The sequence below is a fragment of the Crocodylus siamensis genome, chromosome 2 (assembly GCF_052110815.1).
Source record: "Crocodylus siamensis isolate JL-2025a chromosome 2, ASM5211081v1, whole genome shotgun sequence".
Lineage (NCBI taxonomy): Eukaryota > Metazoa > Chordata > Crocodylia > Crocodylidae > Crocodylus > Crocodylus siamensis.
This window is the reverse complement of record NC_143396.1, coordinates 168,068,763-168,140,851: the sequence shown is the minus strand read 5'-3', so window position 1 is coordinate 168,140,851 and position 72,089 is coordinate 168,068,763. Positions and strand designations below refer to the sequence as shown.

General features: G+C 46.4%; 4 protein-coding genes across 4 annotated transcripts in view; 2 read left to right on the top strand and 2 right to left on the bottom strand.

The window, feature by feature from the left end:
* Nucleotides 1-27,014: 27,014 nt before the first annotated feature.
* On the top strand, nt 27,015-27,944 carry LOC149871181 (olfactory receptor 4S2-like). The gene has a single exon (XM_090034864.1). It carries the CDS (start codon nt 27,015-27,017, stop codon nt 27,942-27,944), a length of 930 nt encoding a protein of 309 aa, XP_089890990.1.
* A 10,595-nt stretch (nt 27,945-38,539) lies between these two features.
* Nucleotides 38,540-39,478, bottom strand: LOC149871180 (olfactory receptor 5I1-like). Its single transcript, XM_090034589.1, has one exon. It carries the CDS (start codon nt 39,476-39,478, stop codon nt 38,540-38,542), a length of 939 nt encoding a protein of 312 aa, XP_089890715.1.
* Nucleotides 39,479-53,465: 13,987 nt separating this feature from the next.
* LOC149871179 (olfactory receptor 5V1-like) lies at nt 53,466-54,413 on the top strand. The gene has a single exon (XM_090034588.1). It carries the CDS (start codon nt 53,469-53,471, stop codon nt 54,411-54,413), a length of 945 nt encoding a protein of 314 aa, XP_089890714.1. The 5' UTR covers nt 53,466-53,468.
* Nucleotides 54,414-71,325: 16,912 nt separating this feature from the next.
* Nucleotides 71,326-72,089, bottom strand: part of LOC149871178 (olfactory receptor 4S2-like) — a 951-nt gene continuing 187 nt past the window's right edge. The window contains exon 1 of the mRNA XM_090034586.1: nt 71,326-72,089. This exon is cut by the window's right edge and continues 187 nt beyond it. Coding sequence (XP_089890712.1) covers nt 71,326-72,089 — 764 coding nt within the window.

The window sequence follows — 72,089 nt, the reverse complement described above, 5'->3', positions numbered from 1 at the left end:
GATGGAGGATGGGACTCACCTCCAAGGAGGAATATTCTGCACAGGTCTGGTCCTGCAGGGAGCAAACCAGGCAAGCCAAGGCTGCAACTGAACTCCAACTCGCTTTGAGCATCAAGGACAATAAAAAGCCCTTTTTCAGATATGTAGGGAGCTGGAGGAAAAGCAAGGGCAACACTGGACCCCTGCTGAACCAGATGGGACAACTGACAACTGACGCCCAGGAAAAAGCCAACCTATTAAATGGGTGCTTTGCATCGATCTTTCATCAGTCCCATGGGATGCCCATGCCTGCTACAGGACAGGGAGGTCCGGGTGAGGGAGATCCCCTGCCCTCCATCAATGCTGACCTCATAAAGAAACACCTTGAGAGGTTGGATACCTTCAAGTCAGCCGGCCCTGACAATCTACACCCTAGGGTACTCAAGGAGCTGGTGAGCATCATAGCCCAGTCTCTGGCACAGATCTTTGAAAACTCCTGGTGCTCTGGTGTAGTGTCCGAAGACTGGAAGAAGGTCAATGTGGTGCCTATCTTCAAGAAAGGGAAGAAAGTGGATCTGGCAAACTATAGGCCCATCAGCCTACTTCTATCCTGGGGAAGATCTTAGAAAAGTTTATTAAATAGGCCATTCTTAATGGACTGGCCGATGCCAACATCCTGAGGGATAGCCAGCATGGGTTTGTTGCAGATTGGTCCAGATTGGTCTTGCTTGACCAATCTCATTTCCTTTTATGAGCAGGCGACCTATCACTTGGACAAGGGAGAAGAGATTGATGTCATATATCTTGACGTCAAAAAAGCCTTCTATCTGGTATCCCATGATCACCTCTTGGCGAAACTGGCCAATTGTGGCCTTGGGTCCACCATGATCTGCTGGCTGGGAAATTGGCTTCGTGGTCGGACCCAGAGGGTAGTAATTGATGGAAGTCAATTGTCATGGTGTCCTGTGACCAGTGGGGTCCCCAAGGCTCTGTCCTTGGACCCGTATTGTTCAACATCTTCATAAATGATGTGGACATTGGAGTCAGAAGCGGACTGGCCAAGTTCGCCGATTACACCAAACTTTGGGGCAAAGCATCCACACCAGGAGACAGGAGGGTGATTTAGGCTGACCTGGACAGGTTCAGCAAATGGGCAGATGAGAACCTGACAGTGTTTAACACTGAAAAATTTAAGGTTCTCCACCTTGGGAGGAAAAACCTGCAGCATCCTTATAGGCTTAGCAGTGCTATGCTGGCTAGCGCTACAGAAGAAAGAGACTTGGGGGTCATCAATGACCACAAGATGAACATGAGCCTCCAATGCGATGCTGCAGCTACTAAAGCGACCAAAACGCTGCCCTGCATCCATAGATGCTTCTCAAGCAAGTCCCAAAACATTATTCTCCCCTTGTACTCAGCCTTGGTGAGGCCACAGCTGAAGTACTGCATCCAGTTTTGGGCTCCACAATTAAAAAAAGATGTGGAGAAGCTTGAGGGAGTCCAGAGAAGAGCCACACACATGATCAGAGGTCAGGAAAACAGACCTTACGATGACAGGCTGAGAGCCATGGGACTCTTTAGCCTGGAACAGCGCAGGCTCAGGGGTGATCTGATGGCCACCTATAAGTTTATTGGGGTGACCACCAGTATCTAGGGGAACGTTTGTTCACCAGAGCGCCCCAAGGGATGACAAGGTCAAACTACTGCAAGACTGTTTCAGGCTGGACATAAGGAAGAATTTCTTTACTGTCCAAGCCCCCAAGGTCTAGAACAGCCCGCCAGTGGTGGTTCAAGCATCTACATTGAACACCTTCAAGAGTAAATTAGATGCTTATCTTGCTGGGATCCTATGACCCCAGCTGACTTCCTGCCCTTCGGGTGGGGGGCTGGATTCAATGATCTTCCAAGGTCCCTTCCAGCCCTAATGTCTACGAAATCTATGAAATCTTTCATGCTGTATAGCAGCAAACAAAATGTAGTCAGAAAGATTCAGAAGACAGCAAACTGATTCTATTCCATACAGGTCCATATACCATACTAATCACTGCACTATCTAAGATCTAGTTATTCTAGCTCTGATACAGCCCAGCAGGTGGGACCTGGTGTGGCAGGGGAGAGTGGGGCCACACAGAGTGGAGGCAGGGGTGGGCTCAGGCTGCCCGCTGCGGGCTTGGGCTCCCCGCCTTTCTGCCCTCCCGTGGGGCCTCCGCGGCTTGGCGGGCGGGGACCTGGCGCAGCGGTGGCGGAGCGGGGCCATGCGGGGAGGCTCCTTGCCGCTGCGGGCCCCACACTACCCTGGCAATGCATCCCCGACTTGGCCTGGACCAGCAAGAGGAAAAACCCCACACCATCACCACCACTGCTGTGGGGCAGTCACGGGGTGTATTGCCAGGGTACCACAGGGCTTGCGGCGGCGGGGAGCTTCCCCGCATGGCCCTGCTCTGACCCTGCTGTGCCGGGTCCCTGCCTACCGGGCTGCTGGGGCCCCACGGGAGGGCAGCGGGGTGGGGAGCCTGGGCCCGCGGCGGGCGGCCTGTGCCCACCCCAGCCTCCACCCCACGCACAAATCTGGGGGACACAGGCCCCCTCTGGCCCCCAGGGGGTGTGAGCAGCAGTGGAGAGCTGGTCCCACCCCCTGCCCAAGCCCACGGTGGGCAGCCAACACCTGCCCCCACCACAGACTCTGCTTCAGCCGTGCTGCCTGCAGCGGGGGAAGCTGCCCCAGTGGCAGCTGGGGATTGGGTACTATTGCAGGGTGCAGGGTGCCGTAGACAAAGGTCCCTGGCCCCATAGGCCTCGCAGCTGGGGGCCCTCTCTGGCAGGGCTGGGGGGGTAGGGGGCTTTGGGGAGTGAGGGGCACCAGCAGGGCCCAGGGGGCAGTGTGTGGGGAGTGAGGGGTTCTCTCTATAGGTATCAATTGAAACAATGTTTTATTGATATATTCATATATGCGTATTGATATATATAGTATATCAATAAAACATTGCGTTCAGTCATGAATTTGGGGGGAGGTTATCAGAGAATTTATGAATTTTTATCAGAGAATTTGTGATTTTTTTTATCAGGGAAAACCAGGATCCCTGTTGATCAAACTCTGCTCTCAGTTGATTTCTTTGGAGTTAAGTTGGATTTACATTTATGTAAATGACACCAGAATTTGCTTTACTGAAGACTCCTTTCTACACTTCCATTGTTATGGGTAGAACACACTTAAACATTAAGTGCAGTCACTCATTGTGGTGCCCTGTGACCAGTGGGGTCCCTCAAGGCTCTGTCCTGGGACCCATACTGTTCAACATATTCATTAACGATGTGGACATTGGAGTCAGGAGTGGACTGGCCAAGTTTGCCGATGACACCAAACTTTGGGGCAAAGCGTCCACGCCAGAAGATAGGCGGGTGATCCAGGCTGGCCTGGACAAGCTCAGCAAAGACGAGAACCTCATGGTGTTTAACACTGAAAAATGCAAGGTTCTCCACCTTGGGAGGAAAAACCTGCAGCACCCTTATAGGCTCGGCAGTGCTACGTTGGTTAGCACTACAGAAGAAAAAGACTTGGGGGTCATCATTGACCACAACATGAACATGAGCCTCCAATGCGATGCTGCGGCTAGTAAAGCGACCAAAATGCTGGCGTGCATCCATAGATGCTTCTCGAGCAAATCCCGGGATGTCATTCTCCCCTTGTACTCGGCCTTGGTGAGGCCGCAGCTGGAGTACTGCGTCCAGTTTTGGGCTCCACAATTCAAAAAGGATGTGGAGAAGCTTGAGAGAGTCCAGAGGAGAGCCACGCGCATAATCAGAGGTCAGGAAAACAGATCTTATGATGACAGGCTGAGAGCCATGGGACTCTTTAGCCTGGAAAAGCGCAGGCTCAGGGGTGATCTGATGGCCACCTACAAGTTTATCGGGGTGACCACCAGGATCTGGGGGAACATCTGTTCACCAGAGCGCCCCATGGGATGACGAGGTTGAACGGTCACAAACTCCTGCAAGACCGTTTCAGGCTGGACATAAGGAAGAATTTCTTTACTGTCCGAGTCCCCAAGGTCTGGAACAGTCTGCCAGCGGAGGTGGTTCAAGCGCCTACACTGAACACCTTCAAGAGTAAATTGGATGCTTATCTTGCTGGGCTCCTATGACCCCAGCTGACTTCCTGCCCTTTGGGCAGGGGGCTGGACTCGATGATCTCCCGAGGTCCCTTCCAGCCCTGATGTCTATGAAATCTATGAAATCTATGAAACCTAACTAGGCTGGAACAGTTTGTAACAGGACAAACATTTGATCTGGACTGAGGCAATGCAGGAACATGCCTGCAATTGCTCAGGCTAGGCTCCAGGGGGTGCTAGAATGCACCCTTAGCTGCAGGGAAGCTGTGCTGGGGGGGCATGGCCCACCCAGGCTGAACTGGCTGGGTTTATTTCCCTCCTCCCTGTGCCACCAGCAAGAGCTACAGCCAGGTCTGCTTGGTGCTTCCCATTTGCTGCTGCAGCACCTGGCACCATGGCCTCTGAGGCAAAGGGGGGCAGGGAAGAGAGTTGGTTTCCCCCCATAACCCTACTGGCACCAGGTCTGCCTGCTGTCGTGACATCACTTGCTCCCTGCCCAGAGTAGGACCCTGGCTGTCCCCTCATTGAAGGCCAGAAGGAAGAGGAAAAACCACTAGTCCTGCTTCCCCCTCTCTAGGAGCCCTGCCTGGCCATGTCCCTGCAGCACCACCACACTCCACGGCAGCTCTGCTGGCCTCACAGCACAACCCCTACCGGGAAGGAGCTCACACTCTGGAAAGCCATGATGGGCTGCTGCCTGTCACCTCACTCACCACTCACCGTTCCAGCTGCTGGGAGGCGGGGATGAGGCCTGGCCCCCGCCACTCATTCTGCGCTGGGGCAAGTCCCCTCCCAGCAAGAGGGGGCTTATTCTACCACTGGTCCCAAGCACTTACAGTCCTGGAGAGGTTAACTTGCAGCCACTGGGATCCCAGTTGGTGACTGATCCCAACCTCCATTATTCTCCCCACCCACCTCAAGCTTCACCTATGGCCAGGCTGGGAACATCCTGGTGTGGTGCCAGAAGCTGAATAAGCCCCCTTCTCCTGTGAGGGGGCTTGCCCCAAGCACAGAGTGGCCAATTGCACCATAGTAGGGTCTGCCCAGCCTGGCCACTGGTGCTCTCTGCTCAGAGCCAGCTTCCTCCCAGCAGGCAAGGGACTTCTTCAGTTGCTGGCCCCAAGTAGAAAGTGGCTTCAGCCAGGCCAGGCAGACCTTACTGTGGTGCCAAGGGCCAGTGGTTGAATAAGTCCCCTCCTGCTCAGAGGGGGCTTGCCCTGAATAGAGAGATGCCACTCACACCACAGTAGGGTCTTCCCAGCCTGGCCTGGCTGCCACCACCTCTCTGTGCTGGGATAAACCCCATCCTGGAAGAAAGAGGCTTGTTCAGCTGCTGGCCCCAAGCACAGGTGGAGTGGCAGCTGCAACTGGGTGGCAGACCCCGTTGCAGGACAAGTGGCCTCTCTGTGCTTGGGGCAAGCCCCCCTCCCAGGAGAAGGGGGCTTATTCAGTCGCTGGCACCATGGCAGGGTCTGTTTGGCCCCTCCCCAGGTGAAGCTTGGGGAGGGATAAAGGGGGAAACACCCACCAGCTGGGATCCCAGGGGATGCAAGTTAACCCCTCCAGGACTGCAAATCCTCAAGGCCAGAGGCAGAATAAGTGCCCTCTTGCTGGGAAGGGGCTTTCCCAGCACAGAACAAGTGGCTGGGGCTGGGTGCTGGTCTGCCTGGCAGCTGGAGTGGCAACTGATGAATGAGGTGACAGGCAGCAACCCATCATTGCTTCCCAGGATGTGAGCCCCTTCCGGGGCTGCGCTGTGGGGTTGGCAGAGCTGCTGTGGAGTAGGGCAGCACTGTGGGGACACAGCCAGGAGGCGGCCCTGAGGGTTGGGGGAGCAGGCATAGGGGTTATTCCCCTTCCCTCCAGCCTCTGGTGTGGGGACAGGTGGGGAGTAAGTGCTGCAGTGACAGCAGGCAGACCCCGCTGCCGGTGGGGGTAGAGGGGAAACTAACTCTCCTCCCTGCCCCCTCTGCAGGGGCCATAGTTCCCAGTGCTGCAGAAGGAGCGGGGAGCAACTGACAGACCCTGTTCAGATCCTTTCTGGTGGCACAGGGAGGGGGGAATTAAACCCCTCTCTGGCCAGACTCCCACCCCTGCCTGGCCCTGCTCAGGCTGGGGAGCAGAGGATTGGGGCCAGCCAGGCTGGGCTAGAACAGAGAGCCCCTTGCAGCCCAGAGAGCATGTGGGGGTGCTGGGGGTCTCCGGTTTATCTTAAACCAACAAGGGCAGACATTGCATAAACCAGTTTGAGCCAAGTCAGTTAAGTCTGATACTACATTCAACCAGGTTTATCTCAAACTGGTTTCAGCCATTTTGAAACTTGGTTTATGTGCACTGCATGTTTGTTCTTTTACAGGTTTCAACCAGTTTCTGATCGCTTAAACCTGTTTATGTGTAATGTCTGTCCCTAGCCTTAGTGACTCCTCATTAATTATGCTTGTTAACAATATGGATGAACTGCCTAAAGTGCTGCCTCCTCCTTACCCTGTTCTGTTACATGTTTCTATTATGCAACTGAAGCCCCCCTCTGACTAAGTAAAATGCTTGCTTTCTCAGGAGACCATTCTTCCCCACCCACTCTGGTGGTGTATATTCATAGATTCATACATTGTAAGGCTGGAAGGGACCTGGGAAGATCATCGGGTCCAGCTCCCAGCACCAAGCAGGAAAGATAACTGTGGGTTAGATGACCCCAGCACATTGACTGTCTAGTCTCCTCTTGAAGATTTCCATTGTACTATCTCTGGAGGGAGCTTATTATACAGTCTGGACACCCTGATTGTGAACAAGTTTTTCCTAATGTTGAGCCTGACTTTGTTTTCTATAAGTCTGTAGCCATTACTCCTGGTTTTCCCCTAGGGTGCCCTGGTGAACAGTTGCTCACCAAGGTCTTGATGTCCCCTGGTGTAACAGTAACAGATACCAGGTCCCCTCTCAGCCTTATTTTTTTCAGGCTGAAGAGTCACAGATCCATCAGCCTTTCCTCATATGGTTTGCCATGTAAGACTCTAATCATACGGGTGGCTCTTCTCTGGACCCACTCAAGCTTGTCCATGTTCTTCTTAAAGCGTGGTGCCCAGAACTGGACACAGTACTCCAGCTGTGGTCTCACCAGTGCTGAGTAGAGCGGAAAGGCTGACCTTACATCATGCTCATGGGATTCCTTCTCCAGCTGCTCCCACTCTCTCTCTTGCTCTTCTTTGCTCCTGTTGTAACTCTAGCATCAACATTTTTGACCGCTGCTTTATTTGCCACTGTCTTGGTAGCTATCTCTGCTTTTGCTTCTGCCTTCATCTTTGATGTCTCCTTTTCTCTCCACTTTTCCCACTTTATTCACTCTCTCTCTATGTCCAGACCTTCTTTTCTGCTCTTCATTTCCCTTTCCACCTTCTGGTTATCAGCCACCACTGCCATTGTTTTCAGCTTCCCATTTCCTTCTTTCACTCCTACCATTCCAATGCTTTGTCAATCTCTTTCTCTCCCCTTCAGGCATTGATCAGGTTCTCTACTGATCACTTGGTCTTAGCCAAAAGGCTGAGATGCTGATAGGAATCTACTACAAAAATAAGTCAGCATAAGCCATCTGAATAAGATATATGTTAGTGCCCATTGCACTCAGCCCCCCTCAGTGCTGAATCTTTTCAAGTCATGATAAGCCACTACATTGAATACATTTCAACTTCTTCTTCACTCCCAAAGTTGAGATACATCTTCCTTTCACACTTCCAATCTCTTGTTCCTTTACCAGACCTAAATATCTGGCAAGCATCACTGAATGGGGTTCCAAATATTTTACCCAGAATCCTTGTGTTGCCCCTCTCTCAGCCTGTCACATATGGTTAGTGTGGTCCTGCTCTCCGTGAGATGGAGCCAGACCAGATTCCCTTGTGCCTCATCTTCTTGTATATGTTTGGAGGATCCCAGCACTCATGACAAGAAAATACAGCTCCACTCATGAGTGAGGGGCTATTTGGCACATTTATCCTTTGGAGGGGGGGGTATCTGCAGTAACATATATAATCAGCAGCACTGATCTATTAGGGATACAGTGTTGGCTCTGATGAGGCCCAGCCCAATGAATTAGTTGGTAGATCATGAGCCCATTGGAGTTGAACTAATGTCATGTGACACTGGTCAGACTGCAGTTGGAGTACTGCATCCAGTTCTGGGAGCCGCACTTCAAGAGGGATGTGAATAACATCGAGAGGGTCCAGAGTAGGGCCACTCACATGATCGGGGGCAGCGGGGCAGGCCCTATGAGGAGAGGCTATGAGACCTGAACCAGTTCAGCCTCCACAAGAGAAGGCTGAAAGGGGATCTGGTGGCTGTCTGTAAACTGGCCAAGGGAGACCAGCAGGCAATGGGAGAGTCCCTATTCACCCAAGCACTCTTGGGAGTAACAAGGAATAATGGCCGTAAGTTGACCGAGAGTAGATTCAGGCTAGATATCAGGGGGCACCACTTCACAGTCAGGGTGGCTAGGCTCACTCCTACCTTAGGGGTCTTCAAAAGGAGGCTAGATAGATACCTTGCCAGGTTTGTTTGACCCCAGCATGCTTTCCTGTCCATGGCAGGGGGGCAGACTTGATCTGCTCAGGTCCCTTCTGACCCTACCAACTATGAAACTATAGTTTATACTATATACAAGCAGGAACAGAAGTGCTGCTTAAAAGTGTGTTTAAAGAGTACCTGTGCTAAAATTTGCAGAAGTTTCAAGTGTGGTAAACTGCATCAATTCTGGATAAACTAAATCTATGGATACCTGTAGTTATATCTCTATATGTAGAGTTAATAAAGATATGTTTATTTCTAGGTCAGGGTTTTCAAAATTACTTCTCACTTCCATGTGTTCAAGGAGAGCAGGGTCTGACCGTAAAGAAGTGGGGAAGAGGCTTCAGGGGAAGAAATTGGGGTGAATTGGCAGAGGCCAAAGGGGCTACTTGATTTCCTAGAGTAATTTTCCCTGCTGTAGCAGTGGTAGGGGGACAACCTTAAAAGAAATCCACAATAATTATAGTGTATACGTGGAAAATGATGAAAAAGTGACAAATGTATACATTTCTGACATACTGAATCTAATTATCAGTCATCTTATATTAGAGTAAATATGGCAAAACCCTTGCTAGAGACCCACACCTAGAGGAAATATAAACCAATTTCCAGCAAAGCTTTTTTTTTTCCTTCGGGTGAAAGGCTTGGTCCTATGCATCTTCTTTCCCTGCCTCCCTCTTGAAGCTGGCCAACATTACCTTGTTTCTTGGATAAAAGGGATAAACCAGATGTGGGAAATTACTGTCACATTAAGAACAGAAAGTTCTGGCGTATAGGTGAAATCAGAACTTTCTGTTTCAGGACAGCCAGTATCTCACTGAACCACAGTAGTGTGGGGTTTTTTCCTCCTCCTGCCCCCAAATATCTTCTTCCCTTTGGTGTGCAGTGAAACAGTTTGAAGAGAATGCCTGAGGAATGATCCAGCCAGTGTCTGTCCCTTGTCCTGCTCATTAGATTATCCTACTAGAAAGTGAAAATTGTGGATTGAAACCTTTCCTGGGTTAGGGGGTCTAAAACCCATACCTGCTCCCTGAGGAGTTGCTTTAACTATTAACTATTGGAAATTGGGCTTATTTAGTCTAGAGAAGAGGCAACTGAGAGAGGACTTAATAGCATCCTTCAAATACCTGAAGCAGAATTCAAAAGAGGATGGAGCTAGACTGTTCTCAGTGGTGGCAGATGGCAGAACAAGGGGCAATGGTCTCAAGTTGTAGCAAGGGAAGTTTAGATTAGATATTAGGAATAATTTTCTGACTAGGAGGGTAATAAAACACTGGAACAGGTTACCCAGACAGGTGGTGGAAGCTCCATGCTTGGAGGTTTTCAAAATCTGGCTGGACAAAGCTTTGACTGAGATGATCTAGTTCAGGATGGTCCTGCTTTGAGGAGGGGGGTGGACTAGATGACCTGCCAAGGTCCCTTCCAAACCTTAATTTGTATGATTCTATGATATGTTTAAGTGGTCATGTCATTAAGTATGTGGGGGGTTGAAATAAAAACAAGGGCAACATTGGACCCCTGCTAAACCAGCTGGGACAGCTGACTACTGACACCCAGGGGAAAAAAAATGCTTAATGATTACTTTGCATTGGTTTTTCACCAGCCAAAATGGACCACCTTGTCTAACATGATGTGGGATGACCAGGATGAAGATAAATATATGCCCACCATTGGCATAGATCTTGTGAGGGAGCATCTTAAGAGGCTGGACTTCCATGAGTCAGCTGGTCCAAATAGGTAACACCCAAGTGTGCTAAAGGAACTGGCAGGCATCATAGTGCAGCCACTGGTGAGGATATTTGAGAACTTGTGGCACTCAGGTAAAGTATCTGAAGATTGGAGAGGGCCAATGTAGTACCCATCTTCAAGAAAGGGAGAAAAGAAAAGCTGGGAAACAACAGGCCAGTAAATTTGACCTCAATCCCTGGGAAGATTTTGGAAAAAAATATCAAATAAATCATTCTTGACAGGCTAACAGAAGAGAACATAGTGAGGGATAGTCAGCACAGGTTTGTTGTGGGTAGGTCTTGCTTGACCAATCTCATTTCCTTCTATGACCAGGTGACCTATCACCTGGACAAGAAGAAAGAGGTTGACATCATACATTTGGACTTTTAAAAAACCTCTGGCCTGGTGTCCCATGATATCCTCATGGAAAAATTGGGCAACTGAAGCCTTGACTACTCCAGAATCCAATGGCTAGGGAACTGGCTCCAAGGACAGATCCAGAGAGTGGTAGTTGATGGAATTGAATTGACATGGAACTCAGTAACTAGTGGCATCCCCCAACGCTCTGTTCTTAGACCTGTACTCTTTAGTGTCTTCAGAAATTATCTGGATACTGGTGTCAAAAGCAGACAGGCTAAGTTTGCTGATGACACCAAACTTCAGGGAAGAGTGTCCACATTTGAGGATAGGCTGGTGATCCAGGCCAACCTTGATAGGCTTGCAAGGTGGGTGGATGGAAACAGGATGGCATTCAATATGGAGAAATGCAAGATGCTCCACCTCAGGAATAAAATCTTGCATTACTCTTATAGGGTCGGCACTGCTACACTCGCTAGCACCATGACCAAAAGAGACTTGGAGGTCATGATTGACCACAAGATGAATATGAGCCACCAATGCAATACCATAGCTGGCAAAGCAAACAAAACTCTGGTTTGCATCTACTGATGTGTCTCAAGCAAGACCCAGGGTGTCATCTTTCCACTGTATTCAGCCTTGGTGAGGCCACAGCTGGAGTACTGTATCCAGTTCTGGGCTCCACAATTTAGGAAGGATGCGGAGAATCTTGAAAGAGTCCAGAGGAGAGTACATGATCAAAGGGCAAGAGAACAGGCCTTATGAAGAGAGGCTGCAAGCTATGAGATTCTGGAGAAGCATAGGCTCATGGGTGACATGGTGGCAGCCTATTAGTACATAAAGGATGTGTATCAGGATGTGGGGGAACACCTGTTCACCAGAGCACCTGAGAGGATGGCAAGGTCCAATGGTCACAAGCTCCTGCAAGATCATTTTAGGCTGGACATAAGGAAAAACTTCTTACTGTCTGAGCCCCCAAGGCCTGGAGCAGACTCTTCCCAGAGGTGCTACAAGTACCTACTCTGGACACTTTCAAGAAACATTTGGACACTTATCTTGCTGGGATTCTTTTACCCTAGCTGATTTCCTGTCCTTTTGGCAAGGAGCTGGACCCGATGATCTTACAAGGTCCCTTCTAGGCTTAATGTCCATGAAATCTATTAGCAAAGGCAGGAAACATCTGTGCCTATCCTCAGTAAGGAAGGGATACAGAAATATATATATATATATATATATATATATATATGTGTATATATATATTTTTTTTTTCCAGCCGATTCTCCCTGGTACTCACCCCAGGGGAGATGACGAACAGCAGCTGCTGGCTCAAGCCGGCTCAGGCATGCCTGAGATGGCCAGCTCAGGCACTCCAGTTTCAGAGCTTTGTGAGCCTGCAAATTAGCAGTGAGAGATGGCAGGGCTGAGGAGAAGAGCAGGCCACTGAAAAGGCAGCCAGAAAGAGCAGCTTGGGTGGTGTAGGAAAATTCAAGCCTGGCAGCTGAGAGATGCTGAGGAATGCCCCTGGAAGCAAGCAGCATGCCAAGGCACTGGTACACCCAGCAGGCTCTCCAGGAGAAGGACCAGGGCAGGGCAGAGGAGGCACAAGTGTATTCAGCAGGCTGTCAGAGAGAAGGACTGGGAAGTGCTGCAGAGTGTGGTGCAGAGGAGGCATCAGCAAGCCCAACAGGTACTCCAGGAGGAGAAGTAGGAGGCACTGCAGAGCATGGCACAGGCGAGATGCTGGCACCCACAGGAAACTTTCTGGAGGGAGGACCAGGAAGCACTGTGGAACATGGTAAGGGAGAGGCAGGCTACACCGGGGCTGGGAGGAATGGGCCAAGTGCCAAGGTACCACTACACTGGTGGGGGAATCCCAGGGAGAGCTGAGACCACAGAACCACGCCAGGTGGTGAGGCCAGCGGTAGGACAGGTGGCAGCGTGAGGTCATGGGACCATGACAGCCCAAGGTCCGAATGAGACAAAGAACCAAGCGGGACCATCAAAGCAGTTGATGTACACTGGCAGGAATGAGCCAGACAGCCCAGCCTCAGGTCAGATGGGACCGAGGTGGGAAAGGACAGGGACCCAGAGGAGGGCCCCACAAGTGGACAGTCAAGGCTGCAGCTGGGAGCTGCTGAGCCCACAAGGTGGCTTTTAAAAGGGGGGAACCAAAAGGCCCCAGTCTGGGCCTTAAAGACAAGGCCCAGGGGCCCAACAGCAGACATTGATTGTATTCTGTTGATATTACCTATATTTCATTGTTACTTCAAAATTGAGACCAGTTTTGTTGTGTAGGCCACAGTCCCCAGGTGAAGGACGGCTTATGAGGAACTGATGGCCAGGAGGTTGCTGACCCTCAGAGGGGAGGGGTCTACACAATGGGATGTTAAAGGTAACCACTCAAGATTGCATGAAATGTCACTCATCGAGACGATGGATTGCAGCCTGGGTAGAACATCCAAAGAACTAAATCAGGACAAACCTACCATGATGGCTGACATAGCTGGGCAAGTGGTGCATGCCATCCTGGACACCAGATGTGACTAAACATTAGTAAGGGCTGGGATGATTGCCCCAAAGGAAGGGGTAAAGGTCACTCCAATCAAGATGGCCTGCTTGCATGGGCAGGTATCTGTCTACCCCAGGAAGAAAGTACAGGTGGAAGTACAAGGGGTAACCAGGGAAAACCCAGTAGGGATAGTGACAGACCTGCCATACCACTTGGTTCTGGGATGGAATTGGCCTGAAATTTACAAAATCCTAGAAAGGACCTGGACCCAAGTATATTTGTATGAGGGACTAATTGGGGAAGACGCACTGGATGAGTCACCAAATGAGGAAGGGGCCATCTGGGCACTTGCATGTGGAACCCAACTCAGAGAGGCCCAATGGAGAAAACCCATATTCCAGGCTATCTGGGAGACAAAGGTCATTAGGTGTGAGCAACAAGTGGTATGCCTGAAGCTCTGTGATCAGCTGCCTCACTGAGAGGTGAGAAGGGGCTGCTGTACTGTATCACTAAAGGATGTGGGGGCTGGGGTAGAAGAGGTGGCACAGATGTACTAAATTTGTTGAGGCCGGCCCACACTAACCTGTTGGGGGTGCGGGGGCACTTAGGCCAGGAGAAAACCATAGCCTGACTGACTAAGACCATGGCCTGGCTGACCTATCAGCCAGAGGTCAGCAGGGCAGGCTTAAGAAGCCCCACAAGGTGTCCCTGCAGACCATGCCAGTCATCACAGAACCCTTTGCATGACTCACATTAGACATTGTGGGCCTCTTACCCAAGACCGCTGGGGGCATCGTTTTATATTGGTGCTGATTGATTATGCGACCCAGTCCCCTGAGACTATCCTTTTGAGATGAATAACGGGCCTGAGAGTAATGGGAGGGCTCCTGAAGTGGGTTTCCTGTGTCGGAGTTTCCTAGGAAATTGTCACAGACCAGGGTCCAAATTTTATGTTGCATGTTATGAAGGGGTTATTTTGGGTACTCTGCATAAAACACCAGCGTACATCAATATATCATCCCCAAACTAATGGGTTAGTGAAGTGGTTTAACAGTACTCTTAAAGCCATGCTTTGGAGGTGTACACCGGAAGATGCTTGAAGATGGGATTTTTTGATTCCCCCATTGTTTGCAGTGAGGGAAGCACTTTAGCCTTCATTGGGTTTTGCCCCGTATGAGCTAGTTTATGGACATATGCCATAGAGCTTGTTGGATGTGGTGCAAGAGGGATGGGACAGGATGGAGGTTGAGGGGGATACTCCATCACAGTATGCACAAGCCCTGAAAGAAAGGTTGTAGAAAGTGTACAGGGTGGCTGGAGATAGTCTGAGAAAAGCACTAAAAAGACAGAAGCACCAGTACAACAAGAGTCTCAGGGAACATGAGCTCCAGGTGGGGCAGAGGGTATTTGTTTTACTGCCCAGCTCCACCAGCAAATTCTTGACCTGCTGGCAAGGGCTCTTCCAGATCATACACTGGGTTGGTCCAGTGAACTATGACATACTATGTCCAGGACATAGGTGAGAGAAACAGATATACCATGCCAACCTGTTAAAATTGTGGTGAGAGTCAAAGGGAGAATGCTGGAGGAGCCAATGAGGGTCTGGAAGCAAGGGGAGGGATCCCCAGAGGGCAAGACTTTATTGCTGAATGGTGGAGGCAGGTGGCATGGCTAGTCCAGACTTTGCTTATGTGTTCAATGATATCCCAGGTAAAGCCAAAGGCACAGTACATAAAATTGTCACACCTGAAGGGTCTATAGCAAGAGAGATGGTGATGGATCATTGGTATCCAATAGTGAAGGAAGAGATAAAGAAAATGGCAGAGCAGGGGATCATCAGGGAGTCCAGAAGCCTCTGGCATAGCCCCACTGGATCCCTTGGCATAGCCCCTGGAAATCCTGGCGTAGCCCTAGTGATGGTCCCAAAGGCAGATGGAACCTTGTGGCTATGTATCAACATCTGCGGGTTTAACGCTATCATACAATTTGACATACTCCCTATGCGACAGGTAGGGGAATTGCTTCAAAGGATAAGTCAGGCACGGTTTATCTCAAATTTCAGCTTAGCCAAGGGGTATTGGCGAATATCATTGGGCCTGGAGGACAGAGCCAAAAGGGTGTTTGGGACCTGTTGGGATCTGTACAAATTCTGTCGGATGCCCTTTGGTCTAAGTGGAGCAGCAGTGACCTTTCAGAGATTGATAGATTGGTTATTGGACCCACACCATGACTATGCCGCTGCTTACATTGACCACATCATGGTATACACCAAAACATGGGACCAGCATGTGTGAGCAGTCCAGGCAGTGCTATAAGAGGTGAAGCAGGTGGGCTTAATGGCCCACCCTAATAAATGTGCACTGGGGCAGTCAGAAACCAAGTATCTGGGGTTTCTGGTAAGACAAGGCCGGATTAAACCATTGGCTGATAAGGTAGTAGTCATAAAGAACTGTGAGATTCTGCAGACTGAAAAACAAATGAAGGCATTCCTGGGCTTAGTGAGTTACTGCAGGTGATTTATTCCATACTTCTCAGGACTCATGGTTCCCCTCACAGACGCGATCAAGGGCAAGGGAAGCGGAGCCATCAAGTTAGGAAAGAAACAGGAAAAATCATTTGAGGATGTCAAGCGAGTGGTGTGTCAAGAGGTGGTGTTGCATACTCCAGATTTTTCAATACCATTTGTCCTGCAGGTCAATGCCTTAGGTCAAGTGATAGGAACAGTCTCAGAAAATCAAGGGGTCTGAAAAACTTGTGACCTATATGAGCAAGAAACTCAATGAGCAAGAGAAAACACACCGCAATCGATTTAGAATGCTTGGCTCTAAAATAGGGAGTAAAATACATTTGCTACTATTTGCTTGGCTGGGAGTTCATGGTGATAATAAACTATGACCCTTTGAAGTGTATCAAGTCAACCAGAATGGACAATGCACAGATCACATGCTGGGCCTTGGTGTTACAGCCATTTCAGTATTCAACAGAATATAAACTAGGGAAGAACAACTTAGTGGCTGATTTTTTTTTTTTTGTCTCATTGCCATTCAAGGGAGACCCCAGAGATGTTCCAAGACCACCAGGACAAGGCATCACTACCAACACCATTTATACCAGGTAATAAGAGAAGGCTGCCTAGTGGCTTGGGGGGTGGGGCATGGATATGTGAAAGAGGGAGAGAGAACCCACCCTAATTCTACCTGGTACTCACCCCAGGGGAGATGATGAACAGCAGCTGTGAGCAGATGCTGAGACTGAGATGGCTGGCTCAGGCAAACCAGTTCCAGAGCTGCCTAAACCTGCAAATCAGCAGTGACAGAGGGCGGGGCCAAGGAGAAGAGCGGGCCACTGAAAAGATGGCCAGAGAAAATAGCTGGGGCAGCATGGGAAGGTTTAAGCCCGGTAGCTGGGAGATGCTTGGGAATGCTGTCAGAGGCGAGCAGCTTGCCAAGACACTGGCACATCCAGCAGGCTCTCAGAGAGAAGGACCAGGAAGCACCATGGGCTGGGGCACAGAATTGGTATCAGCCAGCCCCACAGGTACTCCAGGAGGAGAACCAAGAGGCACAACATAGTGTGGCGCAGGAGAGACACTAGCACTCCCTGGAGACTCTCTGGGAGGAGGACCAGAAAGTACCATGGAACATAGTAAAGGATAGGTAGATGGCACCGGGGCCAGGAGGAATGGACAAGCACCAAGGAACCAACATGCTGGCTGGGAAACCCTAAGGAGGGGCAAGGCCAAGGAACTGGGCTAGGGGGCAAAGCTGGTGGTGGAAAAGGCAGCAGCATGGGTTTGTGGGACTGTGACAGCCCAAGGCCCCAATGAGGCAGAGAGCCAATAGGGACCACTGAAGCGGGTGCCAGGTACACCAGCAGGAATGAGCCAAATGGTCCAGCCTCAGGTTGGATGGGGCTGAGGTGGGAAGGGGCAGGAACCCAGAGAAATACCCCACAAGGGCCAAGGTTGCAGCTGGGAACTGCCAAACTTGTGAGGTGGCTCTTAAAAGGAGGAAGTCAAAAGGTCCCAGTCTAGGTCTGGAATACAAGGCCCAGGGGCCCATCAGTAGACATTGATTATTTTCTGTTGATATTACCCATACATTCACTGATACTTCAAGATTGGAACCACTTTTCTTGTGAAAGCCACAGTCCCCAGGTGAAGGATGTCTTATGAGGAGCTGACAGCCAGGAGGTTGCTGACCCTCAGAGGGGAGGGGACTACACATATGAGACCATGTCATCTGTAACTGAGACCTCTGAAGATAGACATTAATCTTGGTCATGGATATGGTAAGGGTGGGGTGAGCCCACTGTCACCACTCACTCTGTAAGGGCAGATGGGCTGCTTGGTGCTTGCCACAGACAGCCTGCCTTCCCCGCCACCTTCCCAGATTGGGACAAGCCTGGATCCTGACAGCATCTGCTGCTGCTGCTTCGGGCATATTCCCTGCCTTCTTCTCCTGCTGGCCAGGCAGTCTTGTCCCATGCCACCAGGCCCATGGTAGCCGGGCCTGGGGCTGAGGGGCTCCTGACCACCTGGGACACTGAACTGCTGTTGCCCCTGCCCTTCTGGGACAGGGTATCTCCAAAGAGGCACCCTGGGGCAGGTCCCCCCCTGCAAAGCATGACCTGCACCCCAATCATGCCCCTGATGAGAGTATCCTGGGCACACCTCAATGAAATGTTTGTTCGCACTGATGGGTGCCCAACCCTCTACACCCTAATGATGATGATCACTATGGCACACCTGAGAGCCTGGTGTGGGACCCTGAGAGATCTGATGGTGAGGCAGGCAATATTCACTACTGCCTGGAGGGGTGCCAGTGCATGAGCTGCACCTCCCTGCCCCTGACAGCTGAGGACATATCACCACAGATATCAAAAACATTTTTCACATTTGAGAGATCCATAGTTCCCTAGCTGAGTGGGCACTGGCTGCTAAATAAAGTTTTTCTGTGGCTCCAAACTCCCTGTATGCTAGCGGGGGTGGAACTCCAGGGGCCAGGAGGGAGTTCAGCCAGGCCAGGTAGGGTGGGAATGTAGGTACAAGGAGGGGAGAAGAGGGGTGGACCCTCTTCCCAGGGGTACAGGGGCATGAAACCTGACTGGCGAGCCAGTGTCCTCCTCTGGCTGAGGAGCAGCTGGAGCTCACAAGGGTGGGTGATGCAATCCCTGGGCTGGCCTCCTGTGCCACACTAATTAGAAACACTAAAGCTCATTGAACATGTTTTAGTTCAAAGAACCCCACTGCCACTTTTTTTAGTGTGGGGACACTGATATATGTGACACAGAAGGCTGCCAGAGTGCATCAATTTCCATGCTCCAGCAGACTCAATTAATTAAGTCCGCTCTGATGTTCCGGATTTCCAGCATGTTGAAGCAGTCTCCCTGTACTTATGAAAAAACCTATATAATCTGCAATGGACCCAGGGCTATGAATCCAGGAATACAATTCCCCTGGATGCATAAATTTCTAAAATAACCTAGAGAGGACCAGAATAGAGTCATTCTATATAACTATAAAACACAAAATGCCACCCCTATTATCTGTGTCACTACTGTTTGGTTATATTCTTAATTGTCATTATCAATGAACTAACTAACTTCTGAAGCTGGTTCTCTAACAAATAGTTAATGCCATCCTACATCTGTGATGCCCACTGTTTTGTTCTACGTGACAGAAATTCTCCCTGTTCTTTTCCAGCAGGATGGTCCCAGAGGGTTATGATAGCAGAGTGCTTGTCAGCCCCTCAGGACTTTTTCTGTGGGGTCACCCTTCCTGCTTAATATGTATATGAGGCCACTGGATGGAGCTGTGCAGAGATTTGTAGTGAGGTGCCATTAGTATACTGAGGACACCCTGCCTCTACCTCTTTATTGTTTGATTCAGGCCTTACAGTCTTAGTCCTTTCCTGATTCCTGGCTGTAGTTGTAGAGTAGGCATAGATGAACACAGTGAGACTGAAACCAAAGAAGGCAGAGATAAATGTTGTAGGGAGACCCCTTGACTTGGTGGGACTATCACTGATGGAATTTGGGGCACCTTTCCCCAATTCTATCTGGTCATATTCGACTTGGGGGGAAGTGGGCAGCGGAGTCCCCCAGGGCTCGGCCCTGGGGCCTGCGCTGTTCAATCTCTTCATCAGCGATTTGGACGACGGGGTGAAATGCCACCTGTTTAAATTCACTGATGATACCAAAATTTGGGGTGAGGTGAGCACGCTAGTAGGGAGGGAAAGACTGCAACAAGACCTGGATAGGTTACAGGAGTGGGCTGACATAAACAGGATGCGTTTCAATACTGACAAGTGCAGGGTGCTGCACTTGGGCCGCAGAAACCAGCAGCACACTTATAAGATGGGAAACTCCCTTCTTGAGAGCACGGAGGCAGAAAGGGATCTTGGAGTCATTATTGACTCCAAGATGAACATGGGTCGACAATGTGAGGTCACGGTTGGCAGGGCTAACCAGGCCTTGTCGTGCATCCACAGGTGCATCTCAAGTAGAGCCAGGGAGGTGATCCTCCTCCTCTATGCGACGCTGGTCAGGCCACAGCTGGAGTACTGCGTCCAGTTCTGTGTGCCCCATTTCAGGAGGGATGTGAACAACATTGAAAGGGTCCAGAGGAGGGCCACCTGCATGATCCAGGGACTACAGGGCAGACCCTACATTGAAAGACTGCGGGACCTAAACCTGTTCACCCTTCACAAGAGAAGGCTGAGGGGAGAACCTGGTGATTGTCTATAAACTCACTAAGGGGGACCAGAAGGGTTTGGGGGAGACGCTGTTTCCCCAAGCACCCCCTGGCATAACAAGGAAAAATGGACACAAGTTATTAGAGAGTAGATTTAGATTAGACATCTGCAAGAACTACTTCACAGTCAGGGCAGCTAGGAGCTGGAACCAACTTCCAAGGGAAGCGGTGCTGGCTCCTACCCTGGGGGTCTTTAAGAAGAGGCTTGATGACTACCTGGCTGGACTCATTTGAGTCCAGCCTTTTCTCCCGCCCAGACGGGGGGTCAGACATGAAGATCTACCAGGTCCCTTCCGACCCTACTTCTATGAGACTATGATTCTATGAAAAGGCTGTACCACTTTCTTTCAGAGTTACATCTCGCCACCATCATACATATACTCTATGTAGAGCTACCCTTGAAGATTGTCCAGGTGCTAAAGCTGGCACAGAATATGGCAATCTGCCTTCTGATGTAACTCCAGTGCTCCAGAGTCCACTGACTTCCTATATCTTTATGGTCACAAATCAAGGTGCTGGTTTTGAACTGAGGCCTTAAATGGTCTTGGCCCAACATACATAAAGGACTGCATTTTCTGTTTCACTCAGTCATGATTTCTATGGCCAGCTGAGAGCAACCTCCTGCAAGTACCATCAATATGTCAAGTTATTTGGGTGGGAATGGACGGAAGGTCATTCTCAGCAGTTACTTCTCAGCTCTGGAACTCCCTTTTGTGGGCCAACAGAGATGGAGCCTGGACATCTTTGGGAAGTGCTATAAGACCTTCCTATTTTGATCAGCATTTAACAAACAATGTTAAGCAGAGATCTTGTTTAGGGAGTGTCTGTTTTATGTTGATATTCTAGACCCCATTTCAGTGTTTTATCCTTTTCCTATCATATAAGTGATTTTGTTCTATTATTGTAAGCTGTCCTGAGGTTTGTTAGGAAGGATGGCATATAAATCAAATACATTGAATATTGAGTCTCCAGAGTTGAATGTATGATGTGCTGTATCTTGCTTTAAATAATCAGTCTTAAGTTCTTGACTTCTGCCTTGAAAGAGCTGGGAACATATTCAGTATTGGGCAGGAAAAGATCCAGAGGGATGCAGTGGTCCTGCAGCACCCAACTTTTGGATTGGACCACACCATGGCAGCCTCCAGGGACTTTTAAAAGTTCCTAAAGCAAGTGAAAATACTCTCTTCCTTTCCCTTCGTGATCACAGAAATGCTACATCTATGTCACTTCCCCCATCCCTACCCTTACTCTCTCTCTTCTAACTGTGTTTCCCAGCTGTCCTGAGAGCAGAGAAGCACCAGAGCCATTCCTGCCTGCTACGCAGGGGCTGTACTTAGCTGGGATTGAGTACAAGAAAAGCACCCACACTGTGACCTGGCAGGGTAGTGAGACCTCTCTTCAGTTGCCTTTGTGGCTTTTCCCTCTGAAACTGAGCCCAGCCCTGCTCAGCCTGGCTGACTCTGCGACTTCCTTGCCCCAAATGTGGAGAATGCAGTAGGGGAAGCAGGGGAGTAGGTCAAGGGAAGGGAAGGAGGAAGGGAGGGGACTGCCTCTGGGCAGGAAGGGCAAAGGAGGAGGTATTTTAATCTCTTTTAGAATTTAAAAACTCCCCATGGGCTTCTGCAACATGTTCTTCCCACACGGGTGGAGTAGTGGATGTTGAGACTGGGGAGTGCAACCTCCCTTGCAGTGGGGGTTGCTACTTCTGTACCCCACTTTGGGAAATCCTAGATCTGCCTCTGCCAGTGAGTAACAAGTTCAAAGTATGGTGTTCCTGTTCCTACAGTACCAAGTGGGGTGTTGTAGCTCTAACAATGCTGTTAGAAATGTTTTCTCCCAAAAGATTTTGTTATCCTTCCAACACCAATCAACAACTGTAGGTTGAGGCGCAATAGAATCTGCACCTTGAAATGCTGTGTCCAATCCAAGAGACTTTCCTCAACCCTTCCATCGCTAGGACAAGTTCTGCTGGGGACAAGTTCTGCTCTCACTCACCTTCTGCCAGAGGCCCTGTCATTATATGAGCATTGAGACAGATGGAGATGTCTAGTCCATATTATGTAGTTAAACACCATAGGCCAATAATCAATGCCTTGGTGATACACCACCTGGAATAATGGAAGAATTCCTTTTGACTTCACTGGATATTGAATAATATTATATTTGTATTGCATAGCTATCAATTTACAGATAGCAGTTCTGATAAGGCTGTGTCCTTTGCCAGACTTCTCAAATTCCCCCTTGCCTGATCATTGGTTAGTTGATTTTGGAATCTGACACTGAATTTCCCATAGCCTCTTGTTAGATGGGATGGAGCCAGTAGAATGAACCAGATATGAGTGGGGCATTTTTAGACTGAAAGCCCTCAACCCTTCATTGCCATCAGTTTGTGTAAGTGTGAGTAGTTCAGGGAATCTACATCTAACTAAAAGTGTGAGGGTGAAAAAACCATACAGGATTAACTCTGAACTTTAGATTTACTTTACATGCATGTCCAAAATAATAATTTAGCTTGTCTGATAACCTTTGTCAGCTATTTCCAGTGAAGATGCCTTGAAATGCCTCTGGGAACTCATTACCAAGGACAATGATGCACTATCACTGTATAATTGACTTGAACTATTTCTACTGTAGCTACATAGCCAGAGGGGGACAGAACTTTTTCCAAATGGATGGAAGCAGAATCTTAAGTAAGATTTTATTCATAAAGCAGAAATGGCCCCTGAATAAGGCAGAAATGCCCTCTGATTTGAGACAGATGTAAATCTGGTAAGATCTCTGCTCACTTGACCAGAGCACTCCATTAGTTTATTTATGTAGTCCTTGCACATCTTAATAGAACAAGTGATATTTGAACACAGGGCTTGTTTCTGGATGAAATTTATTGACAAGCAAAGGTGCATTGATGGGAGCTGTTCATCTCATTGTGCACTGTGTTCCTTAAACTGCAGGCACTGTTGAAGTGATGAACACCTTCAACATCAGAGCGACTTGGAAGCTAGGCATGTAAAACCTCTCAATGTGCAGGTAACTATTAGGATTGCTCTATACAATTTGTGCGTATGTTTTAGCTTGGTGCATTTAGTGTATTATACTTGGCTTGTCCTCCCTTTATATACCAACAGTATATAAACAGTGAAAAAATATGTTTTAGTGATTCTAATCCAGTCTCATTCCAGCCATCAAGCCATAATTCCACAATTAATTCAGCTAAAAGATGATAGATTACTCTAAAACCTGGTTTACAGAGCTTTTTTTTAAATTTTAATCATCTTATTTATGAGTGAAGTGATACTAATTTTAGTACCAACATTTATAAACCTTATTAAAAGGCTAGATGTTGGTTTGTGTGCCGATCAACTGAATTTAATTAACATTTATTAATATTGTATTCTTATCATAGATCATGTTGCACGATAAAATAAAAGATAGGTATTTTAAAAACAACACACAATAACAGAATAAATAAACATTTGGAAATGCAAAAATATAAGCTTAAAAAAATATAAAAAATATAAACCAAAGATAAACTGTAGTTTATAGTCCTTGGTACAGCACGTATATTTTAAAAAATGACATAGAAACAATTAGGGATGTATTACTTTATTTCTGTCATAAAGCACTTTTCTTTCACATTTTTTTCTTGCTTTTGAGGGCAAATCAGACAATAGAGTTACAAAGCAGTTTTCACTAAATGAGCATGTTATCTGTCTCTTGGTCAAGACACAGGGAATTGACCTTAGACTGACAGGGCTGAAAGAAGACTCTTCTTATTATAACTTGCATTAAAACTTTAAAATTGTGGGAGGGAGGCTAGACAATTCTTGTCTTCTGTGGTTCTGGTAAAGGTTGGGGAGTGGGCTGAGTAAGTAAGACTTGCAACATACTGAGCATGTCTACATGTGCCCCTATGGTGCTGTTGTTACTGCACCATCATTTAGTGCTTCCTTATACTAAAACAAACAACGGTGGTGCAGGGTTATTTTTAGCTGCTATGTCGCCGTAGCAATGCACTATAGTGAGGGAGTGCGTTGCTACTGTAACATAGCTGTGGGGTCGTGGTTTGTGCCTGCCAATGCTATGTTGCTTTAGAGTGTTGTTACACTGATATAGTGTCACATGTAGATGTGCCCACTCAGTGCTCAGTTGCACAAGTGGTGTAGCTTTCAAGCCATCAGAGTCTGAACTGGGGATAACTGTTTATTTTTCTATTCTGTAATGACAGTACAGGTTATAAAGAAAGAAAACAAACAAACAAAACCCCAAACCATACAGTTTGGCAAATTCCCTTCACACTTGGCCACCCCTGCATTGGTAAAAACAATGCTTCCTCATCCAGAGTCACCTCTCTTCCACATATGCCCATTGCACAGTTGAGAAAGGGGGGCTTTATAAAACCCTTCTTAAATACTGTTATGCAAAATGTCAGACTACTTATAACTATTCACAGAGTTTCAGAAGAAAACCTCAGTGGAGAAAGCTGCTATATGGAGGTGTTTGTAAACGTTCAATTAAATGGTCCGTTCAGTTAATTATGATTTCATATGTTTGTCTACCATCCTAAGTACTTGAGTCAGAGAGAAGTTAAATTAATGGGAAAATCACCGTGTCCTTGACACAGAGCCAATATTTTGTGTACAATCACTGAACAATATAAGTGAGTCTCCAAAAGTTTTTCCTAAGAGGCATATAAGAAACAATTTGGAAGCCCACACATCCTCTTTTAAAGTTTCATTTTCACCATTTTTGGCAGCAAAAGTAGCAAAAGAGCTTGTCCTTCCCAGGTTCCATATAAGATAATATTTTGCGGCAAAGACTAAGAACGTGAATATTTGATGTAAAAAACTCTCTTTTGATGCAAAAGAAAAGAAGCAGTGTTTGCTTAGAATCTAGCTTTCTTCTCTTTATCTTCTTTTGAGTTTATCCCTAGGATGATACACACAAAAGCCTTGCAATAATAAAAGGAGAAAACATGATTTATACAATGTTACTACTATCTTTCATCTATTTATTCAACATGTGTCTGTCATTTAAAAATGTCCTTTAGTGTCAAATAGTTTATGACCAGGAAATTCCAGGACCTAAAATCTTTTAGCCTGTACACCAAAACCATGCAATTTGGGCAACAAAGAGCTGACACATGTCGGCCAAAAATTTAGTTGGGAAATAAGCTAGATATTCAATATCCAGAACTACCATGACATTACTTGTATAATTGGTAAAAAGGAAAGGTGTTAAATTGTAAGTGTAATGCAAAGTCTTTCTGAGGAAAATTGTGTCTTATGCCACCTTTGTGCTATCGCAACCTGAGAAAACATGTCTAGAGGGAGCTTCCAAAAGACAGTGTAGCCCAGGAACTAGACCAGCCTATTCAAAAAGATCTTAAGTTGCCTGATGAAGTAAAAAACTAATTGCAAATAGAAGACTACAAAAATAACAGCTGATCCCTCCCTACCACTGAGGGTGGGAACTGTTATTTTTGTAGGCTGCTATCTGCAATTAGGGTTTTTTTTTTAATTGCAGATAGAAGACAATAAGAAGTCAATATGAAGACAATAAGAAAGGTGGAAACCGTTATCAATAATAGAACTGGGCTGCCAAGGACTTCAGTTACGTATGTGCAAATCCTGAAATAGGATTTAACCTTAAGATACCGATTAATCAATAATTTCCTGTGTTATTTCCATCCCCTTTTATAAATTATAAAATAGGATGGTTAAGGCACGCTCATTTCTTGAAGTTAACATATCTGACAGCAGAGGTGAATAACCAGGTGCCCATCCACAGCTTAGCTAGCAAAGAGTGGCTTTCTGCAAAATTTGAGAGAGAGGCTCAGACTCACATTTCTGCTATGGTAGCAAGATTCCCTGAGAAGTATTTTAGCACACCATGCTACCCTTCCAATTTAAATGAACAAGCATATGCGGAACTTTTCCATGTGCTTCAGGGGCATAGGGGACGGAGACACTTTAATTAGAGTAGCTCCAAGAGACTCCCCCCCCCCTAAAATGCAGCAGCATTTTGTGTATCAACACCTCCGTGCTTCAGAATGGTGGCAGGGGCACTTGAACTAAAGCTCATTCAATGATCTTTAATTCAGGCACCCTGCCACCCTTTTGAAATATAGGGACACTAATATGTGAGTTGCAGGAGGCTGCTGAAGCACAGTAATTACCATGCTCCAGTAGACTCAGTTAACTGAGTCTGCTCTGACATGCTATATTTACAGTTCATTGGAGCAGCCTCCATGCTTGTATACAGGCACCCACAGAGTCAAGTTCAACAGTTCATTCCAGAAGTTTTCCACCATCCTGGTGTTATGCAGTTTAAATGGTCAGGCCCAGTCAGACACACTTTTGTAACTGTTTTGTGGCATGTCTGACTGGGCCTGAGGACAATGAGTCAGGCTCTGAGAGTAGAAAATGGATCATTTCGGGGTGAAGGTCCCAGGAAGGACAGAGAAAACAAGTCCCAGAGGGGACAGAGGGAAAATGAATAATTATATAAAGGACAGGGTAAAGTCCAAGTGAGGACAGAGGGAGGAACTGGGATGTAAATGTAATTAAGATGAATTGATTGCAGGGGTCCTGCAATGCAAACTTTAATGCTGGCACTGCTCATTTCAATATCCAGGTCTGCAAATATATTGACAAATTAGATGATACATGTCAATACATTGCCCGGTCTGGATCCTAAGAACTAAATAGCATATTTAGCAGCGAGTGTTATATTTCACATATTTAACTTCTTCTAAAGCACATTTATCCATAAATAGTATTTTATTTGCCCTGCTGCTTCTTAAATCATACTGTGTGCATTAAAAAAAAGAATCCCATTGAGTCTTGACTTGAAAATCTACCATCATTGTTCCTTGACTTTAATATTCACCTTTTTTTCTTAAAGTCAAGATCTATTCGTCTCATTGCATACTGGTATCTGCCTCATTCTCCATATCTGTTCATTATTCTGTCCTTATTTTGTGTTCTGGCAGGCTCTTGGTCATACACCAATCAACAACCCTGATTAGATGGAGCCTACGCATAATGTGACAGAATTTATCCTTTTGGGACTTGCCGTCAGTCCAGAGTTAGAACATGTGTGTTTTCTGTTGTTTCTATGTTTCTATATAATTATCATACTGGGAAATCTCCTCATCACTGTCACTGTAAAAGGCAGTCAAAGCCTAAACTCCCCAATGTATTTCTTCCTGAGCTACCTGTCCTTGGTAGACATATGCTATTCTTCTGTTACAGCCCCAAAACTCATTTTAGACTTCCTTGTTGAGAAGAAAACTATATCATTCAATAGTTGCATGGGACAATTGTTCTGGTTTCATTTCTTCGGATGCACTGAGATTTTCCTCCTCACAGTAATGGCATATGATCGTTATGTTGCAATCTGTAAACCTCTCCATTACATGACCATTATGACACGAAGTGTGTGCAGTTTTCTGGTAGCACTGTCATGGGTTGGGGGCTTTGTGCATTCCATTATACAGACTCTCCTGACTACCCACCTCCCTTTCTGTGGGCCTAATGAGATTGATCACTATTTCTGTGATGTGCACCCTTTGCTGAAACTGGCTTGTACTGACACCTACGTTGTTGGCATCATTGTTGTGGCTAATACAGGAATGATTTCCTTAACCTGTTTTGTTGTGTTAGTTATATCGTATATTGTCATCTTAGTCTCCTTGAGAAGGCACACTTCTGAAGGGCGTCTCAAAGCTCTCTCCACTTGTGCCTCCCACATCACTGTAGTGATTATATTTTTTGGGCCATGTATCTTCATCTACTTACGACCTTCTGCCACCTTCACAGAGGATAAGATGATCGCTGTGTTCTACACCATTATCACCCCTATGTTGAACCCCTTGATTTATACTCTAAGAAATGAAGAGGTAAAAAATGCCATGAGAAAAATGTGGATCCGAAAAGTGGACTTAGATGATAAATGAAAATTAATAGGTGTAAAAATAGTACTTTTAAAAACTTATGGGTAAACCAGATTTCACCAGCATTTTAGAGAAAGGAAATTTTCATGTTATTGGCTATTAGTTTTTCAGTGGAAACATCACAAAAAAAATCCTATGAATGTTGCTATTGTGCACCTCTTTGAATAGGAATGCTTTCACTATTTAAACCTGCTGGAAAAGAAGGGACTTGTATGTTTTGTTCACTTAATTTGACTAATTTACTATCATTATTATTAGCATCATCATTACAGTGGAGTACACTAAGGGTGGCATTCTGTTCTTTCCTGGCTACTTAAGAATACCACTTGGTCATCTACCTTGTTGTCTATGTGCCAGAAATTACATGTATGCACAGGCTGATATTCTACTCCTGGACATGCAGGCCTGAACTCTGTACTTTCCAGCAAAACACTCTTGTTGCTATGCCATAGGTAAGGTATGGCACAGGCCTTTATCTGATGCACCTTTTGAAGCTGGTATGTAGGAGGTATGCAAGAAGGAGGTATGCAGGACCAAGAGGAAGGGCACAAGGCAAAGTTATACAGCTTTGTAAAGTGGCTGGCGCCCTTGTTTCCCATGAGGCTAAAGGTTCCTCTTTCATTGTCCTCCGTGGCTATTAAATGTGCCTTAGCTTCAAAAACAGTGCTGGAGAAGCAGCTAATTAATAGATAACCTATGGTTAGAGTGCTGTATTGGCACCTCCTCTCAAGGTGTACCTGGATACTCAGATGTGTGCTGTCCCTGGACACCTATGTTCAAAACCCCTTTGAATGAAATGGGCCAGAACCCTGGACTCCCAGCTGCCCAGAACAAGACACAGACGATCTTTCCCTAATCATGAATCTATATGTGGTAGTTACACATTTTAGCTGACTTAATTTCTGGGCATCTATGTTTGCTGCATTCCCACAAGGGGCAAAAATATGGACCTTGGCTACTTCTTCACGCTCCCAGTCACTGTGACTATGATTGTACATAGCCATTCAAAAGTGGAGGTCTGCCTCCTCAGGATTAGAATATCAACCTGTGCACAAGTGGTATTTCATAGGGGTGTGCAAAATGGGCCCTATTCAATTCAATTTTTGTTGATTTGGATCATTATCCCCAATTTGATTCGGTTGAATCCAAATCTGAAGATTCGATGCTAATTCAGAGAATCAGCGATTCAACCATAGACATAGCTTTAAATGTTTTTTCTACATACCTCAAAGTACTAGGTGGCTTGTGAATGCTGCAATGCTGGGGTGGGTGGAATGCCCCACCAGAGCCAAGGGCAGCTTGGCAGCAGACTGGGAAGTGGAGCAGAAGTACTTCCGATCCACTTCTGGGTCCACTGGGGAGTACACTGGGGACCTGCCCTGTGCCCTCAAGGCTTGGCAATTGGCCTCAGGGGGACCCCAGGGGCCCCCCAGACCCAGAAGGCACCAGTTGCCAAGCCAGGGAGAAGCAGGGAAGCATCCCTGCATGCTCCCTGGCAGACCCAGAAGTAGATCAGTGCTTCTGGTCCACTTCCAGGTCTGCTGCCAAGCACGTTGGGGACCTCCCTGCCCCTCATGCTCCTGTGGGGTGCTCCATCCACCCCAGCATCACAGCATTCACGAACTGCCTGGTACCTTGAGGTACGCAGAAAAAAACATTTAAAACTGTGTCTATGTCTGAATTGCTGAATCTTCCCAAATCTCTCCAAATCAATTAGGAGGATCCCAATTCAATTCAGAGAGATTAAGGGGTCTCCTGATTTGATTTGGATTCGGAGATTCAGGCACCAAATCAGGCCGCCTGTCTGCCAAATTGAATCAGCAACCAAATTTTAACATTGAGATGACCAACAGCATCATGTAAATGTGGGCACTTAGGAAGAGAACAGAAAGTCACCCCAAGTAGACTGGGACCAGAAGGTGTAGCTACTGCTCATGGTTCTGTCCCTTGAAGACTTCTCTTATCCCCTTCAGTAGTTTCCATTTTAGATGGAAAACTCTTCTCCTCTGTCTGGAAAGTCCTATTGGTTGTATTAGGTATGATTTATCATTGTCTTTTTGTGAATATTTAGTTATATGCACTTCATAAGGTTCTGTTAAATGCATATTTATTTATAACTAAAATGTATGAATTCTTTTAAGCTTCACTTAGTGTAATTTCTTTATTTTACCATATTGAAAGTGACTAAATTTGCAAAGGAAATAGAAGCAAAGTGCATTGTGTTTTAAGTGCAAATGCATATTTTCAAGCCATCCAGGTTTACATTTATGCACAAAATTGTGTCATGTCAATGCAACAGAGAAGTGGCCCACAAATGGAAATGTACCATGAAGTCACTTAAAACATATATTTTAATCAAAGAATTAGGGCTAGGACATCTGGAATGTAGTTTGACCTGTAATGGATTGCTTCTCCCTAGTTTGAAAAACTAGAGAGCATCTCCTGACAGTTTCATCACTTCAAATAGAAGCTGAATTCACTTTGAAAAAAAATATGAATTTTCTGATACACAAACCCAGTGGAATCCCACTGTTCTAAATGCAACCAACTGCATCAACTGCAAATCATCAGAATTCCCCATGATTAAATTGAATCTTCTGGGAAGGTATGTTTCAGAATCCATTCTCATAAGAGCAATAAATAGCTATTTCATGAGAAATCCAGCCCACAACCACATATCTTTGGTTGCATCTACCATGCATTGCAAGACTCTACTGCCCACATCTTTTCAAGTCAATATTGACCCATCCACCACCACTCTCTGGGTGCAACCCCTAAGCCAATTTGCCACCCACCTGACTGTGAAATCATCTACATCACAGCTTGTCAGTTTATTAATGAGAACAGAATGAGATACCATATCAAAGGCCTTCTTAAAGTTTAGGTAGATGATGTGGCAGAAAGCCACCTTGGTTTCTCCCCAAAATCTCTGCCCTGCGACAATGTGATCAAGATGGGCCAGCACAGAGGATTCACAGTTCAGCCTGTCTCTTTAGGTAACCTGAGCTGGATACATTCCTGAGGGAGCGGGGAAACCTGCTCCCTCTGCCTACATGACTGGCATCAGCCACCTGGGTGAGGGGTTTCTACCTGGTGAGCTGGAATCTGCCCGGTGACAGATGATGTATTTCAAATTGGTTGGCTGATAGCCAACTGGGGCTGACCTCCACTGGATCAGGTGAATGAGGTCACGGGGGCTATATAAGTTAGGATGGACTAGGAGGCGGGCTCTTCGGCCATGAGGTGAAGCCGCAGCTATGCAGGGGACACAGAGAAGCCTTACCATCTGAAACTGGAAAATTCATGAGCAAGGAACTGCCTGCCTCCAAAGGGAAACTTCACCTGCCTTTGGAAGGTGCTTGTGAGTAAGCTACTCAATCTGATTAGATATTTAGCTGGCAGTAACACAGATGCGTAATCAAAAGGCTACCTCAGCCACACTGTTTGCTCTTTAGGATTTCTAAGATATTGCTCAATCCTGTACCCTAGTTTACCCTACTGCTTGTAATCAATAAAGTTCTCCTTTTTGACTGGTGTGGGAAACTTATTGAGGGGTGGGTCTAAATTATGCCTAAGAGACCCCTTAGGTCTGCGGACTAAGGGAGACTTTACTTTTTGCCCCCTGACTTGGGGAAGTGCCCCAAGTGCCTGTACTGGGTCGAGCACCCGGCCGAGACAGTCCCTTCTCGTGGTGGTGGCTGCGACGTTACCCCCAGACTAGTGAGTGTGCTCCGGGAGGGGGGTCAGCCAGCATAAGGTGCCCCTAGGGAGGCATTCGGAGCCTGGAAGGTGGTCGGGTGCAGGGACGTGGGCGGCTCAACGTAGGAGCGCCCCCTACTGGCCCGCCACAGATGACATCTACCTCAACCCCTGCCTGTTAAGCATTTTGTGATGTGGTCATAAAAAAGAAACAAGGTTAGTCAGGCAGGATCTACCTGCAATGAATCCATGCTGATTTCCTTTCCTCCCTCCTCCCCTCCTTGAAAATAGACATTGGCCCTTTTCCAGTCCACTGGGACCTGACTGGAGCACCATGAGTGCTTGAACAGCCATGCCAGTGACTCTGCTATGACACTGGCCAATTCCTTCAGCACCCTTGAATGAAGGTTATCTGGGTCTGCTGATTTAAACACATCAAGTGCCTGCAAGTGCCCCTTCACTATGTCTGCACTAACAGTTGGTGTGCTGGTGTCCCTCCTGTGTCTGTCTATGATCAAATTGGGAGATTTGTCTTGGTCTGTCTAGGAATGCAGATGCAAAGAACTCAATGAAGAGCTCAGTTTTGGGAGCAAATTGGAACTGGGTGGAGCACTTTAGGCCAGGGCTCCTCTTGCACACCACCAGTAAAGCACCCTCTTCCCCATTTGTAACTATTTATAAGTGCATCTTTCAAAATGTTGGAGTGTGGGCATGTGAGCACCTATGGTATAGAGCCTGGAGGCAGGTGCCCCACACCCCAGCTTCTGTCACCACCACCTCAGGTTCGGACACCATGGTGGACCCAGTGGGCTGGTCACAGGGTGAGGGCAGAAACTGCCCAGACTGCTCAGCACTCCCCCTCTCCTTCTTCATGGGACCCAGAAGAGCCAGTGTATGGTATTAGCCATGCTGCAGCCTGCTCCCACTCAGGGGCTACATGGAGGTGGGGTGAGCAGTAGGCAAGATCAGGGACCTGGCCACCAAGGGGCCAGGATCTGGAACAGGCTGGGGGCTCTGGCCACCACAGGTAGTGCTGCAACTCCTCTCCACCCACTGCAGGGCTTGACACAGGCCCGCTGGTGGCTGCCGAGGGCCAGCCATGGCCAGGGCCAAGTTGTAGCCAGGGCAGCACAAAAGAGACTGCCAGGGCCAGCACCATGTCCAGGATGCATTAGTTATCCTCAATGACCTCAACCCAGTGCTGATGCTCCTAGGCCTCCAGCTGCCCTCTTGGAGGATGACCTGCCTCTGCAGGAGCATGAGGTACAACCAGTTCATCTTGCAAACCTTGAGGCTCCAGGTACCATTCCCCCTGAGCCACTCCTTCAATGGTGACCAGCCACTCCAGGAGAGACATCCAGTCCTGGCTCCAGTGTTGATGGAGCTGGTGTATGTGGAACAGGACTGCTGAGGGTGGCAGCAGCCTTGGGACCCCCATCTCTGCTGATGACAAGTGGTTCTCCCCTGTCTTCAGCAGCTGGTTCTGCAGAGCAAGGATAGAGAGGCTCATTGTGATAGGTTGCAAAATTTCAGAGATAAGATGCACTGTACAGAGGGGTTGTGTGGCACCTGGCCTAATTTTGAGGGTTGTACATGCATAGGTGCCCAGAGACCATGGTAAGTTGTCTAAATGGGATCTTCCACAGGCAGCTTCTGGCCAAAACTTCCCTTCCTGCTTCCACAAAGCAGGCAGACAGGTCACTTGCCACTTCCTGCAGGCACCCTGCCTTTTCTGTACCTATCCAGGCCAGGACATGGATGGCCCCTGCCAGCAGCTTCTGTGGAGGTTCTGGAGCAACTCCACCTCTTCTCCTCCCTAAAAGCCAGACACTTCACTCCCATCAGATCCATGACACCCAGGTTCTCAGCATGAGAGGCTCTCACCTAGCTGGGATGTAGACACCCCCACTCCCTGCCTGTGGCCATCTCCAGAAAGGCACGCTGGGACAGGGCTCCCACTGCACAGGGGCTGCTCCCCAAGTGAACCCCTGGTAAGAATCACCAAGGAGCTCCATGATGAATTGTTTGGGTGCTCTGGGGGCTGCCCAAACCACTATGCCCTGTTGCTGATGATGATCACAATGATTCCCCAGGCACAGCTGAGAACCTGATATGGGGTCCTCAGATTCAAGGGTGCCCAGGAAAGCCCATGATTCCACAGAATATGCACTACAGCCTTGGAGGGTATCTCTGCCTACATTACGACTGCCTTACTCCAGTGGCTGAGGAAGAGATTGCCACTGCCATCAACAAATTTATCAATATGTGATGGGCCTCGGGGTCCCCAGCTGGGAGCATGGGGAGCACTAAATAAAGTCCTGAACTGACTCCCACCTGCCTGCATGTTGAGGGATAGGAACCCCAGTGGTTGGGGGAGGGGAGCTCAGCAGGGAAGGAAGGGAAGAGAAGGGGAAGAGAAGGGAGGGCTTCTTACTCCTCCAAGCATGCAGCCCAGGTGTGGATAGGTGATATGGTGCAGGCATGGGTGGATGTGCTGCCCCCTTCCTCTTGGCCCTCCTCCTTATGTGGGGTTTACTGGGTGGATGTGGAAGGTGCTTTCATTAGTTTGAGGCTGTTCCTGGATGTAGAGAGGAGATACAGCTGGCCAACACATCCCAGGGCACCAAGGTGCAGTGCTTGGCTGTGCTGGCAGTGCCCCCCTCCAGTGACAAGCAAGAGCAGGCATGTGCATGATCCATCCCTGCCATGTCCTTGTCACCAGAAGGCCACTGCCAAAGTAGCTGGGGCAGTTGGTGGCCTGGGCTTTCCAAACAGTCAAGTGAGGTCAAGGGGACCTGGCATGTGAGCCTCAAGAGGCCCTCCAGAGGAGAGTCCTCCCGGCCTGTGGCACCTGGCTCTGGCTCCAACAACCATGTTGTAGAACATGTGATGGGCCTCACCAGGGTCCATGGAGGCCAAAATGTAGCTCAGCTCCTGTATGAAGGACAAGAACCTGTGAGCAGCCCTGGATCACCTGTTGTGGTCCTGGGCATTCATCCACTGTATCTCCTGGGCCTTGGTTTTGATCTGGGACTGCTGCCCAGACCACTGGTGTTCATGCTCCTGCATCCGCCAGACCATGGATGCATAAATGTGGGCATTGACCCTTGTCCCCTAGCTAAACTGCTGCTGGACCTCAACTTCCATGCAGATGACAATAAGATGTGTGGTCTCTTCATGGGTCCAGTTGGGCCCCTGGCTTTGTATGTCAGTGGGTGTGAAACCTGATGTAGCAGCAGCTGGCAGGTGCCTGCAGGGGTGAGGCCTGGGTTCTGGGTGGCAGAGTGGGTCACAGATCCCTTCTGTGGTGAGGCACAATGCCCAGGGGGTAGGCTCTAGATGACAGAGGTCTGGGGGGGTTAGGTCTGAGCTCTGGGTAGCAATGTGGATTGCAGGTGCCTGCTGTTGTGTGGCATGGTGCCCAGGGGGCAGGCTCTGGCTTGCAGGCGGCTTAGGGGACTCAGGGTCAGACTTGGGTTCCAGGTGGCAGCACTGGGCAACTGAGGCACTGCCTGTACCAAGTAGCTCCAGAAGCTCCAAGCCACATGGTTCGGCAGCAGCCAGTAGTCTGGCCCCATACTGGAGCAATGGACCAGGCATAATTTGTGCCTCTGTTACCATTTACATGTGTGCTTAAGTGCAGTAATGTAACTAGCCATTGGATAGTACTTGTATCTAATGGGACTATCTGACAGTGCATTGCATTAATATACTGCATCCTAATTGCTGTGCATGTGTAGAGGATGATGCTTTACTGCACACTAAATTAGTCTACCGTGCAGTAAAGTGCACGTGTAGATGTGCCCTCTTTCTCATACAGACACCCCCATACACACATATATACACACGCACACACACACACACACAAATATATGTATAGGTATATGTAACACTTGCTGCATATATATTAGTGTTTTGTAATATGAAAAATCAAAGCAGATAAGGAGCAGGGCCCTCTGAATAAATGATTTCTCAACTGGGTGCCCAAATTAAAAAAAAAATTTTCTCTGGTTTCTCTGAAATGAAATAATTTTGGAATTTTGAAGACATCAAAGCAATTTAATGTTGAATAAAATGCTCAATTCAACCTGGAAAAAATGTTTAGATTTATTTTATTTTACTTTTTTTGGGGGGGGCATTTTTGAAAAAAGAAAAGGTCTAAATTCCCCGAACCAGGAACCAAGATGCAGTATGTCCCTTTTATTTTATAGTTCAGTGTAGGTAAGACACATCTTGAATTTGGAAAATTTAGGTCCAAATTTGCTGCCTGAGTGACAGCAAGGATTTTTACAAACTCTTTGGACTTTCAGGGAAGATGGGAGGTATAGTGTATTCTGGACTAATGGCCTCTCTGTCTCTTATTGAAACTGCTCATTTTCTAAAATAGTTCACACCTACAAGTATTAGAATCCAATTTTCCTATCACCCAGGTAAAGAGACAGACCTCTGCATTTTTTGGTCATTTTCACTATTTTATTTGAGTCATTTTTTTTAAGTTTTCATGAAAATTCTGTAATAGCTTCAGGATAGATGAACAGAACAGAGTCCCAGCAGCTGCATGTGACATAAGGGAGCAGGGAAGGTAGCCAGCTCCATCTCATGGGGTTTTCCTCAGTGGCACACAAGTGCTGGGAGCTGTGTATGTGCCACAGAGAGCCCCACACAGTAGAGGTGGACTGGACTGGTTCCACTCCTTGCTGCCATGTGAAGCTGCCAGAACTAGCTGGAACTGTGCAACTCTGAGCTGCATTGCTGTGTGGGTCATGAGAGCCCCAAGGGTCTACCACCTGCTCCTGCTGCCAATGCAAGGCTCTGTGCACCATGGTAGGGAGTGTGTGGTGTGTCCTCACACCCCCGCCCCACCATCCCTCACACACCACACACTCACACCCACACTCTGCCCACCCATGATCTGTGCTCCCGCCGCCCCTCTGCGTGCAGGCCCTGGCCTCCATGCTCCCACCATCCCCAAGCCCGTGCTCCGGCCAAGCTACAGTTTCCACTCCCCCGCCTGCTGTTCCTTCCCTACCTGCTTCCCAGGGACAGAAGGAGGACCCTCAAGCACTACATCAGGGACAGGAAGAGGAGCCACTGGAAGCCAGGGAAGTTTAGCAGGCTCCCCAGGCTGCAGCAGTAGCAGCAGCAACCCCACCCAGAAGCTGTGCATGCTGTCCAGACTGGCACTGTCTTGCACACAGGGGTGGGAGTGAGATGCAGAGGCTGGGCAGGGTACAAATAATTCATGGGTACCCACAGGTTGTACTTTGCCCACTCCTGAATTAGAAGACTAGGCCAGCAAAAGCATGTCTATAAGTGTATTTGTACATACAAATACAATCCTGCTGCAGATTTTTTTACTTCACAGCAGCACATGTGTAGACAATGACATGGGTGGCTGGGGCACAAGGGTACTTCATTGTGGGGGTTTTCTGCTGGTTAGCCCCATACAAGAACACCCTTGTGCCCCAGCTAGCTCCTCCACGGTATGTTCAGCTGGGGGAAGTAGCCCCAGGCTAGCAGGCTAACCCCCTCTCTGGGCTCCCTGCCAGCTGGAACGGCTCTGACCAGGCTCAACATGCTGTGGCCCTGAGTGCATGTTCAAATGGCATGCCTGGGAGCAATAAACTGCAGCACAATTCATGCCAGAGTTTATTGCTGCCTCCTAATAGTAAGTGTAGATGTGCCAAGTAAGTGGTTGCTGTTGTTGTTTGGTTTTTTTAATGAAAAACATCCGTGAACTATGTAAATGTAAAACATTTCAGTGGACCTTGGTTTATAGTGAAAAGATATTTAGTCCACAAAGAAAAGCTGAATCTTTGCCTTGCTTTAATATGAATGTTACTTGCAACCCAAAGGAAATGATACCTATGCTTTATTCATCATTGGTAATGCCTCACTTGGAGTACTGTGCTCAGTTTTGCACACCATACTTTAAGAAGTCTGTAGACAGTTTGGAAAAGGCTCTTCATGAAGCAACAACAAAATAGATTCCTGAACCACTTGTGGCCAGTCATCACTACTGTAATATGAATCACAATCAGGTGACCCTAAAGGCCATGTATTAGAAGTCAGGTGGCATTCTATTCTCTTCTTGGTTATCCAAGCATCTATATTTTGTCACTCAAATGGCATTGTTAAGTGCCCCAAATGCTAGTTTTGCATGGTTGGGTATGCTGTTCCTGGGTACAGAATCCTGCCTGCATGGATGACAGTCATGCTGACTGGACATGAGTAGTAGTAGCTGAAGCCCATCTGTGCACCTCTTATGCATGACTAGCAGCCTTAGATGCCCAGAAATGGACTAATCTGAAATATACAACAAGTGGGCTTAACCTCAGGAACCAAAAAGGAGTGGGTGTGTCCATCAGTCCCCCCTATAGTCAGTAGCTAGGCACACATTTGAACCTGGGTGTCCCTGACCTCCTAGTACAGCATGCTAACCACCCTATCACAAGCCACCCATATTCTAGACCCTTTCTTGTTCTCCTTTTGAAGCTGAGGTATTAATACAAAAATTGGACAAATGGATGGGCCGAACTGCCCCGTCTCATGGATAGCAAGCAGAGACTCCAGCTTCCCAGGTGAGTTCCTTGAGATGGGAAAAGAATGAGTAGTTTCTCTCTTTTTGTTGCCAGTTGATATGCCCAGTCTGGGTGCATATACATTCATTCATGTGTGTAGATCTATGAGTCTAGGAATACAATAATGACTTGTAAGTGGCATTTTTTACACTGACAACCAAATGGATGACTAAATTAGGAAGCTTAGGTGATCAAGAAAGAATATATGTCATCCTGAGTGTGCATTTATCTATAGTTTTGGCTCTTGCCATGAAAATACTATATTTTTTGTATGCACAGCCACAACCCATTGTTCAGAAATGCTACCAATAAAGAGATTCATGGGGAAGTAGCTTTCCTCTCTATCAGTCTTCTGAAAGCATCCTTCACATCCTTGTTCCTCAGGCTGTAGATCAGGGGGTTGAGCATGGGGATCACCACTGTGTAGAACAGTGAGGCCTTTTTGTCTGTGTCCATGGAATAACTGGAAGAGGGTCGAAAGTACATGAAGAGAAGTGTCCCATGGAACATAGTGACAGCAATCAGGTGGGAGGCACATGTGGCAAAGGCTTTGAGCCTGCCTTCAGTGGAGCGGATCCCCAGTATAGCTACAATTATGAGTGTGTAGGAGGCAAGGATTGTGATAATGCTACTTGCTTCAACTAAGCTGCCAAAAGTAAATAGCAGCATCTCATTGAGGGAGGTATCTGAGCAGGAGAGTGCAAGTAGTGCAGTGAGATCACAGAAGAAATGGTTGATGGTATTATTCTTACAGAAAGACAGCCTTAGTGCAGAACATGTGTGTATGAGAGAGCTTACAATTCCCCCAAGGTAGGATCCAGAGACCAGACGGATGCAGAGAGACCTGGACATTATAGCATTATACACGAGTGGGTTGCAGATAGCCACATAACGATCATATGCCATTGCAGCCAACAGCAAGGATTCTGTGTCTGCAAAAGAACAGAACACATAGAACTGAAGAATGCACCCAGTGTACGAAATGGCTTTCCTCTTTGCTAGGAAGTCCAGCATCATTTTTGGGGCTACAGCTGAGGAGTAGCAGGCATCTACAAAAGAAAAGTTGCCAAGAAAGAAGTACATGGGTGTGTGAAGATGGTGGTCACTCAATATTAACATGACCATCCCAAGGTTACCTAACAGAGAAATACCGTAGATGATCAGAAACACTACAAATAAGATGACTTCCAACTGCTGATCATCCGTAAGCCCCAGAAGAATGAATTCATTTATCATGGTGCCATTTACCCTGGCCATTTCCAGGGTGAGTTGTTTTATCTGCTGATGGGTTGAGATGGGTGGTGAACCTCAGACATGCATGGTGAGGATGCTCTCCTGTAAGTGGAAGAAGAGAGTTCATAATCAAACCAAAAAGCACTTGTAAATTACAAATACTTCAATATGGAAACATGGCTGAAGTTTAGAGAGAATCAGTGTGGCCTTGGAGATAAAACAACAGCCTTCAGTGGTTCTAACTACTCCCAATCATTAACCTTCTATGACCAAGGGCCTATAATTTATCAGAGTGGGTGGAGGCAAATGGGGCATCATCCTTGAAAGTTGATTTAGAGTGGGCAACAGACTCATAGTCCATGAGGAGACCATGCTGTGGTTACTACAGCTGATGTGCAATGAGACTTTTCCCAAGAAGCAGCATCCTGAGCCCTCACTGTCACAGTAATAGCCACAGTAGTAGCAGCTACCATCAGACTGCAGAGAGTCTGGGCTGTGACCAGACCCCCCACTCTTTTCCCGTCTTTTTTATGCATTCACAGCCTTTGGTTCTCTCATGCATGTGGGCTGCAATCTTTTCAGGTCTTCAGTCTTTTCAGATAAGGACCTGATCCCTACCTTGATTTTAATGAACCCATGAATTTACTTGTGATTTTTATTGTAATCCTTTAGTTGTAATCCTCATAACCATAACGACACAGAAATTAAATATTTCCTGTTTTAGAGTGTACATAATATTGTCCTTTTCTTTTGTTGCTCCATATAAAAACATTTTGTTTTGACCAACATTTGCAAATGGTGCAAAAAATAAATGATGTAGACATTGGAGTCAGAAGCGGACTGGCCAAGTTCGCCAATGACACCAAACTTTGGGGCAAAGCATCCACGCCAGAAGAAAGGCGGGTTATCCAGGCTGCCCTGGACAGGCTCAGCAAATGGGCGAACGAGAACCTGATGGTGTTTAACACCGAACAATGCAAGGTTCTCCACCTTGAGAAGAAAAACCTGCAGCATCCTTATAGGCTCGGCAGTGCAATACTGTCTAGCACTATGGAAGAAAGAGACTTGGGAGTCATCATTGACCACAAGATGAACATGAGCCTGCAATGCGATGCTGCAGCTACTAAAGCGACCAAAACACTGGCTTACATCCATAGATGCTTCTCAAGCAAATCCCAGGACATAATTCTCCCCTTGTATTCGGCCTTGATGAGGCCACAGCTGTAGTAGTGCATCCAGTTTTGGGCTCCACAATTCAAAAAGAATGTGGAGAAGCTTGAGAGAGTCCAGAAAAGAGCCATGTGCATGATCAGAGGTCAGGAAAACAGACCTTACGATGACAGACTGAGAGCTATGGGGCTCTTTAGCCTAGAAAAGCGTAGGCTCAGGGGTGATCTGATGGCCACCTTAAAGTTTATCAGGGGTGACCACCAGGATCTGGGGGAACGTTTGTTCACCAGAGTGCCCCAAAGGATGACGAGGTTGAACAGTCATAAACTCCTGCAAGACCGTTTCAGGCTGGACATAAAGAAGAATTTTTTTACTGTCCAAGCCCCCAAGGTCTGGAACAGGCTGCCATCGGAGGTGGTTCAAGCACCTACATTGAACACCTTCAAGAGCAAATCGGATGCTTAATCTTGCTGGGATCCTATGACCCCAGCTGACTTCCTGCCCTTTGGGCGGGGGGCTGGACTCGATGATCTTCTGAGGTCCCTTCCAGCCCTAATGTCTATGAAATCTATGAAATCTATGAAATTTCATAGACATTTGGGCTGAAAGGGACCCTGGAAGATCATCAAATCCAGCCCCTTGCCCCAGGGGCAGGAAGTCAGCAGGGATCATAGGATCCCAGCAAGGTAAGCATCCAAATGTGTCCTGAAGGCGTTCAAAGTGGGTGCTTGAACCGTCTCCAGTGGCAGTCTATTCCAAACCTTGGAGCCTCAGACACTAAAGAAGTTCTTCCTTATGTCCAGCCTGAATTGGTCGCAGTAGAGTCTGTGATCATTCCATTGTACGCCCCAGCAGCTGATCACAAAACAGTGTACCCCTGCCACCGAGCTGGGGAAGCGGGGTCGGTGACATGTGGCTATATGCTGAGTGGGGGGGAGGTGGTGTGCTGCTGGACACCAACTGGGGGGAGAGGGGCAGTGTGGTGAGTAGCTGGATGCAGAGCAGCAGCAGCCACCATATGTGAGCATCCACCATGCCTCGCATCTGCCCAGCAGTGTGGGATGCTGTGTGTCAGTGCTTCATCCCTGCCTGCCCTCACATAAACCCTAGGGCTGTCTCAAGTACCCCCAGGGGTATGTATACCCTGGTTGACAACCCGATGCCTAGAATACAGTCTGCCTCTTTAATACATGACCACAGGTCTTTCAGTTAAGTAATGTAGCTGGCTTTTTAAAGGTCTGGATAATAATATCATCAGTAATCATGTTCATAGTTTGGCAAGTTAAAATAAAGGTACTCAAATATCAGGGATCTGGGCATAAAGTAAATTCCTAGAAGTGTCAGGTGGAAAGTCTTCTCTCTCATATAACATTTTGCACAATTAAGTATATTTATGGGATTTCTTTTTAAAACACACCCTTTTGAAAAGCAACAAGCACAAGACACAAAGCAGAAGACAGAAGGAGCATGCTACACTTGACTGTCCTAAGATCGGATTCAGGATGGTGAATCCTGTATTTGTGAGTGCAAAGCTCCCATTCAGTTGTAATTGTAACTACAGGGTAAAACCTTAAATACTTAAAGGCACGAATTGCATTACATATAATAAATACATGTTATTCTGATTCCTGAAAACATCAAGTCACTGCTACCAAATCAGAAACATCTGTTTCCTTAGATGGCCTTAATTGGTTTCATGTAGAAATTTGTTTTGGAGCCAAACCCTTAAATAATATAAAAATCATCAGGATTGGGGGAAAAGGTGAGAACAGGAGTGGGCTTGACCTCAATGTGCATCAAACAGACTCAAATTATTACTGGAAGGGATTTTCAAAAACATTTAGCAATGGATTAGATGTGCCCAAAATGAACTCAATGTCCTTAATTTATGTGGGAGCAGAGATAAGTCAGTACCAAGCAGTTTTGTATAAACCTACCAATATACGTTGTAGTAGCATGGTAATAGTTGTTGTTGTTATCTTTCTCTCCAACCCCTAAAATCTTGTTGGAGGGGAGGAGCAGGGGGCACAACTGTTAATATAGGTCTACTTAAACCAAGACATTAGCAAGCTTACAGTGTGATTGTCTTCCTCAGTATTTTAGATGTGCTCACCAATGTTGAAGCAACCAGCCTTAAAAGATGACGCAAATTTCAATTTATGGAGCGATACTAATTGAAAGGATAGAGACTCTTCTAGGATTATCTTCATTAATAACCTTGGCTTCAAAGATACATGTATTTTATTAAACTCTTCAGATAACAGAAACTTGAGAGGCACTGTCAGTTTAGATAAGGTTCATAATTTTATACAAGGAAGGCAAGATTAAGATGACCTTGAATGGAATAATAGAATTGGGATGAAAAAGAACAAAGTGCAAGATCATCCACATAAAGACTACTGATAAGAATCTCACTATAAACCAGGGGCTCCTAATTTGGAAACAACAGGTGAGGACTTTGGTCAATCACAGGATGAGCCATAATGCAGCCATGATGAAGACAAATATAATCTGAGAGCTACATTATTTCCAGCAAAGGTGGGAAAGTATTAGAGTAATAATACAATCTAAAAGTAGAACCTCTTCTAGAGTAATATGTACAATTCAGCTCTGTTTAAAAAAGACTGAAAATACAACAAATCACAGCAGATTACTAAAATAAACAGGGAAATGAGAGTACAATAAAAGAGCTTGGCTTTTTTAGACTAATAACATGAAGATGGAGAGGCATATAATTGCACTCTATGATACATCATTGGAGTATTTGTATGGTAGGGAGAATTATTTAAGCTAAAGGTCAACATTGACACAAGAACAAATTAGTATAAACAAGCCATGGATAACTTTAAGATGGAAATTAGAAAAGGGTTTTCTCACCATCCAAGTAGGGAGGTTCTGGAACAGACTTCCAGATGGGGTAGTGAGGTTGATCCATTTGTGAAAGGGATTAATGGATATGATTGCCACTGATAGGAAGAAAAGTGAAGTTTATAATGCAGGCTTTCACTTGTAGTACTATATTCCTATTTCTTAACTTTCACAAAGTTGGAAAATGGCCTTATAAAGTTATAAAAATAAACAGCAAAATAGTACAACTACAAAAACTGCCAATATGCAAGGCTGAAATAAAATCAAATTAATTTAGTTATCTAATTCACTTAACTACTATATTTATATTGATTTATGAATTAAGATACTACCAGTTTGTAGAGACATAGTTTTAAAGACTCAGAAGAGAATGAGTGACACTCCCCACCAATTTCTGTAACATATTTTACATTAACATAATCTTTCATGTCCCAAAGTATTTCAGAGACGTACAGATTCCTGCATACTACATCCTAAAAATCTTTCCTATTTCTTTGTTAAAAATATTAAGAAATGTTTTCCGTTCCCCCTGGTAAATTTTCTATTTTAATCAAAAAATGAAAAGATTGGGAGGTGGTTTTTATTTCTTTGATGCTTTTCTTTAGTTTTTTGGCAATCAACAGCTTTTGGTTCAAAACTGAAAAAAAAGGAGTTATTTTTGACAAAAATATCAATAGTTTCAAAGTAAAGCTTTTTCTCCCCTTAATTTGGCAAAAAATCAGTTTTCCAAGAGACAACTGAAAAAACATATTGGATATCAAATGTTCATTCTGATGTACATAAAAAGTTCCTGGTTTTAATGCTAAGGAACATCTCATTACAAGCCAATCCTTAATTAGAAATGTGAACGGTGTATTCCAGCTGAGGCAGAGGCTGCATACAGACATTCAGGGTGGTTAGAGGGAGGTTAGCTTTCATTAAAAATGGTTACCCTATCTAATTTAATTCACCCAGGTATGGACCTTATGCTAGTAGGGTAGAGCTGCATGAAACCTGTACAGAAATTCAGGGTAATTTTAAAAAATGGCCAACCCAATATACATTTATTGAGGCAGTCTAACTTAGCTTGGGTGCAATGAGACCAATCTAAAATACTGTACAGTTCCCAACACAGTCCCAAGGATGGGAAAGCCCAGCCACTGGTACTGGCTCTGGGTCTGGCCCCAGGGCTGTTCCTAACTCTTTCATGGAACGGGCCTATTTTTAGCACCCCAACCCCTCCCACTCACCTCTTGATGGACAATACCCCTCCCCCCACAGGCAAACCAGCACCCTCCCCCACTCAGCCTATTGACCCCCCATATCCCACAAGCTGCTCCTGGTGTTGGTTGTATCAGCAGATGTCAGGAGCTGAGGAAATAAATTAGGGTCAGGGGAGTGGTGGAGGGCTGAAATGGTAGATTTACCAGGATGGGGGGTGTTTGTGTGTGGTGGCAGGGGTCAACAAGCTAAAAATAGCCCGTGGCCAGGAGGTGGGAAGAGAGAGGCCCTTGCCATCCCCCAAGCCCCCTTGCAGACCTCAGAAGCCCCCCAATCCTGCTGTCAAAGCTTTCTGCACCCCATAATCTACCTTGCAGACCCTGCCAGCCCTTTTTGCCACTCAGTCAATCCCTGCTGTGGACTCTGTTTGCCTTCTTGATTACCCCAATCCCCACCATGGACTCTGCCTGCCCCCTTCCCCGATCTCGCTGAAGACCCCAACTGGTCCCCCCAAACCCCTGCAGACATCTTGACCCCCCAGTGCCTCTTTGCACCCCCAATGGCCCCCAACCTTCTCCATCCCAACTTATCTTAAATTAGGTGGCTATTTTTAATGCAATCTAACCTTCCCTAACCTCCCCAAATGTCTGTATGCAGCTGGAGTGAAAACCCTACAATGTTTCCACCTGGCAAAATCATTGTTTGCAAAAACCATCACTTTTCCTCAGATAAAATTTCTCCTGGACCTAATTGCCAGAGTAAGGATATCAGGGTTGATCCTGATAATGTACACAGTACCCTGTCCAACGAATTAAAAAGGCAATGGAAATTTGTTATATTACCTTCCATAGGATTTGAAGCAGGGAAGATGGATGAAGAACTTACCTACCTCTATAAAATACGGTCACAGTTTGTTATACACTTAACCTAGTCCTCCCATACAGAAAACAAAGCAGTATAGTTGTGAAAATAACATTTTATCTAGCTTTTGTGAAAACCGTATATTCCAGGCACTACTGTGATAAAGGGTGCACTTTTCCTGACCTTAGACCTTGCTAATGCTCCTGCTTCCACAATCCCTAAAGCTTTATAGTAATTTTTCTTACCCCTGGGGATTTAAACCTGGGAATTTATGGTAAGCAGTGCACAACATGATCTAAAGATAGCAACTGAAATACACTGAGGTTCATATGAGTGAAAAGCATAATCTCTTTTGCAATTCCTGTGCAAGATACAATATAGGAGATGGGGAGGGGAAATTAACAATTGTATATCACCACTTGCTTCCCCCTTGGAACTCCTTCCTGAAGTTTCTCTAGGCTTATTACACATGCAGATGTTATCTGAGGAGAATAATTACTCTGATGTGGCTACTTCTCTGCAATACTTATTAAGGGAATGGGAACTTAGAAGAAATGTCATACAAGGTAGTTATTGCTAAAACACATGCCTGTGTCACCAGAAACATGTGTCTCAAGACTACACACCATTAATTTTCATTGAGGTCTTGGTTGCAACATCCAGGCCTACAGTCTCAAAGTCCTTGAATGACAGATACTAACTACTAGGGCAGGGGTTTTCATCTGGGCAGCTATTGCCCGGAAGATGTTCTAGGTGTGTGGCCTGCTTTGAACTGTCAAATCCTGTCTTCCAGGCCTCATTTGGCCAGGAGGTCAGCCACAGCCAGCTGGGTCCAAGGTGCCAGCTCTGAGCAAGGAGGGTCCTGCCATTGGCCTCCCCAGCAGGAATTCTGGTGTTCCCTATTGGAAAACTGAAACCCTGATAAAAAAAAATCCCAAAGTCACCCTGTAAAATACCCGCAAACCCATGTTCCTCCACAAGTAAAACAAAAGACCACTATAAAGAGAGAGACACACACAGAGACAGCAATCAGTTGGATAAAGTTTTATTGATATAGCTATAATGTTAAAGCAAGTTTCTCATCATAATAATTAATTGAACTCTAAATACATTTCATGAATTCATGAATATATATTTTGCTGCCCTCCCACAGGGGTGATGGCCCCCACACAAGGGCTACGCCCCCCACAAGAGGTACAGCCCCCTAAGAGGGGATTTGGCCCCCACACAAGAGGTTCAGCCCCCCAAAATGGGATTCAGCCCCCATACAAGGGCTACGGCCCCCCATCAGGACTACGGCCCCCACACAAGGGGTACAACCCAACAGGGGCCAAATGACCCCGACAGGGGCTACCACCCCACTGCAAGGCCCACATCCCTTGCTCCAGCCCTCCAATTGCTGCCACATCTGGCCCTATCCTCCACCAGCTGCTGCAGCCCCCCGATGGCTGCCCCACCCAGCCCTACCACTGCATCCCCCAGTGGCTGCCCCACCCAGCTTCATCCCCCAACTTGCACCCCCAGGCCCCCATGGCTGGCCCCATAACCCCAGGCACCATCACTTAAAAAAACCCCAAAAAACAAAAAAAACAAAAAATGGAAAAAAGTGCCTCTGCTTACCTGAGAAGCAGGGGTGGGGAGGGCTCCCAGGCCTCTTGGCAGAGCCCCCCGGGGCAGCACAAGACAGCAGAGGGGCAGGAGGGGTCATCTGGATGCTCCCTATGTGTACTAGTCCATGGGGCCAGTTGCAGTGCATCCAAGGTGCCATCCATGGGTCCAGATGGGATGCACCTGAGTGTGATGATGGAGTTGGCTGATGCAATTTCAGAGCCTCTGACCCTTATATTTGAAAACTTGTGGTGATCAGGGAGGTCCCAAATGATTGAAAAAAGGAAAATATGGTGTCCGTCTTTAAAAAAAGTAAGGAGGATCCAGGAAACTACAGACCAGTCAGTCTCACCTCAGTCTCTGGAAAAATCATGGATCAGGTCCTCAAGGAATCCATTTCTAAGCACTTGGAAGACAAGAAGGTGGTTAGGAACAGTCAGCATGGACTCACCAGGGGCAAGTCATGCCTGACCAATATGATTGTCTTCTATGATGAGATGAGTGGCTCTGTGGATGCAGGGGACGAGTAAATGTTGTATATCTAAACCTTGATTTTAGCAAACTTTTGATATGGTTTCCCACAACATACTCACAGGCAAGCTAAGGAAGTATGGGTTAGATGAATGGACTGTAAGGTGGACAGGAAACTGGCTGGATTGCTGGGGTTAACAGGTAATAATCAATGGCTCGATGACTAGTTGGCAGCCAGTATCAAGTGGAGTGCCCCAGGGGTTGGTCCTGGAGCTGGTTTTGTTTGATAACTTTATTAGCAATTTGGAAGATGGGATGGATTGCACCCTCAACAATTTTTATGGATAACACCAAGGGATAGGATTCAGTGTGACCTAGACAAATTGGAGGATTGGGCCAAAAGGAATTTCATGAGGTTCAACAAGGACAAGTGCAAAGTCCTGTACTTAGGACAGAAGAATCCCACGCACCACTACAGCCTGGGGACTGACTAGAAAAGCAACAAGCCTGCATAAAAAGACCTGAGGGCCACAGTGGATAATAAATAAGCTGGCTTAATAATAAGGCTAACAGCATACTGGGATGCATTAGTAAGAGCATTGCCAGGAGATCTAGGGAAGTAATTATTCCGCTCTATTCTGTACTGTTGAGGTCACATCTGGAGTACTGTGTCCATTTTTGGGTCCCCACACTATAGAAAGGATATGAACAAGTTGGAGAGAGTCCATGCAGTGAAAATGGTTCGGGGGCTGGGGCACATACCTTATGAGGAGATGCTGAGGGAACTAGGTTTATTTAGTCTACAGAACAGAAGCCTGGGGGGTAGAGGGGGGGTGACAGCAGCCTTTAAGTCAGCAACCACCTGAAGGATAGTTCCAAAGACAATGGAGCTAGACCATTTTCAGTGGTGGCAGATGACAGAACAAAGCAATGTTCTTAAGTTGCAGCAAGGGAGGTTTAAGTTGGATATTAGGAAAAACTTTCTTACTAGGAGGGTGGTGAAGCAATGGAACAGGCTACCTCAAGAAGTAGTAGAATTTCCATCCTTGGAGGTTTTTAAGGCCTGGATTGAGAAATCCCTGGCTGGAATGATCTAGTTGGGGATGCTCCTGCTTTGAGCAGGGGCTTGCACTAGATGGCCTCAGGAGGGTCCCTTCAAATCCTAATTGTGTATGATTTTGTGATTATAAGTTGATTTGTGTCCTAAATAAACAATTTTTGCAGGGACAGATTTGCATTTAGGGAATCAGGGAATCATATTAGGTGTGAAATCCCAGACAGAGAAGATGAGTCATAGATTCATAGATTCATAGATTGTAGGGTTAAAAGGGACCACAATGGAACATTGTGTCTGACCCCCTGCCCCTGGCAGGAAAGAGGACTGAGGTCAGATGACTCCAGCCAGGTGTCTATCAAGTCTCCTCTTGAAAACCTCCAAGTTAGGTGATAGCATCACCTCTCTTGGAAGCCCATTTCAGATTCTGGCCACCCTAATTGTAAAAAAATTCTTCCTAATGTCTAACCTAAATCTACTCTCCACTAGTTTGCAGACATTATTCCTAGTTTCTCCCAGGGGCGCTCTGGTAAATAGCGCATCACCAATTCCCTGTTGTCCTCCCTTGATAAACTTATAGGTGACTACAAGGTCTCCCCTCAGATGTTTCTTGTGAAGACTGAAGAGATCCAGATCCCTCAACCTCCCCTCATAGGATCTTTCACGGAGGCCACTAATCATGTGAGTGGCCCTCCTCTGAACCCTCTCCAGATTCTCCATGTCCCTCTTGAAATGTGGCACCCAAAACTGGACACTGTGCTCCAGCTGTGGCCTGACCAATGCCACATAGAGAGGGAGCATCACCTCCCTTGATCTGTTGGTCATGCATCTGCTAATACATGACAAGGTGCGATTGGCGTTGTTGATAGCCTTGTTACACTGCCGGCTGATGTTCATCTTGGAGTCAACTATGACTCCAAGATCTCTCTCAGCCTCTGAGCTGCTGAGGAGGTCATCCCCCAACCTACAGGTGTGCTGGGGATTCCTCCTTCCTAGGTGGAGTACCTTACCTTTATCTTTGTTGAATTGCATACTATTTTGTTCCGCCCATTGATCCAACCTGTCCAGAATAGCCTGTATCTGCTCCCTGCCCTTTGGTATGTTAACTTTGCCCCATAACTTGGTATTATCTGTGAACTTGGAGAGGGTGCTCACCACACCCTTGTCCAAATTGCTGATGAAGATATTAAATAACACTGGTTCAAGGACTGAACCCTGCAGGACCCCACTGCCTACCTCCTTCCAGGCCAAGAACGATCCATCCACCACCACTTTCTGGGTGTGGTCCCTAAGCCATTTGGCCACCCAGTTGACTGCGCAGGCATCCACTCCATAGCCTGCTAGCTTCCCCAAGAGAATCGGATGTGAAACTGTGTTGAAGGCCTTCCTAAAATCCAGGTACATGACACCAGCCCCAGTTCCTGTGTCAAGGCAGTGTGTTACCTGGTCATAAAAGTTTTGTCAGGCAGGATCTACTGGTGATGAACTCATGCTTTTTTCCTTTCAGCATCATTTCCCCTGCTGGGCCTTCACAAATTCACTCTTTGCTGATTTTTCCAGTATTTTCCTAGGGGTAGAGGTAAGATTGACAGGCCTAAAGTTATCTGGCTCATCCCTTCTCCGCTTCTTAAAAATGCTCACCACATTGGCCCTTTCCCAGTCCTCAGGGACCTGGCCAGAACACCATGAGTACTTGAACAACTGTGTCAGTGGCTCAGCTATGACACTGGCCAATTCCTTCAGCACCTGCGGATGGAGGTCATCCAGGCCGGCTGACTTGTACCCATCCAGCCTTCCAAGTGCTCCTTAACTAAGTCAGCACTAACCTTTGGTGGTCTGGTGCCTTTTGGACATCTGTCTATACTCAAGGTGGGGGAATTGTCTTGGTCAGCACTTAGGAATACTGAATACCGAGTCAGCATAATATTTGTGGCCATCTATTCACAATTAGAGTGTTACCTATACTCTAAATAAATATGTGGCATTGTATAGAAGATGCATGAGTTAAAATTCATAGGTCTTTAATAAGTCAGAGCAGTTTCTGGGGGCAAGTCAGGGGTACCAGTAGTTTTGTTCATCTCATGGGAGATTAAGTTTCCAAAATTTTGGAAAATGTAAACAGATATACAAATTTTATGACATAATAGAGGTATGAAACAGAGTATTTTTGGATTATCCAGTATTTTAAATCTATCTCCACCTTTTCTGAGTCTTCAAAAATATTCAGCTAAAGCCTCACATGCCTGAAGAAGTTAGTAATCATATATTTCCTCATGAGTCCTTGTCCCCAGATATAAAATATTACATCACCAGCAGATATTTATGATGCCTTCTGGCATCCAAAAAGACACTGCCTTCTGCTCTCACTGTAAGTAAAACTTATTTTTGATCTGAGAGGAAATAAACCTTATTATGTGTATTTATGATATTTTCTAAAGATATGTTTGTATTGCAAAGACCAATGCATTTTTTAAATTTAACTAACATGTTTAATTCCATCCATAATAAACTGAGATTTCAGTCCTAGTACATTTTTAAGTAAATAAAAAATGTCATTTCAACTAAAATGTGTCTAATAATTTCAGCAAGTTTTTATGTACTTTTGTATGTGTCTATTATTAATAAAATGTGTAAACTATGTAGCATTTCTAGTTATCTTTTACCTTAACCTTACTAATCTTACCCTTTCATTTACTCTTATTAAATAGGAAAATGTGTACATCAATTTAGTTATGTATCAAAAAATAATACCAATATTTCTCTCATTACTATATATTTCAATATTCCTAATGTTATATGAATATGATACTGTTTCCTTTCAAACTGATAGTAAACCTCCTATTGAACTAGGTGAGAGTATAATTGAATCCTCACTGGGATTCAAAACTATTTCAGTTTTGTACCACCCAACTTCTTGTTTGATATGTCTTGTCCAATGAAATACAATGATGCTGGAACTGTATTGTAGTAATATTTTAAATTTGAGATGTAAAAATAGTGAACAAAACTGTTTTCCTTTGTGGTTTCATTATGTGTGTGTTGCTGGGAAATTGCAAATGAGTTTTTCATAATAAAAAATTGGTAGACACAAACATAAAAAATAATACACCCTCTGGGAATAATTCTGCCCTCATTTCTTTCTTTTGCTACAGGATGAAAATTTAAGTTGGTGTTTCTGACTATGCCCCATAAATTTTTTGCGAATCTGGAAGTGATTTTTTTTGCCTAATGTGTTGGCTTGATTTGTAATATAAATAATTTAAATTACAGATATTATTTAGTGTTTATTCATGAAGAAGATGAAGAAACTTACTTAGAATGTCAACATAGATTCAAACAGTTTTGTGTTAAAAGGATGCATTGCTATTTGTAGCTTGTGCGTTTATGGTGAATAGATTGAATAAGATTCCCCATACTGAATATAACATGGCAATGTTAAGTAGATGTTGCCCTATGTAAATGCCTAATAGCATCCAATCTTGATATAATTTGAAGCAATACCAGAACTCCTTTAGTGGGAAAATCTTATTTTGTATTTGTTTGAATATCTCTTTGCAATGAGACAAGGCAGATAATTTGAGTTGCCTCCACTAAATCACTACAATTTTTGTTTAAATATAAAAAATGGTAAGTACACATTTTCCTTGTTTAAGGTTTTCTTGAATAAGCAATAGGAAATTCTAAATGTATGGAATAATTAAAAAACAATGATGAATTATTTATCAGTTCATGTTTTAGACCAATATTTCTCTGCTTTCACTTACTCTGATCAAGGTGATTTCATTAAAAGCCTTCTTTTGGGCCCTGTCAGAATTCTCAGTTTTAGCAGCATCCCCCATTTAAACCATAGGTGTACTTCTGGAAATATTTGTCTCCATAAAGACATGGAATTTTAAAAATGGTCCTTTTGTATGAAGAAGTTGAGGGAGTCAAGCCTGCTAGATCAACCTTCAGAACTTATTATCACAAAAATATCATTGAGGTCACAAGCTTAGAATTCAAAGGAAAGTGCTTTCCAGATTTAAAAAAAAAAACATTCATACTAAAAAAGAAACAATATGCAGGTAAATAAATGAATTTGGAAATAATATGTTCAGTACCCAGGCTTTAAGGGATGTATCCATTTCTATGCAGCGAATGTAGGGAAGGAACCATCCAGAAACAGGTTATCTTATAGCTTTCTGAATAATTTTCCCTACTTCCTCCAACGCAGATAGCACTAGCCAGTGTTGGAGTCTTGACTAGATGGACTGGATTTGACTGATCACAGGTCTCATCCCATCTGACAATTCCTGTGTAATACTGGCAGTAAGCTCACCAGAATATAAACGGTGCAATTTTATGAAGCTGCAGGGCATTTTTTTTTTTTGAATCAGTGAGTTTAGATCCCTTTAGGACTTCAGGAAAGCTGAATAAGGGTGGGGGCAGGGGTGGCAGAGCTGTGATATGTTTGGAATTTTCTCATTGTCTAAAAAAAGAAAATAGCGTTCTTCCATTCTCTGCGTATCTTTATGGTAAAATGCAAGAATTCCCTGTTTACTGCTAAGACACAGAAAATAAATAACATCTGAGTCTTTGTTATAATCATTCACATTTTTTACTTTCTTTTCTTTTACATGAAAGGGAATTGCAAAAATATTTTATTTTGATTAAGAATCAACCAGGCTGAGGAGATGCCTAAAAAAGTTTGCTAGATTTTTGAGTAGGTATCTTTTTGACATGCTTATGTTTGCTTCTTTCTTTCATACGACCCCTAGAGTAAACACTGATGCCAGAGACAAGATGGAGCCATTGAACATTACAACAGCAACTACATTTATTCTTGTGGGACTTTCTGACCTCCCAGAGGTTCGTTATTCCCTCTTCGTACTGTTTTCAGTCATCTATTTGGCCACTTTGGCGGGGAACATCAGCATCCTTGTTGCCATAGGAACAGATGTCCGACTGCAGAACCCCATGTACTTCTTCCTCAGCAACCTGTCTTTGTTGGATATCTTGTGTCCCACTGTCACAGTGCCAAAGATACTGGATGCTCTTCTGACAGAGAACAACAACATTTCCTTTGATGGCTGCATGATTCAGCTGTACTTCCTCATTGACATGGTTGGCACAGAGATCTTCCTTTTGTCAGTGATGGCCTACGACCGGTATGTTGCTATATGCCAACCTCTGAAGTATACAACCATCATGAGTAAGAAGATGTGTGCTCAACTGGCAGCTGGAACCTGGATTTCAGGGTTTCTCAATTCCCTGCTGCACACATCATTTACCTTTACGCTTTCCTTCTGCAGATCTAATAAAGTCAATCAATATTACTGTGACATTCCTCCAGTATTAGCCCTCTCCTGCACTTCTACATATATCAGTGAAATGGTGCATCTTATTGTGGCTGGGATCCTTGGGGGCAGTGCCTTTCTGATCACCCTTATCTCATACATCTGTATCCTCCTTGCCATCTTGCGCATGCGCTCACCTGAGGGCCGACGCAAAGCCTTCTCCACCTGTGCGTCCCACCTAACTGTTGTGTGCCTTTTTTATGGCACCACAATTGTTACTTATGTACGGCCATCTTCTAGCTACTCTCCAAATCATGATCGGATTGTTTCTATGCTCTATGGGGTTGTGACTCCTATGTTAAACCCTATGATCTATAGCCTGAGGAATAAAGAAGTGAAACGGGCTCTACTCAGAATGGTCAGTCAGAAAAGATTTACATTACATGGTTAATGTCTGTAGTTTGATGCACCAGTCTGGCAAAGCTTGTTGCATGCATATTTAATTATAAGGATAATCCCACTTAAATCCATTGAATTGTGCATAGGTTTTTCTATCTGTAGCCATTCATGCGTTACCTACCCAGCTCACTCCCACTAATGCCAATGCAGATCTCAAAACCACTGCAAAATCCCCTACAGCTTACACACTATAACCCAACCCCTTTAAAGGAGGTATTGTAATGGAGAGAGGTCTTCTACACAGAGGAGTACTTGTATCCCACCCGTCACTGGAATGTTTGTTGAAATGCTCACATCACATAGCATTACCCAGCTTTTATAATAAACTCAAGAAATGTGCCCTACGCATGGCAGTGAATAATACTGGTTGGTTTCACATCATTTTGGAGTCATCCCAGTACTTATTTTTTTTAATTTTTCAACCGGTTGACTATTTCCCTGTCCACCTGTTATAACATGGATGCTGCAGTTCATGATGCCAGTAGGTTTTTGTAGTCTGTGAAATGTAACTTTATAATTAGTAGGAGATGGTGCATGAAACAGTGTAGGGGAGAGTGGGGCGTGCCTAATTCCCTAAGAAGGAAACACTGCCCTCAAGCTCAGACATGTACACATTAGTCCTGGTGCTCCTTGGAGATATAGGGAGACATAGATGATACAGATTAGAGTAGTGCTATGATTCTGTTTCCACAGACCCCCCTGCCCTCTTTTTGATACTCTGCTCCCTTGATGAGGCCAGAGAAAAATTCGTTCCAAAACACAAGCTATGCACACACAACTGATATTAGCATTTCTAGAATGGATACATAAGGTGCTCCCTTGTAATGTGTGCTTCAGTGGCACAGACTTTTAGGAGTCTCTCCTCTGATTCAGGAAGCTTCCATTGTGTGTGCAGTTCAGATACAGCCTGTTTCAGTGAAGAAATGCAAGGTGTGCTCTTGCTTGGAAACATTACTTTCTTTCTTGATTTATTTTTTCTTTATTAAAAATATTGGAAACATTCCAAAAACTTTGGAAACATTACTGTTTCTTTCTTGATTTGTTTTTCCTTTATTAAAAAAAAACCAAACCCATAAAGTGAGAGTATCTCCCCGCTTTTTGCATGTGCAGAGTGTGAAGTAGGAGGGAACTGAAGGTTAAAGGATCTGTTGGTGTTTGCTAGCTCTTTCATACTTTTTAATATGTCTGTGTTATTCCATTTCACTCTCCTGACTTCCATTCTTAATAGTTGTGATCCAGGACTAAGAAAACTACCTGACATTGAAGTCCTTGGAATTCCAGATCTAGATAAGAACCTTATATCTGCCTCCTAGTTTTGCAAGGATTAAAAAATAAGTAAATATATTTTGGGCAAAATTTAACCTGGATTTGAAAGTGTCACCTTAGGACAGTCCTTATTTATGGCTCTTATTTAAAAAGAATACAATTTTAAAAAGGCACATGGAATAGGAACTCAGCCTTAAATACAGGGAGATTACCACTGCCTCCATAATAAATGCTGCTTCCTTCAACATTCCTTCTTTTTGGTCAAATAGATTTCATAGGCTTTCCTTGCTTCAGTTCATGTATAAACTCTGAAAATCCTAGCTTTTCTCCAGTACTTACTTGAATTATTTATCCCTCCACCTGATATATGGATATCAGTTTGAGTAGATTGAGGGCAGGTCAATGTTAAACTGTACCCTGGCACATGTCTACAAGTGCACCCTCTTGGAGAGCAAATTAAGACTGACAGAAGTAGCATAGTCCAGGGCTGCTCCTGCCCTGCTCTATCCCTCTGCAGCAACCAGAGGGAGCTCCAGGCTCCAGCTGCTGCTGCCCAGCGGACAGCCCCAGGCTGGCAGAGGATGCTGTTCCATGGAGCCTGTGGCCAGTGTGCCATGGATGCTCCCTGCCCTCCCCCTGGCAGTGACTGCCAGAGCATCACATCCATGAGGCACTTGTGGACCACTGCCTCCTCCACCCTCTGCAATAGTTCTCTTGGGAGGGTGGACCACAGTGTAACTTGAAGTATTCAGAAACTATGGATAATTTGCAAAAAACCTGAAATGTTACTTCCCTCCACAGCAAACAAGAAGCCCTCCTTCCTTCCCAACAGAAGACCCCCCACTTCTCTCCCTCCCCAACAACAAGAATACTCTGCTTTAGTCCAGACTTGCAGAGAGCAAATCAGGAAAGCCAAGGCTGCGATGGAACTCCAGCTAGCTACAATTATCAAGGGAAATAAAAAGTCCTTTTTTAGATATGTGGGGAGACGGAGGAAAAGCAAGGGCAACATTGGACCCCTGCTAAACCAGATGGGGCAACTGACAACTGATGCCCAGGAAAAAGCAAACTTGCTAAATGGGTACTTTGCATCAGTTTTCCATTGGCCCCATGGGACGGCCCTGCCCACTATGAGTCAGGGAGGCCCGGGTGAGGGAGATTCTTTGCCCTCCATTGAAGCTGACCTCATGAAGGAACACCTTGACAGGCTGGATACCTTCAAGTCAGCCAGCCCTAATGGGTTACACCCAAAGGTACTCAGAGAGCTGGTGAGCATCATAGCTCAGCCCCGGCATGGATCTTTGAGAGTTCTTGGTGCTCTGGTGAAGTGCCCAATGACTGAAAGAGGGCCAAATTTCGTGCCTATCTTCAAGAAAGGGAGGAAAATAGATCCGGCAAACTACAGGCCCATCAGCCAGACCTTTATCCTGGGGAAAGTCTTGGAAAAGATTATCAAGGAGGCCATCCTTAACAGACTAGCTGAAGGCAATATCCTGAGGGATATCCAGCATGGGTTTCTTGCGGGTAGGTCTTGCTTAACCAATCTCATTTCCTTTTATGACCAGGTGACTTATCACCTGGACAAAGGGGAAGAGATTGACATCATATACCTCAACTTTAAAAAAAGCCTTCGATCTGGTATCCCATGATCACCTCTTGGTTAAACAGGCTAACTGTGGCCTTGACATCACCATGATCTGTTAGCTGGGGAACTGGCTCAGTGGTAGGACCCAGAGGGTGGTGGTCAAGGGGAGCCAATCGTCTTGGTGTGCTGTGACTAGTGGGGTCCCTATGGCCTATACTGTTTAACATCTACATCAGTTATGTGGACGGTGGTGTCAGAAGCGGATTGGCCAAGTTCGATGATGACACCAAACTCTGGGGTAAAGCATCCATACCTGAGGACAGGAAAGTGATATAGGCAGATCTGGACAGACTCATGAAATGGGCGGACAAAAACCTGATGGTGTTCAACACCGAAAAATGCAAGGTTCTTCATCTTGGGAGGAAAAAACTCCACCATGCTTTTAGGCTCGGTAGTGCTACTCTGGTTAGTACTACAGATGAAAGGGACTTGGGGGTCATCATTGACCACAAGATGAACATAAGCCTTCAATGTGATGCTGCAGCTACTAAAGCAACCAAAATGCTGGCTTGCATCCATAGATGCTTCTCAAGAAAATCCCGGGACGTCATTCTCCTGCTGCACTCAGCCTTGACGAGGCCGCAGTTGGAGTACTGCATCCAGTTTTGGGCTTCACAATTCAAAGGTGATGCGGAGAAGCTTGAGAGGGTGCAGAGGAGTGCCACGCACATGATCAGAGGTCAGGAAAACAGACCTTATAATGACAGTCTGAGAGCAATGGAGCTATTCAGACTAGAAGAGCACAGGCTCAGGGGTGATCTGGTGGCTACCTATAAGTTTATCAGGGGTACTCATCAGGATCTGGGGGAATGACTGTTCACCAGAGCACCCCAAGGGATGACAAGATCGAATGGTCACAAACTCCACTGTGACCAATTCAGGCCGGACATAAGAAAGAACTTCTTCACAGTCCGAGCCCCCAAGGTTTGGAACAGACTGCCACCTGCGGTGGTTCAAGCACCCAATTTGAATGCCTTCAAAACACATTTGGATGCTTATCTTCCTGGGATCCTATGATCCCTCCTGACTTCCTGCCCCTGGGGTGGGGGGCTGGACTCGATGATCCTCCAGCGATCCCTTCCAGCCCAAATGTCTATGAAATCTATGAAACAGACCCCCCTCCCTTCCTCCCAAAACAGAAAACACCATATTTGAGGCCAACAAATAAGCAGTCACACACACGCAGGGAAATTAAAGACACGTACCACTCTGTTCTATAACATGAACTGTGTACCCAAACAGAAACAATGGACTCTACAGCATTGGTGTTAAGTCACAATGACCAAATGCAGGGCCCTTGGGATTTCTGGCTTTGGTGGACAGACCATATTAAGATGTGTGCATGTGATGGGTTTGAAAAACAAAGAAAGGTGCCAATGGGACAGAATGTGGACAGTATGATGACCACAGGAAAACAAATTAATAATGCCTAGAAATGAATAGTCATCAAAGGGGGGAAAGGATACAAAAACGGGGATTTCAGGGCAGCAAGGCATCCCTGCTAGATATAGAATTGGGCTGGGTTATTTTGTTTGTCTTGCCTGGATTATTCTTATCTGCTATCACTATGCATCTATAAAAAATGCCTATTATTGAATTAAAAAGTAGTAGTCAGTCTAAGGGTTTGGGTTTGGGTCTGCCCGGAACAAGGTATCCGAGTTATAAATCCAGTACCAACACTAGGGTTCGACCAGTCTCTCCAGGAGAGTGAGGTGCCTCTCCTATGAGATGAGCTCCCTTTCCTTAATGGTGAGGTGCACCCAGTCCCTCTCCCACTCCCCCTCTAGGTCTTGGCACTACCAGGGCCAAGAATCTTCAAGCTGCTCCTCTGACATGGTGAGCAGTCACTCCAGGAGCACTGTGTGATTCTGGCTCTGGCACCGATGGAGCCAGCTCCCACAGAGGTTACCTACCAATGGTGGTCGTGTCCTTGCAGCCACATCTCCACCAGTTATTGGTGGGTCCCCACCATGTGCAGCTGCTGGTCCTTCAGAGCAAGGACAGAGAGGCTCCTTGTTAGAGTTTGCAACATTTCAGAGATAACATGACCTATACAAAGGGGCTGGCTTTCACAGCTGTGTGAATTTTTGCCAGTAATTTCATTTCAATGCTGTTTCAACTCATTTTTGAGCTCAAAACAGTGAAATCGAAATTTCATAGATTTCATAGATTTCGTAGACATTAGGGCTGGAAGGGATCTGGGAAGATCATCAAGTCCAGCCCCCCGCCCAAAAGGCAGGAAGTCAGCTAGGGTCATAGGATCCCAGCAAGATAAGCATCCAATTTGCTCTTGACGGTGTTCAATGTTGGTGCTTGAACCACCTCCGATGGCAGGCTGTTCCAGACCTTGGGGGCTCAGACAGTAAAGAAATTCTTCCTTATGTCCAGCCTGAAATGGTCTTGTAGTAGTTTATGACTGTTTGACCTCGTCATCCCTTGGGGTGCTCTGGTGAACAAACATTCCCCCAGATGCTGGTGGTCACCCCTGAGCCTGCACTTTTCCAGGCTAGAGATCCCCATGGGATACCAATTTAGACTGGACATAAGGAAAAACTGCTTTGCAGTCGAAGTGTCCAGGGCCTGGAACCTACTCTGGACTCACTGAAATGGCATTTGAATGTTTATCTTGCAGGGATCATTTGACCCCAGCAGACTTCCTGCCTATGGCAGAGGGCTGAACTCTATGATCTTGCAAGGTCCCTTCCAACCCTTAATGTCTATGAATCTACAATTGGTTAACTGGTTCTTTGTTAGCCTTTAGCATCAGATTGGAGCCATGCAATAGGCCAATAGTCGAATGATAGATAAGCCACCTGCCATTCCTTTCACTAAGGCAGTGATGTTGAAGTGATTGATTTCCATAATTGATTAATTAGGGAAGACCCCCCTCTACAAGAGGATGCATTTATCACAGAAATAATAACAGGACATTTTATTGGCTTGGAGCATTCACTGTCATGTTTTTCACTGGGAAAAAAAAAATTACCTGGAGCTCTTTTATTCTTCAAACTACCAACATTACATGATTTTGCCCTTTAGAAAGAGGTCTCACAAATCCTTGGCATAGAAATCCCACTCAGGTGCTGCCCTTGACGCATAGGGCTTTATAATCTTTGAGGCGGTGGCTCGATAGAGCAGGCAAGATGACTCCAAAGTTAAATACACCTCATCCACACAGCCTTACAGGGGAAATGTGTGTCTTGAGGATTTTGTAGCTTGATTTGTAGCTGTAGTACTGGAGTTTATTTTTTAGGCTTCTGAGATTACAGTATTTTATTTAATATAGGATTCTGTAATACCCATGTCACTGTATCAAAAAGATATATGCTGTCCTGGTCACTTTAGTATCAATAATCAGTGCAGCACCAACTCCACCCAGGATGTACCCCTAATTATAAGAGTTGACTGAGCTTGCACTGTAGGTTGTGCACTGGCTGTGTATGTGTGCAGTTAAATATGTACATACCTGAGCATATGACAAGGAAGAAAGTAAACCTCAGTTGCTAGGCATTCACCTAGGAAGCAGAAGGCCAGAGTTTGTGCCCTCCAGTTCCTAGAAGGCTTTTAAGCTTCATTTCCTCAAATATCACAATGTACTACTCTGAACACCATGTTATAGGTCAGAAATTATCCAGATGCCTTTTTAGCAGTCTTTATGAAGCTGAATCACTACTTATATTTAAGAGTCATTGGGTAAAATGTATGGAGAATTGTGTGGTAAATTAGTTTCTGTTCCATTGGGAAAGGACCAGGCTGAAACCAAGGGGCCCAGGCTGAAACCTTCTAGAGTAGTAGCCATCTAACTTTACCATATACCACCAGCCTTTTATTGTTCTTCTAGCACCACATCTCTCCCTCTCTTGGCTGCCCAGAGTAAAATTTTTAAAAAGCTCCAGAGAAATCCCTGAATAATGCCTATCTTCTTATGTAGTGATCAGACCCTAGTGTGTTTAAATGTTAAGGAGGTACATGTTCAATCCCCCTGTGTGTGACAAATGTATAGAATTCAGGTTCCTGGGCAAGTGTCTTAAATATTGGGTGAAAAACAGGGATTGGCTATTATTTTGGTTGGCAGGCCACTTAACAAGTTGTGGTGAGCTGTTGGGTGTGGGCAAAGGAGTGAGCTACAGTGGATTCTCCAGTCCATCCCACGAATGGCTGGCCTCAGCAGGCCCTCAGTTACCTTGTTCCACTGCTGTGCCTGCTTCCAGGTTCTTGGGTGCTCTGTTCCTCACTCAGCGAACACAGACCTGGCTCCCAGCTCCTGCTCCCTTGTGAATGCCCCTAGGCAACGGGTGTTCTGGGTAATCCCCCTTTTATCCTGGCATGATTGCCAAAATGGATCCCAGGTGTGATACTATCTCTCTTCCACCTGCTAAGTCTTCCTCTCTGGGAGTAACAGGACTCATCCTCAAGTCCTTCTTACAGAGCCTTATGCCCCACAGGCCTTAGGTGTCTGTAGACGTGCCTGGACCTCACTCTCAGCCTACGGCCCACTCACAACTGAGGTGTCTATTGACATGCCTGGACCCTGCCTCAGGCCCCACTTCATGGGCCTGGGTTCCACCTCAGGCCCCACTCAGTGGGCCAGGGCCCCTGTGCTTTTCTGTCAGGGTGTTCATCCCTAGCTTTTTCCCTTCTTGGGGTACCCACAAGGAACCAGGGGCTGAGGCTCTGGTACCCCATACTTTCCCTTCACTAGAGAGGTTCAGGTATGACATTTCCTGGAAGCTGCCCTTCCACAAGCAGCCCCACCACACCATCCAACCCTAGCAAGGTGTAGTTTTAGGTTATTTCCCCAGGACCATGAACCTCCTCCATCCCCATAATTCCTGCCCTTCACCTCTAGGTGTTCCTTGGAAAAACTAGCAGCAGTATAATCTGTCCCACTCCTAGTTGTCCCTTGGTAACCAGCCACCTATGCTCATGTGGACGTGGCCAGAGAGTCCCTTACTGTTCTGAAGCAAATTCTTCACAGTCCATACTGCACATTCTTCTTCCCTGTTACTACATGGGGAATGTGGACTGCTGGTGGTATGCTAAAGTTGTACTGGGCTGCAAACTTCTTAAATGCTGCTCCAGAAAATTGTGAACCGTTAATTGCTCTTAAAATGGATAGCATGCAATGGTGTGTATATAAACTTTTCAACACCTTTATAACTCTTTCACCTGTGATATTCTGTAATTGTGCCATTTTGAAGTAATGGGAGTAATAGCTGATTATAACAGGGTGAACAGAATCCTTTCAGGTATATAAATCAGCTCTCAGCATGTCATGGATAATCTGGTAATTTAGTCATAACACATGGCTCTACAAGGACTGTCAGTGTTGCACATAGACCTTACAACTAGCCACCCAGTTCTGTATGCTATCACTGGCAGCAAACCACCAAAGTGTCTGACAAGCCCTGGCTTGACATCTTGTGAGAATCTTCTCTAGGATATCCATGCATACAGCAGTGTCACGGAGTGGGGACTGCGAGTGGCTGTGAGCTCGCTAGCGCCCCCTGCCATGTCAATTAAGGTGATCCAGCACCCTCAACTTGCCCGCCATGTCTTTGATGTTATAGGTTCAAATGGGAGGCTGCCTACTATCACCCTAGACACCGCTCTCTTCTATGCCCCATTCCGAGTGGGGTGCCCCAGTGCACCCCTGCCTTATGGGTGATGCATGCCTCCTACCTCCCCTTCAGCACACCCCAAGCCTCGCAGTTATTCCTGGACATTATTAGGTCCTTGCCCTTCGGCACCACTCTCTGGCGCCCCTGGGCTCGTCACACACCTGGCGCCCCTCCCTAACACTCCTGGGCTTATTACGCACCTGGCACCCCTTTACCGGCACCTCTGGGGCCAGTTGTGCAACCTGCGCCCCTTTACCGGCACCTCTGGGCTTGCCACACCCGGGCCTTGCCCCACTGGGGCCTGTCTTGTGTTGCCCATGCTCCTCGTCCTCTCTTGGGGCCTCCCGCCCCCCTCTGGGGCCTGTGCCACGCTTCCTGCACTGCACGCCCTCTCGGGCTGGGGCTACAACCCCCACACACCAAGCGCTTCCTGTCTGGGGCCCCTGCTTGTCCATACCCTGGTTGGGGCTCAGGTGGCCACAGCTGTGCCCGGCCCCCTGGACCACCATCTGGGTCACTTGCCCTACTAGGGCTTCTCCCAACTCACTCCCCAGGGCGGGGGTCAACACCCCCCCTCCCCAACATGCGCCTCACTGGCACATACAGCTGTGCCCACCCAACACCGCTCGCTGTGCCCCGCTGGGCACCAGGAACCCCCAAATTATTGGGGAGCTCCCATAAGGCCTCCTCACACCCCTACAGCCTCACCCAGTTCTCCAGTGTAACCATAACTCAACCATGAGCCAAACGGCTGCAACACAAACATAAGAAGCCTCCTGGCTTGTCACGCAAAGTCTACACTTCCTGGGCTCCTTATCATACCCCTTTTAGGTTTCCCTCTCTACCCCACATCATCCTGTCGCCAGTCAGGCTGCACCCACTGATTCTGCCAGCGCAGCTCATCTGCAGAGCTCCTGCTCCTGCTCCTGCTCCTGCTCCTGCTCCTGCTCCTGCTCCTGCTCCTGCTCCTGCTCCTGCTCCTGCTCCTGCTCCTGCTCCTGCTCCTGCTCCTGCTCCTGCTCCTGCTCCTGCTCCTGCTAGGAGAGAACTGCCACCTGGACTCTGGCCTGGGCTGTATATAAAGGCCTGGCCCTGCCCCCTGCTGGCCACATGACCTGCCTGGTTGCCCCAGCAACTGGGACCTGGGCTGCCCTGGTGATTGGCAGCTTTCTTTATTTCCTTTTAGACACGGGCACCCAAGTGCCCCCATGACAAGCAGAAGATATCAGTACTCTGTTGTGAAACATGACTAAAACCCTGACAACATGGAGACTGAGTTTCTCTCATTGATACCTCACCACCTCACAGTCTTTGCATCTTACCTGAGGTCATCCTTCTAAGCAGTACTATTTTATCTTTTGACAGAATCAGCTTCTTGAGCTTCATGAATCCTCATCTGTAATGAAAAAGATAGGTATCCCGTCCACCATAAGGTCCACATAAAAAGCAACACCTCACTGTTGGCAGAGTTCTTTTGGAGAAAGTGGTGTCTGTAATAGTGGCCTAGAAAATACAGCCTATGGGCTGGATTCAGCCCACCAAATGATTGGATCCACCTGTAGGGGGCACCCGCCAATTGATTGGATCCTACCCACAGGTGCTCCCACAGTGCTTCCCATGGGGCCAGCTGTCTGTAATGCTTTTCCTGGAATGTGTATGATATTATAAGTGAATTTCAGCATTCTGAAGTGGAATCTCTATAGTCCTACTGGGAGTTCTGTGCCCTTGCAGGGAAACAAGTGGGTTATGATTCATTGTAAAGTAAATGTCATGCCAACAAGGAAAGTCCTTAGTCACTCATATGTCCACATAACTGCTAGTGTTTCTTTTTCTATTTGTGCATATAAAGTTTTAGGTGGAGCAAGTGCTCTTGACACAAAGGAAATAGGGGTCCAATGGTGAGCTTGTAACACTCCTTCAAGTCCATATGGTGAAACATCTGCTGCAATACATATTTCTCTTCCCATGTCATATTAGGCTAGTATCTGGGATGAGCATAGTATTGATTTGGTCTCATTGAAGGATGATAGTTCTGGAAGACCCCAGAGCAATATGTTCTTGTCACTTAAAAGGTCTCATAAAGGTTTTCTTTTTGTTGCCAGATTTGGCACAAAATGGCCCAAATTTGTGCCCATTCCTAAAAATCTGAGTAGTTCTGGAGCATCCTTGGCCTTTGGTATCCCCTTCACAGCTGCAACTTCTGGTTGGATCTTGCTGGATTCCTTGTGATGTGATCCAGCACCCCACAAACATGAGCTGAGAGGTAGCAAAAGTGAACTTTTCATTATGTGTAACACTGGTTTCTTGGAGTTTTCTGATAGCTGGTCTAATTAAAGTGCCCACAGCATCGTGTGTATTCAGCATTCCACACTTCAAAATGGCAGCAGGGGTGCTTCAGCAAAAGCTCATTTCATTTTAATCATGGAAAAATGTGGATTTTGGGTTACTTTTTTAAAACTGAAAATTGGGGGTTCTTTTTTTATCACAGAGAACCAAGATCCCTGGTCATAGGTCACATATTTTTAACCCCAAAAATGTTCAGTTACTGCCTTTACCATATCAACATATTGCTTTTTCTCTGCATTTGTAAGAGGCAGTGATATCAGCATTTCATTGGCTTTATTCCCATTGAGTAGATGAGAGTACTTGCTTGGTAAGTATGGCAGTGCACCTTTGGGTGCCAGCCACTTTAAAGGCTTGAGAAGGCTGTGAGGCAGGCTACAGGTGGGGGCAAACCCAATCAGGAAGTCACATGGTAGTCAGGAGGCTGCCTGATTGGTGGAGGGCTGGGCACTCTGAGTATAAGACCAGGCCCTGAGGAGCAGGGCAGGCAGTTGTAACTGGGGAGCTGAAGAGTGAATATCTCCTGGCCAGAGTACTGCTACTCCCAGGAACATCTGGAGATGAGGGTAGGGACTATGGGGATAGAGGAGGTTTCTAGGGACCCATGAGGGATCCCAAGCCCCAAGGAGATGACTATGGGCCTAGGGAGATCAAGACTGCCCTAGGAAAGGGGGTTAGAACTTGTGGGCCTACTGAGGGGCTAGGCAAGCCCTGATTACAACTGGCCATGAGCCCAGGGGCTCAGGTGAGCCCAGTGAAGTAAAGGGCTGCTGGATAAGATCTCTGGGGGCTCTAGGCAAGCCCAGGAAGTTGACTGCTTCATGGTAGAGCCCAGGAGGGATCCCTGCTGAGTAGAAAGGGTCAGCTGCTTGTGGATTGGCTCAGGGCTCTTGACTGGGGCTAGGGCCTAGAGTGGCCCAAGAGCAAGTATGCCCACTGCTAGGGGCAGGCCAGGGCACAAGAGAGTCCTCACACCCCAAATGACTGGGGGGGGGGCAGGGCCAGCCTCAAGTTCAACAAAGGTCTCTCAAGGGAAAGACCACCGGTGAGACAGCATAGGGGTCAGTCACCAGGCAGGTGGTGTGATGGAAGCTGAGGCTCAGCCTCCCAAAATAATGACCTGAGAGAGTTGGGGCCAGTGACTGAGAGAGATTCTGTGAGATGGAAGCTGGAACAGTGTGCCCAGGAATAACTGGTCTATGAAGAACATCCAGGATCCCAGTTACAGAAAGCTAAGACCAACATGGGTAGGCCTGCAGTGGTCCTGGAGCATGACCTAAAACTATACCCTGCTGGGGTTGGATGGTGTGGTGGAGCTGCCTGTGGCAGGGCACTCCCCAGAAAATGCCAGACCAGTGCTTCCCTAGTGAAAGGTGAGTATGGGGCACCAGAAAGCCTCAGCTCCCACTGCCTTGCGGGTGACCCTGTGCAGAAGAAAGTCTAGGGGAGAAAACCTTGAGAGAAAAGCAACAGGCTTGGGCAAGATCATGGAGGCCAGCAGAGCCCAAGGCCCAAAGCCTGAGTGAGGCTTGAACAACAGTGCGGGAGCAAGAGGGCCTGAGGCCCAAGGCCTGAAGATGTGTGAGGCCTGGATGAGAGCATAAGGCCTAATGGGAGGCCTGAATAAGAGTGGGGCATAGGAGGAGGCGTGACTGAGAGTGAGGACCAGGTACAGTGACAGACACCTGAGGCTTATGGGGCATAAGGCCCCATAGCTCCAGTGAGGGGGAAAAGTAGTGACCCCAGTGAGGAGGTAGAGCAGGGTGGGCAGATATAGTCTACAGGCCAGATATGACCCATCAGGCCTTTCTATCTGGCCTATGGGGTCCCTAAAAATTTAGAAATTTAATATTTATCTGATCCTGGCTGCTTGTCAAAGATGATAGGAGCCGGGGCAGTATGATGGAAGGGGAGCCAGCAGGAGCCAGCAACAAGGGCAGTCCAGCCCCACTGTGACTCAAGCCCCTCCCGTCCCTGCCCCCCCAACTGGAAGCCTCTGCCTTCCCCAGATTTCGCTGCTTCCCTGCCCTCCTGCTCCAGTACCATGTGGCCTTGGCTGTATTGAGGGACTGTGGGAGCACAGGGCCATGCCAGTGCTCTGGGATCAGAAGCGGGGAGGGGGGGGTGCACACGCACACGCACACATGTGTAGTGAGCAAGGGGGAGAGAAAGACAGAAAGAGCAGTGAGAGAGAAAGTGTGTGTGTAGTGTGGGAGGCACAGATTGTGTGTGTTCATAGGGTGAGTCCCACAAGCACACCCTACCATATACACAGAACTACACCCCCTCACACTTCCCAGCTACCCTTCCCCACACACACAGCCCCCAATAAACCCCACCCCTCATCTATGCCCCCACCACAACCCCCCCCATACATACCCACACCCTCCGCTGGACTCCACACACCCACAGCCCCTGACAAACCTATACCCCCATTGTTCACCCCTCCACAGTATACAAGAGTAAAACTTCATTTTAAGCTATTGTGCAGTCACTTCTGTATATACTACACAAACACATATAACTCAGAGCAAACATTTAAAAAAATCATATTAATGAGTGTTATACATGCTTGATTTTTAGAATATAATTTAATATAGGATTTGTGGTCATGGGTGATATGAATTACCCTGACATCAACTGGGAGGAGCAGTCGGCAAGTCTAGCCACTCACGAAGGTTCCTGACGTGCGTACAGGACCTACACCTCATGCAGGAGTTACTCGTCCCCACTAGGGAAAATGCCATACTGGATCTGGTGTTAACCTCTGGGGATGACCTGGTGGGGTATGTACTAGTACAAGGGAGGCTAGGGGACAGTGATCATGAAATGATCCAGTTTGCTATTCAGAGAAGGGTGGGGAAGGTAACTAGCACAGCGCAAATGCTTGACTTTAGGAAAGCCAACTTTGATGTGCTCAGGGCAGTTGGCAGGGAGGCACTCGGAGCCCAAGGTGTAACTAGTATGAGGGTCCAGGAAAGGTGGTCCTTCCTCAAGGAGGCTATCCTTAGGGCGCAGCAGGATGCAATCCCACTGCGCAGAAAGGAGGGAAAAGGGTCCAAGAAACCTTCATTGTTGAGCATGGATATCCAGGCTGGCCTGAGTGCAAAGAAAAAAGCGTATTGGTGGTGGAAGCAGGGGGCAGGGACAAAGGAGGAGTACACCTCCCTCACCCGAGCTTGTAGGGATTTGGTGAGGAAGGCTAAAGCAGCACTGAGGTTTAGATTAGCTTCTGGGATTAAGGATAACAAAAAGTCCTTCTTCAAGTATATAGGTGGAAAGAAAAAGTCTCAGGGTAACATTGGACCCCTGCAGGGCAGGGCAGGGCAGGGCAGGGCAGGGCAGGGCAGGGCAGTTGGTGACAGATGCGCGAGAGAATACAGAACTCTTTAACAAGTTCTTTGCCTTCGTGTTCTTGTCTGCTGACAATGGGGTGCTCTCGGGTGATAGCGTAAAGAGGCCCAGGAAGAATGGGAGTCCCCTGACTGTTAGTTCAGACCTAGTTAAGGATTACCTGGAGGGCTTAGATGTATCCAAGTCAGCAGGCCCGGATGACCTTCATCCGCGGGTGCTGAGGGAATTGGCTGGTGTCATTGTGGAGCCCTTAGCACAGCTATTTGAAGACTCCTGGTGCTCGGGCCAAATCCCTGAGTACTGGAAAAGGGCCAATGTGGTCCCTATTTTCAAGAAGGGGAGGAAGGAAGAGCCTGGCAACTACAGGCTAGTCAGCCTCACTTCTATCCTGGGGAAGGTCTTTGAAAAAATTATCAAGGGCCACATTTGTGAGAGCCCTTTAGGGGAAGTGAGGTTGAGGGGTAACCAACATGGGTTTGTGCCAGGCCGATCCTGCCTGACTAACCTGGTCTCTTTCTATGACCAGGTAACAAAAAGCTTAGATGTGAAGGAGGAAGTTGATGTCATCTTCTTGGACTTGCAGAAGGCCTTCAACACAGTGTCCCACCTAATTCTGGTGGTCAAGCTGAGGGACTGCGGCACTGATGAATGTAGAGTCACATGGGTGGCAAACTGGCTCCAGGGGTGCACCCAGAGGGAACCTGAGGACTAGAGCTGTGCAAAACTTTGGCAGCCATTTTGTTTTTGGAAGTGTTTTTGGCCCATTTTGGGCCTGAAACACCGAATCCAAAACAAAATGGAAGGCTCTGAAACATCTCTGAAATGAAACAAAACCATCCTAAACGTTTAGGAAAATTTTAGAAAATTTAGGAGTTTCAGAGCTGGGATTGCAGGGAAATAGAAACTAAGAAGGGGGGGTGGATTGGGGGGAAGACTGCTCTGATATTGACATCCATCAGTAGCTGGCCAGTGTCTGTGATCTGTCCCTGAGATCCCTTCCAATCACAATGCTCTGGGGGAGGGATGGCAGCCAGTTGTCATCCCATGCATAGATCCAGGGGCCACGCCCCACAGGAGGAGCCTGGCATAGCTCTGCTGCCCTCCTGGGGGCAAGAACCCCTGTATTGGAATGCAGGATGACAGCATGCTACCACTGTTGGCTGGGGCCAGCGCCAGCATCCAAGTCTGCTTGGCGCAGTCCTTGCCAAGCACCAGAAAGAACCCAGCGCTGGTGTTAAACCCCAGGAAGCAGTGGCAGCCTGCTGTTAGCCTGAACATAGATCCAGTAGCCTGCACCCCCCCAGGAGGAGTCTGGCACAGCCTCGCAGCCCTCCCGGGGGGAGCAGGCACCTAGATCTGTGTGGGATGACAGCAGGCTTCCACTGCTGGCAAGTGATATGAGTTTTGCTTTGAACAGTTTGAGGTGCAGTTTCACAGAAACCCCTGTGCCTATCTACTTGAAACTTGGTACACTTCATTCCCCAAGAAGGGGCTACCACCTCTGTAATGTTCTTTTAAATTGGGCAAGAAATGACAAAGTTATAGGCATTTTAGTGATTCCCTATTATAGCCTATGGCTAAATCACTGAAACAGTGTTCAAACTCCAAAACAGATTCAACTGAATCAAAATGGGACAGTGATCCAAAACACTGAAATGAATCACTGTCCCTCCAAAATAGCAGAATCTGAAACCAAATCAAAACAAAGCCATTTAGCACAGTCCTACTGAGGATGCTTATTTTTGTAGCTCCACCCAAGTGGAGTTGCTTGTTTACAGATCATGCACTGGGTACTTTAACATACTGCCATTACTATTCAAGTCTTTCCAGTTGAGTAAAGACACATGTTATCACACATTGTATACCATTTGTTTTGCAACATCACCTAGTGGTGCACATCCATTTGTGCTAACATCTAACTTGTCTAGAATGGGCTGCACTGATATGGCATAAGTTGCTTTGTACATAAAGAAAAAGTTGGGTGGTTTGGTACTCTGCCTCTTGTACATAATTTGGAGTAAGCCTGGTTTCTTCCTCACATTTTTAAATTTTGGAAAAGAAACGTAACAAAAACAGTGCATACAAAATTTAGAAAAGTTGCACAATTTTGTTTTGTGTAATATGGTATGCACATGTCTAAATGTGTATGAGAGAAACATGCAACATTGTTAATAGGTGTAGTAGTTTGTCATTCATTGCCTGTGAGCCTTTCCTAACTTTAGGCCCTAGTGTGATAGGGGCTTATGTTCTCAAACACAGCCTTCCCTAAATACCTTACAAATGATACTGCCAAAAGTTGAATGTAGTTTCACAGAACAGAAGTGCCTTACCTACAGTCCCACTGAAGCCAGAGACAGAGCTGAACTGGTAACCTGGTTATCTGGATTTATTTACTGGAAAGCAATACAACATTGCAACAAGGGCTACAATTATCATTATCATCACTTCACCGTTGCATAGAAGTTAGCTCTAAAATCTAATGGAGAATTAAGAAAACAATCCATTCCATATTTGGCCTTCAACACTGGCAGCATACATATGAAAATAGAGAAGTAACAGCAGAATTTAAGAAAATCATTTGGAATGTCTCTCAGTAAATGCTAGCAGGAGGTATTATATCTCTCAGAACCCTTGGGAAGGAATTATTATTGGTTCTTTACCAGTTTGTAGAACCATTATTCTACCCATGATATTTTTCCTTTCCTGTCCAAGGTTAGTTTCCTGCTCCATAATTTTCTTATGGCACTTTTCACCTCCTTATTTCTCAGGGTGTAGATCAATGGATTCAGCATGGGAACAATAATTGTATAGAAAACAGAGAGCATCTTATCTTCTGAGAAGGTGATGGAAGGGCGTAAATAGATGAACATAGGTGGCCCCAAAAATAGAACAACTACAACAATGTGGGAAGCACAGGTGGAAAGAGCTTTCCTACGTCCTTCTGAAGAGTGAGTTCTCAGGGAAACTAAGATGACAACATAAGATCCGAATAACACAAAAAAACAGACAATGGCAATCATCCCACTATTTGCAACAACTAAGATGCCAGCAATGTGAACATCAGTGCAGGCCAGCTTCAGCAAAGGGTAAATGTCACAAAAATAATGGTCAATCACATTAGGCCCACAGAAGGGGAGCTGAAAAGTCAGGAGAGTCTGTGCGAAAGAATGAATAAATCCCCCCACCCATGATGCGACCACCATCCAGTTGCACACACACTTGCTCATGATGGTAGTGTAATGGAGAGGTTTGCAGATTGCAATATAACGATCATAGGCCATCGCTGTGAGTATGAACACCTCAGCTGCAGTGAGGAAATGCATTAAGAAGTGTTGTGCCATGCAACCATTGAAGGAGATTACTTTCTTCTCAACAAGCATATCTGCAATGAGCTTTGGGGCTGTTACAGAAGAGAAGGAGAGGTCTAGCAAAGACAAGT

Bases quoted from the DNA above. Each gene is read 5' to 3' on its own strand.
- LOC149871181 (XM_090034864.1), top strand. From the start codon at position 27,015: ATGGAGCCTACGCATAATGTGACAGAATTTATCCTTTTGGGACTTGCC.
- LOC149871180 (XM_090034589.1), bottom strand. From the start codon at position 39,478: ATGGCCAGGGTAAATGGCACCATGATAAATGAATTCATTCTTCTGGGG.
- LOC149871179 (XM_090034588.1), top strand. From the start codon at position 53,469: ATGGAGCCATTGAACATTACAACAGCAACTACATTTATTCTTGTGGGA.